The following is a 72089-nucleotide window of genomic DNA, read 5'->3' on the forward strand; positions in this document are numbered from 1 at the left end:
TCAGCTCTTTATACTCCGTGGATACATCTAACATAGCTACTCAAAAGATTCAGGACAACGGTCAGCAAAACAGAGCACCACAGGACCAAAGGATTGCAGGCAGCAACAACAAAGCAAGAGAAAGAAACAATCAAATGGAGTTCAACCCCATCGAAAAGGCAACTAGGAACGACTCATGCCCAGCATGCAAAGGGAACAAGATCATGATACATTGGCTGCAACAGTCTCTCAAGGATCTAAGAAGCGAAATGAGAATGGAATATAGCTTTCAGAAGCAAAATATGGCAGTGCAAAAAGAGGAGATAATGGCACTAAAAACTAAGTGTAAGCATCTGGAAGAAGCAGTGGAATACTACAAAAACAAAACTACGAGCAGTGAAGGAGAGAATTCAGTCAACAACAACAACATGAATCAAGCAGCCCAGGAATACTCAGTCTATAAGCCATAAATTCCAGAGAATATATGTTATGTAAATTTACTTTCTTAGTAGGTCAATTTGTCAGGCAGTACTCTAGAATAGTTAAAAGAATCTATGAAGTTTTGAAATCAAGCACAGGAGATGGGACTGTGCTCTTATCTCACTGCTTAGTCTATTATCTCAATATAGCTGAATGTAATAGGAGCTTGCTCCACATCTTTTTTTGGTAATATATCAACTAACCGATCTTGTTAAAAAAAGTAATAATGCAAAGAATTAGATCATTACTACAAATATACAAGCATGCCAAATTTAGGTTTCTATATAGGACTCATTAATAACTTTGTAGATAATGATCTCTTAGTGCGATCTCAACATCATTATTGCTAGATGCATCAGTTTCACCAACAATTATTTTTAGCATTCTAGATAATTATCATTATTCCGTCATTTTTTTAGAGATAATTGTCACTTCATTTCTAGTTATTGTTCTTGTCTAGCATCATCATTGACAAGTATTCATAAAGCTTGTTTCATAAATTTTGATGGCAACAACTTTTGCTCTTTATGCGACAATGAATTAAGGTTTGCATTATCCATATTTCAATTAAAAAAAAATTGCAACCATGATAAGATGTCTAAATGGGTTACACATGTCAAACACAAGATATCTAAACCATAAACCAACAATAAAAAATAATTTGTCTCTATAAACATAATATAAATACTAGATTATATCTAACCTTTAATAAGAACCTTCAATTTATTTTCTCCTCACAACCAAGGTTTTAGCTTTGCATCTACAACAAAATTGATATTCCTAATAAATTCTTTATTAACTTATTAAGGGTGAAATTTGTTGACACCTAATCATGGCAATTGGGTGAACACTTGTAAATAATGTAAATAATAAATAATGGAAAAGGAAGAGTCATCGGGAGGTGAAACCCAAGAGTCACTCCCTCATGTATATAACCATGAATAATCTTAATGAATAAACATAGTTGATTTGAGGAATTACCTCTTGGCCTGACATGGTACCAGAGCTAGCTCCATTTTTGGCTTCCCTCTTTGCCCTTATAACTCCCTCCTGCCTATGTTCTACCTATTTTACAGAACTGACACCTCTGCCATGCTCCTAAGGCTTGAACCAACCTTCCATACACTGTCATATGTGTTTTTTATTCCTTGCCTGAAAGTTGGCCCAAACGTTGTTGGGTAAATGACTCACCTGGTGTTGAACGCGTTGAATGATGGTAACTCTGTTGAATGTGGTGTGAATGATGGCGACTCCACTCCACCGTGTGGCTCTCTGAACAGTTGGCCCTCTGACCCTCCATTGGCACAAACAGTCGGCCCTCCGTCAATGGTGTGTACCTGCTGCTCTGTGATATTTAAACAATTAAATGTGTCGATTCAGCTATTGAAGTCGTTGCTTGTTAGGCCCCTATACTACTAGTGTAACCCCTTATTGTTATTAGTACAACCCACTTATTATATCGTTGTACCCATGTAGTGCCCATATTATTACTATTGTGCCCCATAGAAGCCCACTATTGTTATTATTGTGCCCTTACATTATTATTGTTATGTCAGCTCTGAATATGTTATGACCCCTTAGACTCCTATATATAGAAAGGAGGTCTTTTCATTTGTATCATCTAAGAATTGTTCATTTATGTAATGTAAAGGAGGTTGCCCCCTCAAAGAGGCTGAATTCTAAGGCGTTGATCTATATTTTCTATCTTTTCTTGAGCTGGTTTCATAACATTTGGTATCAGAGCTTTGGATTCTAGGGTTTCGCTGCTCCAAACAGGTCATCGTGGAATTTTCGCTATAACTTTTTTTATGTGACATTTCAGAAGTTGCAAAAAAAACCCATTTGAGAAGAAATCGTGCTGAACCTCGGGTCCGAATTTCAGAGCTTTTCGCACTATATTTTCGGAGATATGATCTGAGGAAGTTGGTCTTTTTGCAGACTCCTAAATTACATTCCAAACAGGTGACCTGGGGAAAATCGTCATAACTTTCTCTCTGGGGATCGGATTGAAATTTCATAAGAAGGTACAGAAAGAGGACGGACTGTATTTTTTAGATCCAAAGGTCAAAACAGTGACTTGTGGCACGTCGTACAAGTTTGCTCTACTGAACTAGTCTATAATCAAGTCACTGTGGGAGATTTGGCATAACTCTTCCTTGGAGAATCCAATTTGGGTCAGACTTGTGGCATTGGAAAGAGGACGCAGAGGGCTACTGCAGGTCACAATTTCAAAACTTAAAGATCCAAAAGTACAGAGTTACAATCGTTTCAAGATCGAGCTCCTAAAATCAAGAAAAAGCAAGATGAGGAAATTTGATGGCAAGGATCCGGTAAATTGGATACTTCAGATGGAGAAATATTTTGATCTACATGGTGTATCACTGTTACAAAAGGTATGTATTGCATCTTCATATTTAGAACCGGATCAATTTTTATGGTATAAAGGGCTTTGTTCTCATAAACAACTTGTTACGTGGTCAATTCTCATGGAGGAAATGATAGCACATTATGAGGATACAAAGAGAAACACATTCTTTAGAGCAACACCACAACAATTGGAAATAGTAAAAGGGCTTTGTTACATAATGGAAAGTAAAATTATGGCAACAAGGAAGTCTACCCCTCACAACTATAAAGATGGAAGTGTTGTTTCTCCTAGCCTTCCACAACCTACAAGGGTTACACCACAACAATTGGAAGAAAAAAGAGAAAAAGGGCTTTGTTACAACTGTGATAGCAAATGCACTAAAGGTCATAAGTGTATTGAGAAGAAATTATTTTACATAGAGTATGAAAAGGAGGAAGAAAAGGATCAAGAAACATCAAAAGAAGAGGATATACACTAGGACCCAACCCCAGAGAAAGAAGAAATGAACCAGGCCATATCTTGTAAAGCATTGGCAAGAATTACCACTCCTCAAACTCTCAAGATAGAAGGACATATCAAGAATAAAAAGGTGCAAGAAGTGAAAGATCACATCGAGAAAGAAGAAATGAATCCAACCATATCTTGTAATTCATTGGTTGGAATTACCACCCCTCAAACTATCAAGATAAAAGGACATATCAAGAAGAAAAATGTTCAAGAAGTGAAAGATCACATCGAGCATCACGAAATGAATCTGACCATATCTTGTAAAGGATTGGAAGAAATTACCACTCCTCAAACTCTAAAGATAGAAGGACATATCAAGGAGAAAAAGGTTCAAGCAGTGAAAGATCACATCGAGCATCAACAACAAGTTCTCCAACTTTTAAAGGATAACGCCATTTCGGTGCAAAATCAAAAGAAACAACAAGTAGATCAACATCGTAGTGAAAAATGTTTTGATGTAGGTGATTGGGTATTTTTACTACTACATCTGAAGCAAGCTATTTATGAGAAGGAAATGTTGGCAACACTACATGCACTTAAAAAATGGCGACCTTACCGAATGGGAAGACTCTTCAAGGATGAGGATGTGGAAGCATTGTTTTGTGTTATTTCTATTATCCAACCAGATTGGATAAATGAAGCAAGGAATGAATGGAAGAAGGACGAAGAAGTATGGCCACTTATTCAAAAGTTGCAAAAGATCCCAATTCAAACAATATTGCTAGAAATTGAAGAGGAAGGAAAAATCATATTGGAACCTGGAGCAGTCACAGAAACAAGAACCCGACAGCTACGAAATCGACCAATTTCAGAGTATCTCATCAAGTGGAAGAACTTACCCGCTGAAGATTCCACATGGGAGGACAAGAATTTTATACAGAAGCATCAAGAACTACTCAAGCGTTGAGGACAACGCTTTTTGAAGGAAAGGGGCATGTTAGGCCCCTATACTACTAGTGTAACCACTTATTGTTATTAGTACAACCCACTTATTATATCGTTGTACCCATGTAGTGCCCATATTGTTACTATTGTGCCCCATAGAAGTCCACTATTGTTATTATTGTGCCCTTACATTATTATTGTTATGTCGGCTTTGATTATGTTATGACCCCTTAGACTCCTATATATAGAAAGGAGGTCTTTTCATTTGTATCATCTAAGAATTGTTCATTTATGTAATGTAAAGGAGGTTGCCCCCTCGAAGATGCTGAATTCTAAGGCGTTGATCTATCTTTTCTATCTTTTCTTGAGCTGGTTTCATAACATTGCTGCATTGAATGGTGCATTAAAATCTGCTTCCATTTCCAGGATATCATGAAATTCTTGATTGGTTGTATGCATTAGACCCTGGTTCTGTTGTCATTGAAGGTTGAGATCAGCGGAGCATATCACATCCTCCCCATATCACTCTACTCTATGCCATGTCCTCCCCATACCACTCTTCTCTCACCACACAATCGACTATCGTGCTCTGCGGCTCTGGTCTAGTGTAATACCACTGCACCACCAATACCACCATGCCCCTCCACCACCTGTTGTGACTCACCACAGTCCCGCCATACCACCCGGTCAAATACCATCATACCTTACTCCTACATTGACCGTTGTCTCATATGCCACCGTTGTCTCATGTGATTTTAATATGTAACAATCATCCCTCCTATACTACCTACCCCATATACACCCTCCCTATATACACCTTCCCCCAAATAACACCTCCCTCAAATATACCTCTGCCATATATATATCAGAATTAGATTTTTACCATCAAGAGTGAAATTTTGTAGCAGAAGTATTTTTTTTTTTACAGTACATAGATTTTACAATGCATTCATTGATATATATTGTGGGAGTAGTTCTCAACAAGAAGGAGAACTATCCTGAGTGGCCTCGGAAGATTAAACACACTCTCATTTTTAATGAGCTGCGGAAAGGAGTTTGTGTTGGAGAAGGAGACAATGAACCAGCAAAGCCTACCTCATACAAGGAATTCACCATTTGGGAAAACAAGAACAATAAGGCCTATGCCTTGATTGCAGCATCTGTAAATGAAGAGGTGAGTCGCCATATTTCACCATTTTCAAATGCTTTTGAAGCCTTACAAAAATTGAAAGAACTCTATGACTCGCACTCTACGCTTGAAGTTGTCCAACTGATGATTAAATTGTTCAGCCTTGAATTACAAAATGATGATCCTCTTGCTCTTGCATCATAAGTAAAATCTATTATGCATGATATCAAAGTCACTAATGTTGAAGTAGACATTCCTCTGATACCTTTTGTCAAGGAAATTTATCCAACTTATTCAAATTATCTTGAGTCATTGCAATCAAATGGAAACCTCAAAGAAATTACCTTTGACTCCCTTGTGAATAAATTTGCTAAGAGAGAGAAAGATTTTGGGAAGAAGATAGCTCCTCAGTCTTCTAAAGAAGTTGTGTGTCTTGCACATAGAGAGAAGAATCTTTCTCAAGATTCTTCCAGAGGAAGAGGTGGTCAAAGAGGAAGAGGAAGAAGAAATTTCAGAGGAAGGGGGGGCATATACTCTCAAGGAGAAAAGTCTGATTTGCATTGCATAGGTTGCAATAGAGATGGATCACATGGTGCATCCACATGCAAGTTGCCTTGGAATAGAATTGAGCATGAAAGAAATCAACCCAAAGGTAAAACTAATGACAAAGGGAAAGGTAAATCACCTGAATCCACTCACTATGTTGTGGCGCATTGTAATATTGGAGTAAATGAAGACTTGTTTAATGCTTCACTTGCTTCTTGGAAAAATGATTGGTTGCTTGATTTAGGAGCAACTTGCCACACAACTTTTAGAAGAGATTTTTTTGAAGAATTTACTGACAATATTAATGGAGCAGTATACTTTGCAAACAAATCAAAACTCAAGCCATCAGGGCTTGGCACAATAAGGCTCAAATTGCCTGGTCTTCTAGGCTTTCTTCTGCATGACGTTTTATATCTCCCACTGCCGAGGAGAAACTTGTTGTCCTTGGTCCACATTTTCCAGCAAGGGAACTCCATTCATATGTTTGATGGCAAGGTTGAGGCGAGAAAAGCATTAGATCACTCACTTGTCATGACTGGGATAGAAGAAGAAAGGCTTCTCAAGCTGCAAGGTACCTTTTCTTATGCACAAAATTTCTCATACAATTCTCATTATGATGAAGGTACATTACCATCAAGTCTAATATGGCATGCTAGATTTGGACACTTGAACTATGACAGCCTTCGCTTGTTGAAGAAAAATGGTGTTACTGGTTTGCCTACAGTTCCTAGGAAAATTAAGCAATGTGATGCTTGCATTCTAGGAAAGCATAGCAAACAGTCTTTTCATGATTCACCTTCCAGAGCACATAGAAAACTTGAACTCATTCATTCAGATTTATGTAGTCCAATGCTGGTTCCTTCTGCCAATGGAAATAAATATATGATGACAGTTATTGATGACTACACTAGAATGTGTTGGGTTTATTTATTGAAGAACAAATCTAATGCTTTTCAAACATTCAAGAGATTTCATACATGGATTGAAAATGATGCACAATCTCATATTGGCTCTATCCACACTGATAATTGAAAAGAATACACTTCAAATGAATTTGAAAACTATCTTCACCAGCATGGGATCAAACATCAAACAATTGTGCCTTATAATCCCCAACAGAATGGAGTAACTGAAAGAATGAATAAGACAATCTTAAATATGGTACATTCCATGATGTTTTTCAAGAATGTAAAATTGATGTTTTGGGCTGATACAGTTCTATTTGTTGTATATATAAAGAATAGATGTCCATATAATTCTATTAGAAACAAGACTCCTTATGAAATGTGGTATGGTAACATTCCTTAGGAAAACCATCTCAGGGTCTTTGGTTCCACCTTCTATACCTTGATACCAAAAGTACATAGAAACAAACTTGGTGCAAGGAGTCATAAGTGTATCTTCTTGGGGTATTTAAATACCTCCAAAGCATATTGTCTCTATGATGAAATTAATAAAAATTTTGTTCTATCTAGAGATGTAATATTTATTGAATATTCCAAAGCTGACAGTGTTGTTGAGCAGCAACTTGATCACTTGGATAGATTCGGAAATGCAAAATCATTTCAAGAATTTGATAATCAGATTCCACATCTTGAAGGGGGGATTCCTATACTAGATCAATATGTGGAATCTTCTTCTGAAGCACTCTCTCCCCCACATGAAACTCCAACCACTGATGATACTTTGAGTGATGTGATTGACAGAATTGGGAGACTCAATCTTGATTCAGTCCCAACTCAATCAAATGAGCAGCCTAGACCATCTCAGAAAGGTCCCCCAAAGTGGCTGACAAAGACACTTGAAAGTGTTCATCCCGATGAGGTTGGAAAGACAGGAACAAGAAATTCAACTAGGCAAAATGAAGGTGATGTAGATGATTCTGATTCACCTGTTGATATGGATGTTTCTTATGACTGTGAACTGAATTTGTCTACATATTTTGAATCAAATTCCTTCATAGAAGTCGTTTCTCATGATGAATGGAAAGAAGCGATGCAAAAGGAGTATGATGCCTTGATAAAGAATGGCACTTGGAAGCTGGTTGATCCTCCATTGGGAACCAAACCAATTGGCTACAAGTGGGTCTACAAGAACAAGTATAAAGTGGTTGGCTCACTTGAAAAGCACAAAGCCAGGTTTGCAGAAAAAGGTTTTGCACAAAAGGAAGGGGTCAATTATGAGGAAACTTTTTCCCCCACAACAAAATGGGCTACCATCGGGACACTCTTTGCCCTATCAGCTCAAAACGGTTGGAAAGTCCATCAAATGGATGTAAAAACTGTTTTCTTGAATGGAGATATAAAAGAGAATGTTTTTATGTCCCATCTTGAAGGATTTGTTGTGAAAGGACATGGACATAAAGTATGCAAACTTGTGAAATCCTTGTATGGCCTCAAGCAAGCACCACGAGCTTGGTATGAAAAGTTAACTGAGCATCTTCTGAAACTCAACTTCAAATATTATGATCTTGATGATGCAACTTTGTTTGCTAAGAATGTTGGAAAAACAATTGTATATGTTGTGGTATATGTAGATGATCCTTTGATGACTGGGAATAATGGGAGCTACATTGCATCCATAAAGAAGGAATTGAGGAAAGGTTTTGAAATGCCTGATTTGGGCTATGTTCATTACTATCTTGGTATTGAAGTAACTCAACATCCGAAGTCTATATTCCTTTCTCAAAAGAAGTAGATTGGAGATCTGTTGAACATGTTTGGCATGGCTAAGTGCAATCCTCTAACTACTCCAATGGAAAAAAACTTAAAGCTCACATCCATTGAAGGAAAAGAATTTGAGGATGCAACAAAGTATAGACAGCTTGTCGGAAGTCTCAACTACCTTACTACTACCAGACCAAACATTTCATTTGTTGTTGGAATCCTCTCCAGGTTTATGCAAAAGCCTTGTGAGGAACATTGATCTGCTGCAAAAAGAGTTCTAAAGTACTTGAAGGGAACTCAAGACTTTGGACTCAAGGATACACAAGTGGGCGACTTCAGCTTGATTGGATACTCTGATTTAGACTTCGATGGAGACAGAGAAATTGGGGTATCTACTTCTGGTTATGCTATGAGTCTTGGATCAGGAGTTGTCTCCTAGAGATCACGTAAACAATTAGTTCTAGAAGATTCCACAACAGAGGAAAAATATGTGGCATCAGTTGAGGCAACAAAAGAAATTGTGTGGCTCAGGAAATTTTTGGAAGATTTGCAAGTAAAACAAGTACATTCAACTCCACTCATGATTGACAACACCTCTACAATAAATTTAGCCAAGAACCCAAAGTTCCATGATCGAACGAAGCACATCAATACAAAATACGATCTGATTTGACATCATGTTGAGGCCAAGACAATTCATATACGCCATTATTCCACTAATGAGCAGATTGCAGACATATTCACCAAAGTGCTTGGAAGAGAAAAGCTTGAAAGATTCAGAATGATGCTTGGACTCACCAACATCCCTTCAAATTGGGTGGGGGAAGGGGGGGAATGTTGACTCGTAATTATGGGGATTGGGTGAACACTTGTAAATAATGTAAATAATAAATAATGAAAAAGGAAGACTCATCGGGAGTTGAAACCCAAGAGTCACTCCCTCATGTATATAATCATGAACAATCTTAATGAATAAACACAATTGATTTGAGGAGTTACCTCCTGGCCTAAAAAAATTGATTAGTTTGCATATCCAATATCTTATAAATAACTCTTATGCCCAACTTAGAGACAAGAATTGCATAATATAAAATTTACAGACCTTATGAGAAAATTAGGTAAGAAAGTATGGATTCATGGTACATTAAACTTAAAGTGACTTGGATAAAGGACCTCATAGATAATTTTATATTATATAATGAAATCACATGTTTATGGGTACTTGAAACAACGATCAATTATGGGTAAATTTACAAGACATGAATTGACGAGGTAACTTTGAGGATTGTTCTACAAATATATATATATATATATCTTTGTCTATTAAGCAACTCTTTATTGCATGTACCTTCAAGCCAATAGGTAGTAACCAATACATGAAACATTTGATAAGAATCTTCCTTTACAACTTTATAAGATAATCAACTATGAAAGGCCAACTGATGGATCATTGATCATGTTTGAGGACTTCTCCATTTTTATGATTCTGTTTCTTTTCTGAGAACTTTTCGTAGCTAGTATTAAGCCTTACATTTTGATGATATATTTATGTAAATGATGAACAATCAGTATTTGGAAATCCCTAATAGGCATGTTATTTTGTTATTTTGGAGGGATGGTTATTTTCCAAAACAACCTTTTTTTAATGCACTTTTGTGCATATACAAAATGTATTTTTCAATTCTATTAATGAAAATTACGATTTTTCTTCAAGCAAAAAAAGAAAAGAAAAAGAAGATGAAAAAAAAAAAATTGACTATGAAAACATTTTCAAATAATAATTTATGGAACCCAAATAAAACAACAATCAAGTTTAAAATAAAATGCATCTTTCAAAACATGTAGTAGAGGTAAAAGATATGGAATAAAAATGATTATGAACAAAGAGTCTAAATCATCATATTAATGGATCACCATCATTTTTAATGGTTTAAAATACTTCCATCCCAATTAATTTGGTTTGTTCAAGGATCACAACCAATATGATTTGATCAATGTTTGTTTAGGTTGAGCATTTGACCCAGATCGTTAAAATGATTATCTCATCATGTTCATTCAAGCAAGACATTGGACTTAGTTTATTTATAATATTTTCTTATTAAGTTTGTTTAGGAGAGACATCCACCCTAGTTTGTGTATAGGTTATCTTGCAAGGTTTGTTTAAGAAAGACAAGTGATGAGGTTTGATCACAGGTTTTGTGTAAGTGCAAAAAGATGAAAAAATGGGTGATTTTCTTAATGTTCAAAACTTCACTAACCCATGTACATGGAAATTTCAAAATGTTAAGTTAACCCTAAGTCATTTATCACACAAAGTAAGTTAAGCGCACATTATTCCTTGGGAAAACCACACAAGTTAACCCTGCGCTATTTATCATGCAAAATTAATTAAACCCACATTGTTTTGCAAGCAAACCACACAAGTTAACCCCACACCATTTATCGTGCAAAATTAATTAAGCCCACATTGTTTCTCGTGCAAAATTAGTAACTTGTAATAAGTCCACATTGTTTCTCGTGCAAAATTAGTAACCCATACAAGTTAACCCCACATTATTTGTAAAAAAAAAAAAAACAAACAAACAAACAAACAAAAACAAAAAAACAAAAAAAAACAAAAACAAAAAAAACAAAAACAAAAAAAACAAAAAAACAAAAACAAAAAAAAGACAAAAACAAAAAAACAAAAAAAACAAAAACAAAAACAAAAAAAACAAAAAAAAAAACAAAACAAAACAAAAAAAAACAAAAAAACAAAAAACAAAACAAAACAATTTATTTTTGGACTTGTTATGTGATTAACCTTATTATGCCGTAACGCGTTTCCATATGAAAACAACTCCCCCAACTGTCGCCATGTCATTTAGTAAACCGTCGATTCTATATGTTGGACGATTAGAACGTTTTCAGCCTTTAGATGATGTTAGGTGGAAGTTATTATTTGATAACTGATCTCCATAATCGAAAGGGTTCATATGTTTGACATGTCATCACAACAACTTCGCAAATTTACTCCTTCCATCAATTTTCCTCTTCGCGCAAAGGCACCTAAATCTGTGTAGAAATTCTCACCATAGATTAAATTGATTATGCAATGTACTAAAGCAAAATACTTAATCTACTTCTACAATCAAACTTGCGAAAGCTTAATCGATATTGAGCAAGATCAAATAGAACATATATAACAGAGAAGAAGATTCAATCACACATGAAACACAGAAGAATACTCTGGGGAAAGCCTCAGCTAAAAACCCCGCTATCTGTATTATCATACAAGTGGAAATATCTCAGGATTACACAAAGCTTTAACTCTCAAGCTATCCATTTCTCAATGCAATCCCTCACTGTTGCTCATAGATAAAATAGACAACACATATGCCTTCCTTCAGTCCTCCAAGCCTCCTATTTCCTTGCGAAGTTTCTCGTGGGTCCTCAAGCTGCCACCTGTGTGTAATCACCTCACACACTACTCTGAATTTTGTATGAACTGCGCAATCCTAAAGGAATGAATTCCTTCTGCATGCAAGATATTTTCTTATAGGAAAATTCTTGCAATTGATAGTACATTGTCCCTTCCTTTAATTTCAACTGGGTCTTTCTCTGAACTGACATGCATGAGTTATTTATGAGAGAATATTCAGTTATCTGGAGAACACTAGTTGCATGCATTCATGCATTAACTGACTAAACTCACAATTAGTTCCTCCAATAGTTTGGAACTAATTTAACTGGACTTAACTTAGTTAATTGAGCTAACTAATTACAACTCAAATACAACTCATCCTTATCTCCTTAATTAAGGGATAACTTCCTCAATCAAAGGGATAATTGTTGCATGTCTTCACAAAGACTTCATGTTTGATTTTCTCCAACTAATTAACTCAAGATGAATTAATTAGTTATTTTTTCAAACAGCTGTTGAGACCAAATTCGAATTTTAATTCTTAGTTTTGATTCAAGGACAAATCAAAATTGGAATATATCCCGAAATGCTATCTATAGCAATGCTATTTTTAGCATTTCTATTTTTAACATTCCTTGTTGTTATTTTCCACACTGGTACCTGAAATTCTATCTATAGCAATGCTATTTATAACATTTCTATTTTTAGCATTTCTTGTTGCTATTTTCAACACTCCCTCTCAACAAGAAAGGCATTCAACTCAAACCCAATCCTGAACCTTTGGAATGTTCTGCATGCAACACTTCTCTCAAGTGTTGTTGCTCCACCAACTCTAGAAACAAAATTATCCAACCTGAATCAGCATGATGCGTCTGTCATCAAAGTTTCTGACTGCTATTGCCTCTGTCAACTGAAAACTCTGCACCTTTGTGCCCTTCAGTATCTGACTGCTCTAGCCTTTGTCACTTTGATATCTGACTGCATCAATCACACTGATTCCTCCTGCTACATCCATGTTGTTATTGGTCCTATCTCCCAGCACTGCATTCGCACTGCACCTCCTCTCATCATGTTGCATCGTGCTGCCCACTGCTGCACTACAACTCAGTTACTGAGAAGTAAGTAACTAACCTCCCTATTGGGCTAGAAACACCCTCTGATGTTGAAGCTTCCTCTACTACTCCATCCGCATCTGTCTCTACCCACTTAGCCAGTCCTGCTACTCCTCGTCAGGGCTCCCGTAGCAAGGTCTAATCAAAGAGGCTAGGTACCTCAAGGATCCTGCCCCTATTTCAGCCTTCTTGGGACTATCACTTCACATCGCCCCACCTTCCACCTGGAGGTATGGTTGCATGTGATCCCTCTACCCACTTGGCTCGAAATTTCCCCCTACTAGAGGTCTCTGCATGAGTGGATGCCTCCACTCGGTCTCCTCTCGGCTTCTCCAGTTGTGGCTGCTCCACAACCTCCTGAAGTTGCTTCACCAATTGTGGCTCCTCCACAATTATCTGAGACTTCTTCTAGCGTTGCATGTTGAGAGGTAATGTACTCTCCCTCTCAACCACCAAGTCTCCAACATTTTCCTTGCTCCTCAAGGCTTTGCATGCATCTTGAACCTCAAGAGCATACAGGTTCTTGACTCGTGAACTGATCTGCTTCACTTGTCTCGTGGTGATGTGTCTAAGGAAAACCTTTCCCTTACTGAAGACTACATCATAGCCTTTGTCCTCCAACATCGCGATCGATACCAAGTTCTTCTTCAGTCCTAGCACATACTTCACATCTGTCAAGGTGATGCAAGCTCCATGCTCCCTCTGAAAAATAACTGTGCCCACTTCTGAAACACTATACTTTCCATCATTACCCATCTCTATGCGCATCAGGAGGTCTTTCTCCTCCAAGGTACTGAACAAACTCTTATCGTCGATCATGTGGAATGAGGCTCCACTGTCAAGAAACCAACCACAACCCATCATCGATGAAACCATGCATGCGATGAGGGTAAAATCCAATTCAAATTGAGAGGCCAATGCCTCACCTTTAGATCCTTTCGCAGATCCCTTCTTGGATTTCTTCAATGGACAATTAGTTGCATAATAGCCCACCTCATGACAATTAAAGCATCTCACTTTAGATTTTTCAATCTTCTTCCCTCCATGAGAAGAACTCGATTTGGGATGAGAATCCTTCTCCTTCCCTTTCCTTTCCTTACTCGCTAAGGCGAAATTTTCTTCATCCTCCTTGGATGAAGAACCATCTCTAGTGCTCCTCTTGATCTCCTCCTGCATCAGATCTGACCACAGTCGTTCCCAATCTAGCAGTTTCTCTCTTCTGTTCACTGAGTCCTGGTAGTTATGCCAGCTCTTAGGAAGACCGAGGAGAGCAAGACTCACCATATCATCATCGGCTATCGTGATTCCTACACTTCCAAGCTCATCTTTGCAGGTGGTGAGCTTGTTCAGATATGTAGAGATTGTGTCACCCTTTTCACACTTGATTTTCCGAAGCTTGTCCTTCAGCGCCAGCTTCCTCTAGTCACTGTTGTTCTAATATAGATCCTTCAATGTCTTCCACATTGAAAATAGAGTCTCCTTCCCATGGAGACTCGAGACAATATGGTCTTGAACTCCCTCCAGAATAATCCTCCTCGCTCTCGCCACACATTTCATCCATTCCGCCAATTCTTGGGCATTAGCTGCTGCTGCCTTGGGGACTTCTTGATCAATGAAGTCCTTCAAACCATTGTCCTCTAATACCACTTCCATGCGATCCTTCCATGCTATGTAATTCGAGCTGCCATCCAGAGCATACTCGAGTCTTAAGCCATAGAACGCCATTGGTGAACTTAGAGATGTGATAAGAAATCGATTTTGTACCTACAATCAAGAACTTCAAACTTCGAACTTCTCCCTTCTTTGTATACTATTCTCCGCTTTGATCACCTTTACTTCGATACCATGTAGAAATTTCTCTATAGATCAGCTAGCTCTGATACCATGTCGAAATTCTCACCGTAGATTAAACTGATTATGCAATGTACTAAAGCAAAATACTTAATCTACTTCTACAATCAAACTTGCGGAAGCTTAATCGATTTTGAGCAATATCAAATAGAACACATATAACAGAGAAGAAGATTCAATCACACATGAGACACAGAAGAATACTCTGGGGAAAGCCTCAGCTAAAAACCCCGCTATCTGTATTATCATACAAGTGGAAATATCTCAAGATTACACAAAGCTTTAGCTCTCAAGCTATCTAGCTCTCAGTATAATCCCTCATTGCTGCTCATAGACAAAATATACAATACATATGCCTTCCTTCAGTCCTCCAAGCCTCCTATTTCCTTGCGGAGTTTCTCCTGGGTCCTCAAGCTGCCACCTATGTGTAATCACCTCACACACTACTCTGACCTTTGTATGAACTACGCAATCCTGAAGGAATGAATTCCTTCTGCATGCAAGAGATTTTCTTATAGGAAAATTCTTGCAACTGATAGTACATTGTCCCTTCCTTTAATCTCAATTGGGTCTTTCTCTGAACTGACATGCATGAGTTATTTATGAGAGAATATTCAATTATCTGGAGAACACTAGTTGCATGCATGCATGCATTAACTGATTGAACTCACAATTAGTTCCTCCAATAGCTTGGAACTAATTTAATTGGACTTAACTCAGTTAACTGAGCTAACTAATTACAACTCAAATACAACTCGTCCTTATCTCCTTAATTAAGGGATAACGTCCTCAATCAAAGGGATAATTGTTGCATGTCTTCACAAAGACTTCATGTTTGATTTTTTCCAACTAATTAACTCAAGATGAATTAATTAATTATTTTTTCAAACAGCTGTTGAGACCAAATTCGAATTTTAATTCTCAATTTTGATTCAAGGACAAATCAAAATTGGAATATATCCTGAAATGCTATCTATAGCAATGCTATTTTTAACATTTCTATTTTTAACATTCCTTGTTGCTATTTTCCACACTGGTACCCGAAATGCTATCTATAGCAATGCTTTTTATAGCATTTCTATTTTTAGCATTTCTTGTTGCTATTTTCAACAATCTGGACCACAAACCCAAATAGCATTGTCAAAGAAAAGGCCAGGGTCGGTTCACAGGTAGTTGTTGCTAAACTCATTCAATTTTTCGTTAATGTAGACTTAACAATGAAGCTCTGAGATTCTTGAATTATGAGAGTTTCCCATCTACTCCCAAGTCTAAAGGGTAGATCCTCTCTTCATCAAATTTGAAGATTTTCACTTTCAATGAGCTCAGAAGTGCAACAAGAAATTTCCGTCCCAATAGCCTTTTGGGTGAGGGTGGATTTGGGTTGGTGTTCAACGGTTAGATTTGATGAGCATGGATTGGGGGCCTTTAGGCCTGGTATGGGAATTGTTATTGTTGTGAAAAGTTAACCCGGAAGGTTATCAAGGCCATAAAGAATGGTTGGTAAGTTTGTGACTCTCTCAAACTCAGTGATCTGTTTTTTCTTTTGATGCCTTTCTATGGCAAGAATATGTATGCAAGAATTACACTAACTGGTTATTTACTTTGACAAACATGAATTTTGCAATATTTTGGTTACTAACTATTGTATGTAAGGTCGGCTTTTGGTTCGAATATAGTATTTTTTTCGAGCGATCGCTCTGCTAGGGTTTCTGAGACTGTGTCGGCGGCCTCGGCCCTCTGGGCGTCTGAGCGGGCTCCCTTCCCGTGTCCCGTTTTGCTTTGCTGCGCTGCGCCTCCGGCTGGGCGATTAACTGCGCTGTGTTCTGGCTCTAGGCTTGGATTCTCGGATTTGCAGGGGCGCTGGGGGAATGAGCTGAGTTCCCTTGTTGCGCTCCTTTGCTGCAGTCATGGGTGATCCTGGGGGTGGGGAATCCTCTCCCACCCCTCCGCTTTCCTCTGAAGAAGCCTTCCGGCGATTATTAACGCAGAAAGGAAAGAAACGTCCTGCCCCAGATATCCCAACATTCATTAAAAAACTTGAGGAAGTGCCTGAGATAGCCCTGCAAGAAGATCAGCCGATCAAAATTGCTCTTGCCCTTGCTGATAGAGGACTGGTCGGGCAATTTATGGGGCGTTGGCCCTCTACAAAAACCACGGACGATTGGATTCAACGCAACTGGAGGCCTCAGCTGAAGAACAGTGTGATCTGTTATGCGGTAGGTAGAGGTTTCTTCATTTTCGAGTTCACCACCAAAGAAGACCGAGATCTGGTTTTCAGGAATGGACCGTATTTCATGGGAAATCAGGGTCTGTATCTCAATAAATGGACCCCGGACTTCGATCCCTCAGTAGATGTTCCGAAGGAAGTTCCAGTCTGGGTTAGGCTCCCCAACCTACCGATCCACTGCTGGAGCTATCAGTCATTGCAAAGGATTGGGAACGGTCTGGGCAGATTCATTGACAAAGCAGACAATAAAGGCCAATACACTTGTGCAAGAATCTGCGTGGAAGTTGACTTAGAGGCTGGTCTCCCCGAAGCGATTAAAATCACAGTGGGAGAATGGCATCACTATCAAAAGCTGGACTACGAACAACTACCGTTCAAATGCAGAACGTGTCATGAACACGGACACTTCCAACGGAATTGCCCCAAATCCCAGGCCGGGACTAAGGAGGACGAGGAAGGATGGAAAGAAATCAAAAGAGGCAAGGCTATCCCAAGACCATCAGAGAAGAAAAATTCTGGTTCAGGGGAGAAGCCGCAGTCCAATCTGAAGACCAATGAAGATCCAAAAGTTGGAACCTCCTCCGGAGGGAACGCAGAAACCATCGAGACTCAAGAAGCACCTGAAAACTCAATGAAGGAAGCAAAAGAAACGGGTACTGAAATAATCACCCCCCCAACCTCAGGAGGCAATGAAGGAAATAAAGATAATGAAGAACACATAAGCCTGGCCTCCGAATCGGATGAAGACTCAGAAGGAAGAACCTATGAATCAGACAGCTCACAAGTCACCCCTATCAAGTCAGCCAGGGGTCGAAAATCCAAGAAGAAACTGAGAGAGGAGAAAACCTATCGGGATGTTCTCCAAGGATCCCAAAAAACTCTCAAGGGAATGATGAATACAAGGTCTGGGCGCAAGCAGGGCTCGGCTCCAAAAGGAGCCACATTCCCCCAAGCCAATAAATAATGAAGTACGTCTCCTGGAATTGCAGAGGATTAGGCAGCAAGCTAAAAGAAGATGCCCTCAAAGATATAGTCAGAATGTACTCGCCTGAAATCCTCCTAATCCAGGAGACAAAGTTGGAGGAAAATCTCCTCCTCAATGCTAGCAAATCCTTCTGGCGTAAAGGTATTGGATGTGTTGTCAGTGCAAGAGGCGCCTCCGGTGGAATCGCTACCTTCTGGGACAGCTCTATCTATGACCTGATTCAAAAAGATAGCTCCTCCCATTGGATTCTCACGAAGCTCCTCCATAAAGACTCCGACCATCAAGTAAGTTTGTTCAATATTTATGCTCCTGTTCTTCCTTCTGAGAAAAAATTCTGCTGGGACTCGATTTTGTCCTATCTCTCGCTGAACAACCCTGAAAACATTATTATAGCTGGTGATATGAATGTCACTCTTGCTGCAAATGAGAAAAGGGGAGGATCCCCGGTCAGGGACCCAGCAAGAGAATGGGTTGAAGATCTCATGTTGGGATGGGAGCTGGAGGATATCAAGCCCTCATCTGGGAAGTTCACCTGGTCCAACAAAAGGGTGGGCCCAAATCATATCGCAGCTCGGTTAGACCGATTTCTGGTTCAATCCTCTTTCCTGACTTGTGGTCTTATGGCTTCGTCCAAAATTCTGCCAAACAGCACCTCGGATCACAAACCCATTATTCTTGAGCTCTCCACGGATGAAAATCTTGGCCCCATTCCCTTCAGGTTCAGTTCATTATGGCTTCAGCATGAGGGGTTCCAAGAGATGGTTTCAGAAGCCTGGAACAGACCGGTTCAAGGTTCCCCCTTCTATGTGTGGGAAGAAAAGCTGAGGGGGCTCAAAAGAAGACTCAAGGAGTGGGCAAGAACGCTGAAATCTCCCTCCTCCAAAAGGAAGACGGCCCTGGACAATCTTGCTGCCCATCAATTATCTTTGGAAAATTCTGTTGTCACCCAAGACCTTCTTCAGAGAGAAATTGACCTGCAAAAAGAATTTCACAAAGCAAGCAGGGAAGAAGAAGAACTCTGGAGGCAGAAATCCAGAGCTCTCTGGTTACAAGCTGGGGACAAAAATACCAGCTTCTTCCACAAGCAAGCTGAAGCCCGCAAGCAATTCAAATCCGTTAAAGAAATTCATCACCAAAATGTAGTGGTTAAGGACTTCGAAGAAATCAAGCGGGCAGCTCACACTCACTTCAAAGATCTTTACTCCGCCCCTGATGAACCACCATTGGATCCCCAGGTCTACCCGATGAATTTGATCCCTCAATGTGTCCAAGATCCTATCAACGCTATGCTGACGGCTCCGATCAGCATGAATGAGCTTAGAAATGCATTGGACAGTATGGAACCGGACAAAGCTCCGGGTCCGGATGGGTTCCCTGTTAGATTCTATCTTTCCTGTTGGGCCATAATCAAAACTGACCTTCTGAGAATGGTTAAGAAATCTCAAACTTGTGCAAAGATCGGAGGCGGCATCAATTCAGCGTTTCTGGCCTTGATTCCAAAAGAGAAAGGAGCAACTAATTTCAGCAGATTCAGGCCAATCTCGTTGTGTAACTCCAGTTACAAGCTAATAACCAAAATTATAGCCAATCGCCTCAAGAAAATCTTACCTGCCATTATTCCTGAAAATCAAGGTGGATTCATCAAAGGGAGAAAGATTCTTGACAATATAGTGCTGGTGCAAGAAGCTGTTCATTCAAGCTATCATCGAAAGGAGAAAGGTATGGTGATTAAGCTTGACTTGGCAAATGCGTTTGACAGGGTAAAGCATGAATTCCTGTTTATGGTTATGAAGAAAATGGGCTTTTCTTCAGCCATCATTAACTGGATAAAAGCCTGCATTGCCTCTCCTTGGATTGCGCCTTTAGTAAATGGGCGTCCTTCAGATTTCTTCCAAGCCTCTAGGGGCCTCAGACAAGGTTGCCCATTGTCCCCGCTTCTTTACGCGATTCAAGCCTCAGTTCTTAGCTTTCAACTGGACCATAACCTTCAGACTCAAATCCTTCCTGGACTCCGCATGGTTCACCAGGTCAAAGACATAAATCATGCCCAATTTGCTGATGATACGCTATTGTTGGGTGGGGCAAGCATAAACTCTGCTAAATCCTTCAAGAAGGAGCTGGACAGCTACAGAGAAGTCTCGGGCAGCAAGATCAACTTTACAAAAAGCACAGTCTATAGCTGGAACTGCTCGGTCAAGGAATTATCAGATATTGCAAGGATTCTCCATATGGAAGGGTCCTGGGCCTGGGACTCCTTCAAATACCTGGGGATCCCAATCTTCAGGACCATTCCCAAAGTTGCCCATTGGATGCCCTTGCTGGACAAGATTAAAAACAGAATTCATGCCTGGGGAGCTTCATGGCTGAATAATGCGGGGAAGATCATTTTGATGAAAGCGGTCCTCTCAAGTCTTCCGTTATATCAGCACTCCATCCTCCTGGCCCCTAAAACCTTCATCAACAAAATGGAAGTTCTTCTCAGGCGCTTCCTGTGGGAAGGGGGAAAAAACAACGAAAGAAGGCTGCACCTTGTTAAATGGGATACTATTAAAAAGCCATTTATGGAAGGAGGATTACAAATCCGCGATCTGGCTGCTCAAAATCTGGCTTTGGGAACCAAGCTGCTCTGGGACATTGTCTCTGGAAAACTTAGTTGGAGCAAGAAGGTCCTGTGGAGAAAATATTTCCATGGGAAGCGCCTCAGATGCCTGGACCATCCTCCTCGTTCCTCCAAAGGTTCCCCTGTTCTTAAACTCTGCATCAAAGCTTTGGAACATTTTAGTCATAAGCTGTATTGGATTCCAGGTAATGGGCAAAAAATAAGAATTTGGGATGATCCTATTCTAGGTGACCAACCGATGAATCAGGTGGAAGAAATCACCAATATCAGAGACTGGCTCCAAGATCGCAATCTGAACACTCTCTGGGATATCTCCTCCTGGTCGGAGGATGGTCTCTGGGAAAGCTGGCATCTGGGGGAGGTCCCTCAGTGGCTGGAGGGTGAAGCCTCTGTTCTTTTGGATAATCTACAAGGGAAAGCTCCAGTAAAAGCTTCAGTAAAAGACAAACGCGGGTGGGGATCTGTCACAGGTTCGTATTCTGCTTCCGAAGGATACAAAAGTATTATGGCCATCCCGAATGTTCCCCCAAATCCGGCTCAATGGAAATTTATTTGGGATTCCCCCTCTCTTCCCAAAATTGATTTCTTCTGCTGGACATTAGCCCACAATAGTATTCTCACTCGAGATAATCTCCGCAGGCGCGGAATGGAAGGACCATCTTGGTGCAATCTTTGCAAGTCAGAGGAAGAAACAGCTGATCACTTGTTCTTAACCTGCCCTTTTGCATCAGAAGTCTGGAAGGGGGTCCTTATGCTAAATTCTGATAATTTCGAGCTCCCCAGGAACATCCAAAACCTTTTCCAATCCTGGAGCAAATTATCTCCGTTTGGTCTTTCCAAAAATATCCACCTCAAAAATTGCTGGCTGTGGATCCCCAAGTTCGTATGCTGGAAGCTGTGGCTGGAAAGGAATAACAGACTATTCAGAAACGAAAGCTGCAATCCGATCAAAGTCATCACCAAAGTTAAAGCTCTTTTAGGAGAAACTCTGGATGCCAACTCTGCCAAAAAAACTGGGAAAGCTCTGAACAGAGAAGAGGAACTCTGGTTGAATGGTTTGGTCCCAAACCATAAAGATTGTGCTACCATCGCTACCAGCGTCCTCTCCAATTGGGAAATCAGGCTGGAGGAGCAAGAGTTCATTAAATGGAGGTCGGCTCTGAATGAACACTGCCTGTTTTTTGATGGGGCCTCCAAAGGCAACCCTGGTGTCGCAGGAGGCGGCGGAGTTCTATTGAGTCCGGATGGCTCTGAGGTGTTAAGGTTTGCTTGGGGTTTAGGCAAGGAATCCAACAACAGAGCGGAGGCTCTGGCTTTGTGGCAGGGGCTCTCTCAAGCGATCAAAGGCAACTTCCTTTCCATTTCAGTCTTCGGGGACTCCAGGATTATTATCCAGGCACTGCAATCCAAAAAGAACCCTTCTCAGCTCCACTTATCAACCATCCTCAGGAAAATTAGACTTATATTGCCCAAATTCCACAAGATCTCTTTCTATCACATCCCCAGGAAATTAAACTCCCAAGCAGATATGGAAGCCAACCAAGGCGTTCTGCGAAGCAAAAGTTCGCTGTCAGTTAACCAGGTCGATTTCTTCTGCAATATCCCCTAAGAAGTGTGTTCCCTGGACCTTTTGCTGCTGACTTATCGCCCTGAGTTTATTCTCTGCTGTAAGTGCAACCAAAGGATTAAAAAGAAGAGCGCATATCGTGGTGTTCTGGGAAATCTAATGATGAATCCGTTAGCTGCTCTGGAGGGATCTATTGCCTCTGGCCCCTTTCAGCTCCCAGCGTACTGCTACAGGTCTGTAGATACAGCGCTGATGTTTTCCGATGCCTTCTGCTGATCATTAGTTTCCAGCAGTGGGATATTTTCTATCTCCGGTTAACAGTATTTTGTAATAGCAGGAAAATCAGGCCCTCTGCTAGTTACCAGAAAAGCTCTGTATTCGCTCTATGCCTTAGCGTTGGCGCTTTTTAATAAATTTAACCGTTTATGTCTAAAAAAAAAATATTGTATGTAAGGTCTCCCAAATATGACTAAGGGTGTTTTTTCATAGAGTTAACAATGGTTGACTTCAATGATAGATTGATTATGTTTTTTATTTGATTGTTTGGTGTATGATTTTGGGTTCCTTGTGGATTGTTTGTAGGCCGAGGTGAATTATCTGGGCCAACTCCACCATCCTAATCTAGTTAGGCTCATAGGATACTGTGCAGAGGACGATCGCCGCCTGTTGGTCTATGAGTTTATGCAGAAAGGAAGTTTGGAGAATCATTTGTTCAGAAGTGAGTAACCTTTATACTGTACATTGAATTCCTCCTTTTGGGTCTCAAGTTGAAACAATTTAATGCTTGATCAAATTGATTTCACATGGGATTTTTATAAGGGAACTAGTTGTCAATCGAGTCTGGCTTAGCTACCCATGTGTTTATCTTCATAGAAACACGATAGCTTGTTCCTGTAAAGAATTGAGTTTACAGGGCATGGACTAGACCTGTGTGAGATCATGAGTTCTTTTGCTTTTGTCCAGAGCCCCCTTCTGTGATAAAGCTTATGAACATTTTCTTTTTTGAAAATGCAACATATATTCCATTAAAAATCAATAGACATGTACATCAAGGTCAGCATTATTTAGGAGCCAAAGAGTGGGCACAGCGGAGTATCTCCGACCTAGAGAGGCCAGAAGTGCCAACAATACTGTTTTAGTTCCACGTGGTAGAGAATCTATATCCTTCTTAAACATATCAAGTCTAACTGAAAATTGAAGGGACAAATCTGATACGGATAGATGAAGACTTCTATGTTGAAATGATAAGAAGTTATTATATTAGGAACCAAGTGCTCTTAATTATTTGTTTTATGGACAAAGTGCTCAGAGTTGTATCTAGGCCTTATGTGTGGTAGGTTGAGCTCCAAAGGTGGATGAAGGCTTCTGTTCTGCATATACATCCAGAGCTGCAGTTAGCATTGGGGTATGTTTTGTATGTGCAAGGAATGATTCTAGGAAGGTTTATGCCATGCACACTGGATTTTAAGTTCTCAGGGTTGTATATGTGCCTTATGTGTGGTAGGTTGAGCTCAAAGGGTTGATGAAGGCTTTTGTTCTGCATGTATGTGCAGAGTCTGCAGTTGGCATTGGGGTTTGTTTTGTATGTGCAAGTGATGATTCTAGGAAGGTTGATGCCATGCACACTGGCTTTAAATGCTTTCAACCATACTCATTTATGCTTTATATTGAACTACTTTTTGTTGTTTCTTATCAGGTGGTTTGACTCTAACAAAAGTTGTGGTTTTAATATTGCAGAAGGTTCTCAACCACTTTCCTGGGCCATAAGGATAAAAGTAGGTGTGGGGGCTGCCAGGGGACTTGCATTTCTTCACAATGCAGAAAGACAAGTTATTTATTGCAATTTCAAGGCATCAAACATCCTTCTAGATTTGGTAAGTGAATTACCAGATCCCTAGCCTAGCCTTGGCTATCCCATAATGAAAATATATGTTCTTATATCCTTCCATGTCTTGGTGTCAACCCATACCTTTCCTTACCACTTCGCTTCTGTCACAAAATTTTAATGCAAATCTCTCTAACTTTGGACTAGCAAAGGATGGCCCAACGGGTGATAACACACATGTCTCTACAAGGGTCATGGGTACTTATGTCTATGCTGCTCCTGAATATGTAGCAACAAGTCAGGATTGCTTCTTTTTTGCTGTTACACGGGTTTCTTTGAGATAACTTTGCCATGGATTTAGTCGAATGTTTGCTTTCATAATTTATTATCTCTTTGGACAAATGTTTGAAATGATTTTCAACAGGTCGTTTTACAGTCAAGAGTGATGTGTACAGCTTTGGGGTTGTCTTATTGGAACTATTATCAGGTCGTCGTGCTGTAGAGAAGAACAAGCCCAGAATTGAACAAAATTTAATGGAGTGGGCTAGACCATATCTAAGTGATAAACACAAATTATATCTTGTTATGGATACCAAATTGGAGGGTCAGTACTCCATGAAAGGTGCCCATAAAGTGGCAACACTTGGTTTGTATTGTCTTAACTCCGAAGCAAAACATAGGCCCCTTATGATAGAAGTACTTGAGACATTAGAACAGTTGCAGAATGTCAAGGAAATGGCAAAGTATTCTCAGCCTGAAAGATCTGGACAGAAGCAGTTTGGGGCTAACATCAATCCCACTGGGCACTCTCTGTTTAATCATAGAAAAGCAAATCATCTTCCTACTAGTCTTCCAAGAGCAGGTGCTTCTCCACTAAATTCATATCAGCGGTCCCCAAGGGTAGGTTGAACTAATCAATGACATTAAAACAAATATGATTATCTATGGACTGTCAGTGATTTGCAGTTTTGATATTTATAGCTACCTTTTGAGGGTTTTGGAAAAATGACCAAGGTATCTTGTGTGCATGACGAGGTCAGCGAGTCTTTGTATATTTCCAAGATTATGTAATTTCAAATTTGTGCAGTTATGATATCGACTTATTGAAAGCTTTTGTCTGAACTATGTAGCAGACAAAATATGAGTGTAGATGTTGATGTGAAATCTATTTTAGCCTCCTCCAAGTACTAATTACTGTTGTGATTAGTTAATTTTTTTTTGTCACAGCCCTGAGCTTTATCTTAGAGTATATGTACAACAACGAACATCATTCGGATAATTTATATTCTTTTATTCAATATTTTCTATTATTTATCTTGCTCTCAAAGAGTAATATTATCTCCATGGAATCTAGTGGCATGAATAATATTGGATGCATTTACACTTGGGGTATTACATTTTATTAAGTAGATGGCACTGGATTTTATCATTATGATCATGGAGTATATGATTACTTTTGGCTCTTTTGCTGGAAAAATTAATGCTATAGAACTCTTCATTTTTGTGTACATGATATTGCAAGTTTAGAAATGTTTCCATTTTAACCAGTGGGTCAAACTTAGAAAGGAAAAATCATGGCTACATTGGCAGGCTTGACATTATATGACTTGTAAAATTACATTTTGTGATTTGATTCTGCCATCAGTGAATGTGTTTAAAGTATTCATAGACAAGAAATGTGTATTTAGTGAAAGTTAAGTGTTCTTGGACATGAATTGTGAATTTAGTCCAAGGGTTGATAAAATGCATGAGACTTTGTCTTCTTATTATCATCTCTGCTAAAAATATAAATGTCCATTTTTCACAGAGAGGTTTTGCCAATACTTTGTTTTGGAAGCCATCCATGTCTCTGAATCTGAAATGCCCATTGTCACAGAGAGTTCTGCTCGTACTTTGTTTTTGAAGCCATCTATGTCGAAAAGGTATTTATCTTCAACTTGTCTTCATTGATAAATACACATGGGTGAAATCATTAATGTCTACAAATATAATAATCTTTTTCATGCCAGAAGATAACAAAAGACTTTAAAGGGTTATCCACTGAAACTGTACAAGCCATCATCCTTTTCATACATGAAGATATAAAACACTTTGAAGGGTTGCCCACTGAAATTGTACAAGTCCTTTGCTTCCAGAAGGGTTCTGGCATTTTATTACTGGAAAAGGATTTTTATACTTGATCCATGTTTGTTCATAAATTTAAACTTGTGAAATCACTATGGTATACCGTTATAATGGTCACACATGGAAGTTTGAAAAACATGCAAAAATTACAAGATGTTTGTATTTTTTGAAAAGTTGAATCTATTTGGTAGAATGGAAGAGCAAAGGGAAATATTGATGTTTATCAACTGAAAAATATGTCAAAATCTACTTGGGTATATGTATCTTATAGATTCCTTTTACTATTCGAAATGCAATTTCAAAACAAAGAGCTTATAATCTATATAGACATTCAGGGTGAAAAGGACGTTTTTGATATATAGGAGAAGACCTCCTTAGTAGAGGGAGATTCGAGGTATCCCCAATTTTTATGCAAGGCATTTAGAACCAAACAAGTATGTCCAGGATGGCATACCCTTGGGCATATCGTTCTCTGTGCAAATTATTTTTGAGTGTGAGTGTCACATTTGGTTCTGTTGGCTACAGTTGATCTGTGAGAATGCAGAACTTTGGCCCAATTCGTTAGGAAAAGACAAAAGTCAGAGCATTCTTTTAATGGAGATAAATTTCCCTAGATATTTCAAATTGTTTGAGAGTGCACTGCCTGTTCACATGTAAATTCGGAATGAATTCTATCTACCAAAATCTAAAGAACATTGCAACTTCATTACAGATGCATAAATCTTATGCTATTTGCAGTACAAGATTATTCTGCATTGCCGAAGGAATATCAAATTGGAGTTTTATTGGCTTTAAATGCTTTCAACCGTACTCATTTATGCTTTATATTGAACTACTTTTTGTTGTTTCTTATCAAGTGGTATGGCTCTAACGAAAGTTGTGGTTTTAATATTGCAGAAGGCTCTCAGCCACTTTCCTGAGCCATAAGGATAAAAGTAGGTGTGGGCGCTGCCATGGGACTTGCATTTCTTCACAATGTAGAAAGACAAATTATTTATCGCGATTTCAATGCATCAAACATCCTTCTAGATTCAATGAGTGAATTACCAGATCCCTAGCCTAGCCTTGGTTATCCCATAATGAAAATATATGTTCTTATATCCTTCCATGTCTTGGTGTCAACCCATACCTTGCCTTACCACTTCTCTTTTATCACAGAATTTTAATGCAAAGCTCTCTGAATTTGGACTAGCAAAGGATGGCCCAACAGGGGATAACACACATGTCTCTACAAGGGTCATGGGTACTCATGGCTATGCTACTCTTGAATATGTAACAATAGGTCAGGGTTGCTTCTTTTTTGTTGTTACATAGGTTTCTTTGAGATAACTGTGCCATGGATTTAGTCGAATGTTTGCATTCATAATTTATTAACTATTTGGACAAATGTTTGAAATGTTTTCAACATGTCGTTTGACAGTCAAGAGTGATGTGTATAGCTTTGGGGTTGTCTTATTGGAACTATTGTCAGGTCGTCGTGCTGTAGAGAAGAACAAGCCCGTAATTGAATAAAATTTAGTGGAGTGGGCTAGACTATATCTGAGTGATAGACGTAAATTGTATCTTGTTATGGATACCAAATTGGAGGGTCAGTACTCCATGAAAGGTGCCCATAAAGCGGCAACACTTGCTCTGCAATGTCTTAACTCCAAAGAAAAACATAGGCCCCTTATGACAGAAGTACTTGAGACATTAGAACAGTTGTAGAATGTCAAGGAAACGCCAAAGTATTCTCAGCCCAAAAGATCTGGACAGAAGCAGTCTGGGGCTAATGTCAATCCCACTGGGCACTCTTCGTATAATCCTAGAAACGCAAATCATCTTCCTACTGGTCTTCCAAGAGCAGGTGCTTCTCCACTAAATTCATATCAGTGGACCCCAAGGGCACGCTGAATTGATCAATGACATTAAAACAAATCTGATCATCTGTGGACTGTCAGTGATTTGTGGTTTTGATATTTACCACTGCCTTTTGAGGGTTGTGGAAAAAATGACTAAGGTATCTTGTGTGCATGACAGGGTCAAAAAGTCTTTGTATAATTCCAAGATTATGTAATTTCAATTTTGTGCAATTATCATATCGACTTATTGAAATATTTTGTTTGAACTATGTAGCACACAAAATTTGAGTGTAGATGTTGATGTGAAAGCTATTTTAGCCTCCTCCAAGTACTAATTACTGTTGTGATTAGTTAAATTTTTCTGGCCATAGCCTTGAGCTTTATCTCAGAGCATATGTACAACAACGAACATCATTCGGATCATTTATATTCTTAAATTCAATATTTTCTATTATTTATCTAGCTCTCCAAGGGTAATATTATCTCCATGGAATCTGGTGGCATGAATAATATTGGATGCATTTACACTTGGGGTATTACATTTTATTAAGTAGATGGCAATGGATGTTATCATTATGATCATGGAGTATTTGATTACTTTTGGCTCTTTTGCTGGAAAAATTAATGCTATATAACTCTCCATTTTTGTGTACATGATATTGCAAGTTTAGAAATGTTTTCATTTTAACCAATGGGTCAAACTTAGAAAGGAAAAATCATGGCTACATTGGCAGGCTTGACATTATATGACTTGTAAAATTACATTTTGTGATTTGATTCTGCCATCAGTGAATGTGTTTAAAGTATTCATAGACAAGAAATGTGTATTTAGTGAAAGTTAAGTGTTCTTGGACATGAACTGTGAATTTAGTCCAAGGGTTGATAAAACGCATGAGACTTTGTCTTCTTATTATCATCTCTCCTGAAAATATAAATGTCCAATTTTCACAGAGGGAAGCCATTCATGTCTCTGAATCTAAAATGCCCATTGTCACAGAGAGTTCTGCTCGTACTTTGTTTTGAAGCCATCTATGTCGAAAATACATTTATCTTCAACTTGTCTTCGTTGATAAATACACGGTGAAATCATTAATGTCTACAAATATAATAATATTTTTCATGACAGAAGATAACAAAAGACTTTAAAGGGTTATCCACTGACACTTTACAAGTCATCATCCTTTTCATACCTGAAGATATAAAACACTTTGAAGGGTTACCCACTGAAACTGCATAAGTCCTTTGCTTCCAGATGCGCTTTGGAATTTTATTACTCGAAAAGGATTTTTATACTTGATCCATGTTTGTTCATAAATGTAAACCTGTGAAATGACTATGGCATACCGCTATAATGGTCACACATGAAAGTCTGAAAAACATGCAAAAATTACAAGATGTCTGTATTTTTTGAAAAGTTGAATCTATTTGGTAGAATGGAAGAGCAAAGGGAAATATTGATGTTTATCAACTGTAGAATGGAAGAGCAAAGGGAAATATTTGATTTTCACCTTATACCAACATCTTTGGAATGCCCCTCAAGCCGTACTTTATTTTCATGGTATCTGCATGGTCTGACTGATCGGCTTCTTCTTGTTCAGTAAAAACGCCATAGGAGGCAAGGAGCCTCAGAATTCTGTAAAGGTATCCCACATCCACCTGCGAATGGGAATTACTAGTAGATGAGGAATTAGCAGCAACAATGTGAAAAGCAATATGCTCAACCGAAAGGGCACCTCCGTTGCCTTGTGTGGCGATAATGTCAGGAATGTTGAGCAACACGGCTGCTCTCAAAGCCAGGGGCTTGACGGAAGACCATATCATCTCATAAAGCTGGATATTAAAGATAAAAAAATAATATATATATTATATTTTTGTTTAAAAATTAAAAATTAAACGTTATTTTTTATTTTTATATGCATCAAGTAAATAATTTTTTAATAAAAATAATAAATTGAATTTTTTATTGATATATTCTTAATATTTTACTTATTTGTAAATTTGTATTTGTAAAATTGTCTATTAAAAAAGTTATAATTGGATGCATATTTTTATTTTTATTTTAATATTTATGTTATATATATTGAATTTTATAATAAATTTTGTGAAAATATGAGTTTATGTAATTTTGGAAATTTTATGTGAATGGATTTTTTTTTAAGGATTAATTATAAGTTTAGTGTTTGAATCTATAATGTATAATCACATTTTTTTCAAGTTTTAAGTTTTTTTTTTATATTGAATTGTAAAATAAAGAATATTAATTTAGATAAAGAAGCTTTAGAAATTTTTTATGAAGTGGAATTTCTTTAAGAATTTAATGCATGTTTAATGTTTGAATCTAAGATGTCACTTTCTTTAGGTTTTAAGTTGTTTTTATTTATATTGAATTATAAAATAAAACTTTTGAGAATATGAATTTATATAAAAAAAACTTTGGAAAATTTATATGAAGATTGGTGAATGTTTTAGGCACACTATGTATAAATGGAAACGCCTTTAGAGATTACTCACAAAGAAATTTGGTTTGGAACAATTACCATATGAGGGAGGGTGAAGGGTTCAGTTTAGGCGATGAAAGACAAAGGTACCATACTGAGGCGATGAAAGACAAAGGTACCATATGATGGTGGAGGGTTCAGTCTGGCTTCTATGCTTGGAGATTGGTGAATGTTTTAGGCACACTGTGTATAAATGGAGACATATATAAATGGAAATGCCTTTAGAGATTACTCACAAAGAAATTTGGTTTGGAACAATTACCATATGAGGGTGATTACCATATGAGGGTGAAGGGTTCAGTTTGGTTGAGGCAATGAAACAAAGGTACCATATGATGGTCGAGGGTTCAGTCTAGCTGAGACTATGAAAGACAAATGAAAGACAAAGGAGTTATGGTCTGGGATGCAATTATCAACGAAAATAAACTCTTCGAATTGTCAATGAAAATAAACTCTTAGATTGAGCACTTGGGAAGGAAGTTGCACATGCCTCTTTTTTGAGTAGATTGTTTGATTGTATTACATTTAACATTAACATTTTTTTCACTCAAATTGGGCTATAGTTAGATCATGTAACATATCACATCTTTTTTCATTTATGCTCTTCTTCCATATGTGTGCCTTACGACGTTTCCTTTGCAACATCTTGTGCAAATGCTAGTTACTTACCTTTTAATGGTTTCTTAAATCATTATTCATTTAACAACTTATTTTTTAATTGTTTTTTAATCAATTATTCATTTAACAACTTACTTTTTAATTGTTTTTTAATCAAATATTCATTTAACAAATTTTAAATAGTGATATTTCCTTATAATAAACATACTATCCAAAAATCCAAAAATGTGCCAAAATAATATAATGATTATTGATTCAACGTTAAAAGAAACGGAGATATAAAATGTTGTTAAAAAATAACATAAATCAATATATAAATAAATATAAAACATAATAACATTTAATACATTTTTTTAGATTAGAATATATATATATATATATATATATTTCTTTCTTTTTTTATCATGAGAAATTGATAATTTATTGGAATAATTTTGGCAAGATTTAAGATATATACTTAAAATTTTAATGTCAAATATTATATATTTAAAATTATTATGCAAATCTTTTTAAAATCTTAATCTATAAAAATCACACAATTTACTTAATAATATCTACCATTTATAATAATCTTTAAGTTTTAATAATATAAAAAATAAGATATTTTTTATTTTTATTTTTTAAATCAACACAAAAATTTTATTGATAAAATAATGTTATCAATATATAGATAAGATGTCTTTCATTTGAGAAAAACAAAATTACACATTATGTCAAATATTATATATTTAAAATTATTATGCAAATCTTTTTAAAATCTTAATCCATAAAAATCACACAATTTACTTAATAATATCCACCGTTTATAATAATCTTTAATTTTTAATAATATAAAAAGTAAGATATTTTTTATTTTTATTTTTTAAATGAACACAAAATTTTTATTGATAAAATAATGTTATCAAAATATAGATGAGTTGTCTTTCATTTGAGAAAAAACAAAATTACACATTATGTCAAATATTATATATTTAAAATTATTATGCAAATCTTTTTAAAATCTTAATCCATAAAAATCACACGATTTACTTAATAATACCCACCATTTATAATAATATTTAATTTTTAATAATATAAAAAGTAAGATATTTTTTATTTTTATTTTTTTAAATAAACACAAAAAATTTATTGATAAAAAATGTTATCAAAATATAGATGAGATGTCTTTCATTTTGAGAAAAAACAAAATTACACAAAGATTATAGCCTTCATTACACTGCAACATGATAATTAACTTCTTGATATTAAAGAAAAGGAATCATTCTAAAGGCAACCTTGTTTAACCAGCCATTTTTAAGAGTCATGGATAAGGGCAACCTTGTTTAAACAGCCATTTTTAAGAGTCATGGATAAGGGCAACCTTGTTAAAAAGCCATAGGATTAGTCTTTTTGAGGACCCTCTACTTTATTAGAGGGAACAATGACATCATTTGCGAAAAGCAGGATGGCAATAGAACAATGGAAAAGACTCTCATTCCGCTATAAATTGTGGATAAATAATTTCTAACTAAGTGAAGTAAAAAAATAATTATTGATAAGGGTAATTGTGTTTAATAAAGCATAATTTTAATGTTTCTTAGTTTAACTTCTATTCGATAAGAGTTATAAAAGGGTACTTAAATATTTAATTATTTTTAAATGTTTTTGAGTCTAGAAGTTTATTTTATAGTTTAGTAGAGATGTGTAAATTTGTCTGTTGATTTTTTTTAAATAAAATATAAAAATTATGTTGTAAATTGAAAAATAATATTGGCTATAATTAAAAAAAATTTGTAAGATGTTTAAATCTTATACTTTTCATAAATATTTCAACAAAAGATTTAAGAAAACTATCTGAAGATCTATGTTAACTAATTTATGTCAATATTAACTTCATAGATATATTTATATATAGAAAAAAAAATTGTTAAAATAAAATATTTTAATGTTGTATATAAAAAATATTCAATGTGAGTTATCAATAAAATATTTTAATACAAATTAATATTGACATATACTTAAAAATATATTAATAATAAAATTTCATTTTAATTTGGATGTACATGTTATGTTAGATATTTTAATGTCAATTTTGTATATATTATATATCATTTAAAAAAATTATGTATATATCATGAAAAATTAAGTATTTATGGTAAAAAAATTATTTGATCTACACATACTCTATTTATCATTTAAAAATACAATTTAAATAACATAACTTTGCACTCTAAAGAAGTTTGTACGTGAAGAAATTTGATCCCTCTGGGCTCATGTTAGATCCATACTTAAGATGGATCTATGTTGGCCTCTGGGCTCATGTTAGATCCATACTTAAGATGGATCTATGTTGGTTTTAATTTGTATAGGCCTTCAATTGTACAAGACTTAATTTTTAAAGGTCTGACAAAAGGATATTTTTTTCTTCTTGAACTAGGCTAGGCTAGGGCCAAAGAGGAAGAACGAGAGTACAAGACATAAATATATCATTTGCAAAATGACAATAGAAAAATGGAAAAAATTATAGTTCTCATTACACAACAAGATGTCGATAAATACTTGCAACTTATTAATTATGTAGATAATGTTTATTTTGTTATGCCAAATCATATTTATTTTGGAATATGGTTTTCAAAATTTTAACTGCCCCAAGAGACACTCTCCAATCCAGTATAGAAAAGATGTTGTCATGTTATGTAAACATTTCGACTTTGTCAAATAACATAAAAATAAAAATAAAATGAAATTCAAAATAAAATAAAGTAACAAAATTAATAATTTTACAGTTATTAATTAAAACATTTTGTATTGTTAAAATAAATAAATTAATAACTATTCTTAATTATAATTAATAATTAAACCATCCTAGATCCATCTTAACTCTAAATGTAACCAAGCACTCAAAGAGGTCAGGTGAAGTGCAAACCTCTTAGTGAAAATAGATTATAACTATTTTTAATTATAATTAATAATTAAACTATCCTAGATCCATATTAACTCTAAATGTAACCAAGCACTAAAATAGGTCAGGTGAAGTGCAAAACTCTTAGTGAAAATAGATTTAATCTTTTCTATGGTAGACCCGGAGTTAAGATGAATCTAGGTTGGTTAATTACCAATAATTATTGCCAGAGTCTAACTTATAGACAAATAGTCTTTCCCACCAGAATTTACTAAAATCCGAAAATACACTTTCAAGATTTTTGTTGTTTAAAATACATTTTTGAATACATAAATGGATTCAACGTACCTGGGGCACTCAAATTATGCAAATTAAACAATTTAAACACAAGTTTTTTAAAATCTATGAAAATTATCCAAACAAAAAGAAGTTGTGAGAAAAGTCATTTCGTCTATAAGTTACACTACTTCATAATTATTAGGTGGATGGTAGGGATTTAATCTCCACAAAATATTTTAAAATATTCTTTATAGTATTCACAAATCAAAAATTGAGATTTATCTTCAAAGTAATTATACATTTTTTTCCTTTTTAATTAAATTGAATAATTAAAAAAATATCATATGAGATGAGTTATGTTTTTTTGGACATGTGCTATTAATAAATCATGATAGTGTAACAAAGTCTATTTATAGATTAAGAATCTCCAAATAAATATCCATGGTTAAAAATCTTGTTATATATATTTTTAAATGCACATGTGTTTAAGTTGTATATTAATTATTTTCATTAAAAATATAAGATGATGATTTTTATGATTTTTAAAATTTTAACAATGTAAAATAATACATATCGACATTTACCCACCATTCAATTTATATAACTATGCTAATATATAAATAAAAATAATATTGAAAAAACAATTTTATTAAACATTAATAATAATATAAATAATAATATTTATAAATATGATAACTTCCACTTTTCTTGCAAATATTTTATATATGGTAACCATAAAAGAGATAGTCATATTGAGAAAGCCCAAGTTCTTTAATCTTTGAAACATAGCATGTTAATGGATGGTATCAAATACTTTTTAGGCCGATAGGCCTTCCTATTGAAACAGACTTTCGTCGTTCTTTTCATTGTCAGGTTGACACCTGGCGCGACCCTTCTGCTTTCCACTGACATACGATATTCGTCATGGTCCCTTCAATTACTATGGCCTCAACCGAGAACTTCTGCAGCTAGCGCGAGTTGTATTGCCCAGGTCTCGCAAAACCTCTGCAGCTGGCGCGAGTTGTATTGCTCGAGTCTCGCGAAACCTCAACGGAAACCCTCTCAAGGTTGCACAATTGCAGTTCTTCTTATCGATTCTGGTGGAGTGCTTATTAGCCGACTCTGTATGTCTCAGGTTCGAAGGTATTTTGCAGAGGAAATCGCAGCTGTAGGCGCTTGGGCGGCTTACCACCTACTCTGGCTCTCAAGAATGGGGCCCGCAGCCATTTCTGTTTTCAGCCAACAGGGCTATGTAACAGTAAATACAAATATCGATTATAACTTTACTAAACTGTATATTGAATGGGGTATACGCCATACGGCACTGCATAATGAGATCTCCAAGAAAGGACTAAGGGGCCCCTCGGAGCTAAACTGCTTTTTATGGCTTCTGGAATGCTACAATCTCGCAAAACATCCTGCCATTGTGAAAGTAAGTAACGTTGCTTTCTTCTCCTCTCCTGTATTTTTAGTTTCTGAGATGATGGGTGGCTGAAGATGCTTTGGTTTTTGGGGATATTTTCATCGCAGAGCCTGATACCAATCCTGGGACCAGATATTGTTCTGCATGGAATCAAGCTGTGGAAACCCACAAATGAGACTGCAAGGAGATTGCAATTGGACGGTCAGTCAGGACAATGTGATGAGGTTGCCAATGTGGTTTTAGGAAGCAATGTTAGGATTTTGAAGGGCTCACAGATGTATACGGGCAATTTGAGACAGAGACTTTTAAGTAAGATTGCTGCATTGGATACCTACCAAAATCATGCTCATGTAGAAGATGTAAGGTTCTCTTTGGCTCCAGTGTCTTTTAGTTTACAGTATTGCAGGACATGCACACATAAACTTATAGGGTTGACCTTTCAGGAGCAACCCTCGCTCATGTAAAATCAGGAACGAACCTTCTAACCAAGGTAAAGGACATTACCTGTTTAGGTCTTGTTCATCTTTTTGAAAGGTAAATGAAATGGTGTCATTGGTTGCCATCTGAAAGTTTTTGGTGCCTGGAGAACAGTTTTTTTGACTTATAGCTTTATCAGTGAGAAAGGTTTCATATCAAATTTCCTCGTGGTTTAATTGCATCAGCTGCTTCCTTAACTGTATTATTTTAATAGCTCAATGGAGACCGCATTCGTAAATGTTAATCTGAAAGCAGTCATAAGCAAAACGATTTGTTGTTCTTGTCTAATTTTGTGAAATCATATTAGGCTTGGTTACACCTGCATAAAAATTGCAAAATCTCCATTACCTGCATAAAAATTGCAAAACCTCCGTTAACTGTTGCAAAACTGAACTCTTATATATTTTGTTGCACCTATCATAGAATTCACACGAGACCTATAGACATTTGGGTTCAAGATGCTTAGAGATGGTTTTCTGTAATTACGTGATCTCACCTAAAGTATTACTATTATGGATTAACCCTTCAGAATTAGTGTTGGTACGTGGCATGTGATAGTTTTTGGTTCAGGATGATTTTGCTATGTTGCAATTGTTTCTGGTAGATATAGATTACTATGGATCATTCAAACTTTTGTGAGCCAAGTGTGTACATGTGTCATGAAACAAGAAGACTTAATTCTGTCAGAAAGTTGGGGATTATGGTGAGTGCTTTTCACAAATAAGATAGATCCCTTGTTTTCTCTACTATGGAAGATGCTCCAGACACTCACAATGGGTTGCACACTGCTATTAATCTGTATTCTATTACAAATGGGAGGCAGGAGGAATGTAACTGTGATGGCCTCTGTTGCTTTTCCTGGGATGAAAGAGCAGTATGAGACGCTGAGATTGAGCCCTGGGGCTTCTGAAAAAGATGTGAAGAGAGCCTACCGTCGCCTTGCGTTGCAGGTATGCAAGTATCCATTTGAAGCTATGTCTCTTACTTTCAAGATCAGATATTTTCAATAAATCTTCCATTTCTGAAGCAAATAGAAAAAGAGATACAGGTTTGAAATAGAAATTAAAAATGTCAGACTTCACACATTCTTGAGAATTTTTAAGAAAATTTGTCTGGCAATATCCCTGGTCATATATAATGTCAGAAAACATTAATATTGCACTCATATGTTGATATAATCTGCTTACAGTATCATCCAAATGTTTGCAAAGGAGATGTGCGTGGGGTTCAATTTCACAAGATCAATCAGGCTTATGAGGTAAATTGCCTGCCTAAGAGTAATCTTTATCTATATGCATTTTCATTCTGTAATATGGGACTCTTATGCAGGCCCACGGTTTTCTAATTGTTGTTACTTTTGTGATAATGAGCAGACGTTAATGTCCAGTTTAGCAAAGGCAAAGCAGCAAAGCTATTCTGCTGATTACTCTGTCGAGGGCATGATGGGAATCAATAACGCTTATTGGGACGAGTGGGAAGAATGGATGGGATGGGAAGGAGCTGGAACCCTTGATTATTCCTCTCATATTAACATTCTGCTGATTACTCTGTCGAGGGCATGATGGGAATCAATAACGCTTATTGGGATGAGTGGGAAGAATGGATGGGATGGGAAGGAGCTGGAACCCTTGATTATTCCTCTCATATTAACATTTATGCCTGATGAAATTTTATCATAGACTGTGTAGGTGTCTATTGTCCGGCCTTGCAAACAGTTATGGCCTCTCCATTACCGATCCCATGTTGACTGTTATGGGCTATCTATAAAGTTCCTGCTATTGGCAGAAAAACAACTGTTTTAGAAAGCCCATAAAGCTTCTTCATTCATCTCCTGGAAATACAATATGTTCTTCTAACTGTATAGTTGATTTTATTTATCTTCCGTTGGTTTCCATAACACAAAGGACTTACTGATCCAGATGAAGCAACAGCTTTCTGAGTTGTCTCTGTTTTAGTGAGTCATTTGATTTGGTCATGGGTCCTGATTATTAGACTACCTGTACATATGTTCTGTTCATTTATACTCTCAACTACTTGTACATACCTGCGGGATATCTCTCTGGACCATGTGATTATTATGGGGATCTGCTCTTCATTAAAGAGCTCCTAACTATTCTTCTTGCAATTTGTAATGACATTCATTTAATGGAAACCATTATTTTGATTAAGAGATCTTTGATCATTGAGATCAAATGCTGCCGTTTCATTACATAATGCAAAATTTCTACATATTTGATCCTTGAGACATAATGAAACCGTTTCATTCCATAATGAATTTTTCTATTGTATATCATCCTGAACAAGGCATTATTCTTGGCTGTAACTATAGGCAATCCCTGCCTGTATTTGCAGGATTCAAATGTTGTTAAGTTTTACCATTAATGTTAATTTTATATGTTTCATCTGGGACTGAGATATATTCAATCAATTAGTTTTGAGTATTTGCTTTCTAGATTGTTACCGTGACAAATCTAGGGTAATCCCTGACAAATTATGCTTGGGGCTATAATTGTGGAGCCATTGAGTGCAGAATTGATGCGTAGATCCTATAGCAAGAGAGATCTGAACTGTGCAGGGCGATTGAAGTAGGAAAAGTGTCCAGGTTATAGATGTAGCGGCGAAGAGTGGCCAACAATGGGGTGGCACTAAAACTACTTATGTGATAGATACGGAAGAAGAAACTCATCACAATTTCGAAAGTATTCATATTTGCCATTTAAAATGTAAATTCTTCTGATTCCTTTTTCAAGAAAACAGTGGGAATTTATAGATTGTGTTTCTTTGTTTACATTAATGATAAAAGATCCAGACGAAATTCCCTGAAGGCTTGTTCTTTTTCAGGGTTTAAGTGAAAAATGTCGCTACGTATGTATCCTACTTATGGAAAAGGGTATAAACAGTTTTGGGGCAGCAAATATTGCTCCAGAGAAAATTCCAAGAAACTGAAATCATTTTAATTGAATTTGAAATTGTAGAAACCTTGAACCCCTTTCTTGGTTTGAAATCAAAGTTGAAGATGATTGGTGTGAGTAGAAGGAAAACGAGTGTATGGGAGTATGGGAGTGTAGAAGGAAAAATATCTGGAGACACAGATTATGTGAGGAAGCAAAACACAAAGATGGTCTAAAACTATTGTTAGAATTGGATATCAAAGAAACCTGTTAACCTATTGCGAATGAGTGATGCATAAGCAGTGTTATGTGGGGGCAATTGGTGTGTGACCAATGTTCTGTGTGAACTGGCGATCATTGGGAGTTGTTATCTGGAGACACAGATTAAAGTATAACTGAAAATTTTGGTTGAGACTATTTCCATTTTTGGAAAGCCAAATTGTAAAATGCCCTTTAAAGGAAGGATGTGTAGGGATTGCAGAAATTTCCAGAATCAAATTCTTGATGTAAATTTTTAAAAATTCACCTTATATTAAAGGTTTCTAATTTTTTTGAGAGCTGCTAAAAATGGGAAGACATAAAAATCTAGAGAAGCTTCTTCATTGGACATGACCAATCCTACCCATTCTAAGAACAATAATCAGCGATAAGACATGGACGCTGTTGTTGATTTTCTAGTGATAATTCACATTCATTCACTTCATATAGGAATCATAATGAGAATCATAAACCTAAAACAGGCTCTCTGGCACTATAAGTGGCAACTTATCAATGTAATTAAATAGCCTTTTTAAGTTCTCTCTGCCCAATGTTTCCATGTCAACAACTTCTTCACTACTTGTAAAAATCCACAAGTCTGTTGAGTTCACTCTTTTCAAGCTATCACTGCAGAAAGGGCATGATTCTGATCGTGCATGCCTGCAAAACACAGCAATAACAACTAACAGTGTTAATTATAAATCTGTCAAACCTTTCAATGCTCCTGTCTCATGTAAATGTGCCTAACCCTAAAACTAGGGGTAAGATGATCTTTCAAGCTCAAAAATAGAATTATGCTGTTAGAAAAATAAGAAACTACAAAAAATAAAATACATTACTAGGATTCATTGCTCCTACCATTCCCGATAGCAATTCAAACACATTGAATGACTGCAGTTAGGCAATACAACTTTGGTCTGAGTCTCCAAACATATTCCACACTCTTTTTCATGTTCCAAATCAAGCTCAGAAAGATGTCTCCTTTCTTCATCAACACGTTTCTTGTATCTTTCTTTGCAAATCAGTTTCTGCTTATTATCTTCCATCTCTGTTATACCTCCTTCAAGTTGCAGCAAGGAAGGATATATAACAGCTGCCCAAGACAAAATCTCCATTAGATCACAGCTGTTATACCTCCCTTTTCCCCTTTATTTAGAAAAGAAGAAAACAACTTACCATAGAATTCTCGAAGACTGGCTTTTCTTTCATATGTAGACATTGTTGTTGTTCCATCTGAATACACCTGCTAAATGGAAACACTGCAGTATTAGAAAGCATAAAAGAATAAACAATGTGGCAGTGAATTAAACCACCATGAAATACCAGTATCAAAGATAAATAGTAAATACCATAAAAAATAATAACTAGTGAATAATTAAAAATATTAGATTTTTTCAGATTGCAGAGGTACTCTGGGTTCTACAAAAGGGGACTCAGATTTGAAGCAGGAGTAATTTTTACAATAGCAACATAGACCTAAATAACAAAATCATATTATTCAATATAATTTAGTTGAATTTCAAGCCAGTCAAACAACGGAACAATTCCTAGAGGAAAAAAAACAAAATAAGCATAGGACCTTATATATTAGTATGTACAGAAGTCCTAATGTGCTTGCTAGGCTACAATCAGCCCACTATACAAGAAAAAGGAACAACTGTGCTATGGGGCTATATGATAATCTCATTTGAATGCAGGCGCCATCCTACTCCCTTGTAAATGAAGATCCCCTGCATAATTTTGAGTATTTTAGTCCAGAATGCCAAAATCTTGGAAAAGCCTTAACATAATTTCAAAAAGGTAAAAGAGAAACAGAAAATAACTATTTGGAAAAGAACATAAAAGTAAAAAGGAACAGTTGAATAAAGATGAGGGTCTCTTGTTGACTTCCATTTCTGTAGAAAAATTCAAAGAATTTTATCATAACAATCCAGCCTCACTGTAAAGCCAGATTCTCAATTTCCAAATAAAAAAACTGAAACCCCAGGTAGAGTCTGCTTGGATCAGGCATATCTTTACCACATCTTAAAAAACGCTACGTAGGAAAATTTGTGGCTAACCATCTATTGAGTCAATACCATAGATACCGTTTTGTTCAAATTATATGGCAATCTGCTTTTGCACAATACTACACAAAATAGCTCAAATCATTTTCCAATTACTGGTATTTCCCCTCCAATAAGGATTCAATTATTTTACCTCTTGAACAACATTTTTCGCAACGGTATCAGTTGTTAATGGTGGCCAATGACAATCTAAAAATTAGTGAGGCTTCTAACACTTTGCTAGCCAAAGAAAGTTCTACCCATTGGAAGGTCTTCAAGTATTTTGTACATAAAAGGGTAACTCAGCAATTAGAAGGACTATAAATATTTTTCATGGTAAGGGCAGGAATTCAAAAACTTTAAAATAGCAATTCAGTCAATAAAATGGCTTTGAATATTTCTCTAGTGGAAAGGAAGAATCCCTCAAAAGTGCTTAAAAAGGCAGTTTCCCCAAAAGCATTTTACCTGTCAAGAGGGCTTCAAATGCCTGGCCCATGAATTGGAATTTAACTATTAACAGATTTCAATGCTGCAGTGAATTTACTGATTGGAATTCCTCCACCCTCAAAAAACTATAGTTGAAATAGTATGCCTATAGACAGTTGAAGGCATTTGAATCATTTTTTTGTTAATGGGCATTTCCCATTTTCCATCTGCACTTCAGATACTATGTCGTAGAAGAACTGAAAACCAGATACCTTTACATTGCCAAAAGGGCTTTGAATATTTTACAATAAATAAGAAAATTCTTCAGCAGAAGCTCAAACATTTCACTGCCTATCTTGGCCATCAGAAGGACTCCAAATACTTTGCCTTCTCAATGAACCTGGAATATTACTCATCCGAACCTTCAAAATTCAAATATTTTTACTCCTTTGTAAGAAATGCCAGGCTACTACCTGCATGTCAAGGTAAAATTATGTTGAAACTTTCCAAATATGTAATTTGATTCTACATGTAGGAGAACCATCAGTGTACCATTAATCTCAGCGCTGCAAATCCAAGTAATCCGAATACTGATGGTATCAAGTGTTTCAAATTGATCCATATTAGCACACAGGAGAACACATTCCTGGAGGGATTTGAGAATTAGGCATTAAAGGCGTTTAGATAGTATTAGAAAACTTATAGACAGTAATATTTATGTATGGATAATATAATTCGAGGTAGAGTTATACATAATAATAAAATTTTATGGATTAAAATATCTACTCATGACTGGGATTAAGCTGTAGACATAATTCTAGATAATAATGGGGAGACAAATCTAGACAATAGGAAGAAATTAAAAATTATAATAAACATTTATAGATAAGGATGAAGATGGATTAAGCTCCCATTTAAAGGGGTTCAAGCTTGAAATCTAATCTTGATGTAAGGAAGCATAGAATAGACTAGGGATAAGCTTTATGGAAGAGACTGCCTCAATTAATTTCAATGAATAAGAATTTGGCTGTTGTGCTCCTGCTTATTTTTTTTTATTTCTAATGTTAATGGGTTGTTTTTTTCTGATGTTTATTTGACCTTTCCTATATTGCAATCCCATCAAGCCCATTCTGATTGCATCACCCCAAATTACTACATACTTCAGCGGACTTGAACCCCAATCAGACCAGACCCACTTCATCCCTGATATACCCACAACATATTCTGTAACCACTTCTGATTTTTCATCACTTTTTACTGCTACAGAAGCAGCTCCCCTCTGTCATAAAGCCCTGCGTTTGTTTCTATTCTTTTAAAAACCTCATTGACCAAATACAAAAAGATGCTATTTACAGCCCAGAACATCAGGATCAAAACAGTGCACAACATGAAAAGAATTGTTACACAAATTAGACAAAGGAACCATCAATTCCAATCTTATCAAAACAATCATATATATTTTATTTGTAGAAATTCAGACAAGTAAATAGAACATTTAAAATATTTGCACTGTTTTGCCTCTTAAAATGCTTGAAAATGAAAGTTTGAATTGTATCTTGGACAGAGCATAGATTAATAAGTGCTAAAAGCTTGCTTTGAGGGCCAGAGAAATACATAGTGTTTTGAATGGTGGGTTTGCCAAAATGGAATCTAAAACCACTATATTTGAGGACTTAAGTATGTAAAACAAAATACTTTGAAAAATACAATACATGAATTTAAAATCGATTTCAAAATTTTAATAATGTTAATGTTTTACTTCTACTGTCAACCAGTAATGTAAGTGATTTGTTTTAACATTTGCAAATCACAAATTTCTCCACTTTTCATTTACCATGTACAACGTTGTAATTTACTTTTTATTTAGAAAAAAACCGTGCTGCCAATAATCTATTGAACCTATTGAGCTTTAAGTATGAACGCGTTCTACACTTACTATATTAATATGAATGGTTTGGTTTTGGTTTTGTTCTTCTAATATCAAATGCACTGGTACAGGATGGTCAACATGGTTATTGCCTTCGTCACTACATACCTTTATATATGCTTGACTATCTATAAAACTTTCTTCCTTTCACTAATCCTATCGGCCTCTCTTTGTACCTTTTGGGACAATTGCTAGTCTAAAACCAACAAAGCAGCGCTAGATTTTGCTTTTGGTTTTTTCATTTTTTGTGATATATATATGGTTATTCTCTAACCAATTCGACCCTTTACGCAAACTCTTTTAGCCTTTTATAAATTTCTAAATGTATTCATTCAACATGACCTAGTGGAAATTTTCTTTTTATAAGCAAGTTTGTTTGTTTTTTGTTTTTTTCTTTTTTTTAACTCGAGGCTGTAATACATACTTGGAACTACCTCAATGTGTAATTGTTTCATTCTATAGAAATAAAACTTGGTCATCTTTAATAATGCATTATTGGTCTATAAAAAGGGTAGTATTCTAATTCTACCAAATGCCATTAGGTTTTTGGCTATTAATTTATTTCTTTATATTTAAGAGATGCAATCTTATCTAAGCCAGAATAGTTCAAATTCTTATTTTAGGATTGCAAAGATAATTTTAACTTGAATAATATTTACTAGATATTGAATATTTCTATATGGTCATTGTCGAGGCTACCAACAGAAGGTCATATGGTATTTGTATAATTTAGTCATCAACTTCGTACATGAAGCCTAAGATATTTCACCTTGGTTGCAATTTAACCTCCTGCCTAGAATGTAACTTGGATAGATTATGTCTAATCATAATGGTATTGTAATCCTTGGGATTAAAAGTATTCTTTGGCTTTAAAAATGAGATGATTTTAAGAAGAGCAATGCCATAAGAGAATGTGTGATTAAAAAAGATAAACAATATAGATAATTAACATCAGGGTTATGTTTGAGACACTTGACTTTGAGGTGTTCAATATTCGAGGTTTTATTGGTTTTGTGTTTACTAACACATATCCATCTTAACCCTAAATCTATTAAGCATTGAGATGGACAAAAAATAAACTGTGATGTAAACTTTTCATGTGTACATTATAGACTTCAAATGTCAACTTCTATTTAATTTTAGTTTATTAATGATATTTTATACCATGCATTTCATCGATAATAGACTCCAAATAATCCACTTGCTTATCTTGTTACAAATTTTACTAATATTGAACTCCAAAGAATGCAGTTTGCTTCTCTTAAAGTAAAACATAACATTATGACCCATCTTATATTCACTTTTATTATGTAAATACAAATAGAGCTTAGCTAGTCTTGTAAACAAGTTGGTTCATTGCGCCTCCTTTGGTCTTTCGAAGTTTCATGAGATCAAGACCAAATATGCATTGTGTTGATGAAAAATGTCTATTGATGTAAGGGAACACCCCCTCACAACAAAAGGTGCTTGTGATCATGTTGCAACATTATTCTTTGCTACATTGGTAGACTAATTTGATTAGGGAGACTAGATTAGGACACCTCAATATTAAGGGAAAACATAATGAATTATATTACTAGAAATATAGTTTATTATACGACTTCTACCTAGTCTTAAATACAACTAGCATTATGATTAAGTTTACAATTTGAACTTCTTCATCATGAGAAACACCTTATCTGGCCTTAGAAAAATAAGAGAGAAAAAGAAAGTTCTTAAAAGGCTAAAAACATGATAACATAAGATATTTTATTAAAATGGTAAATTAAAAAAAAAAATTGTTTATCTACTTGTTGCTTAGGGTTGGGATGGGGCGTTATCATGAAAACAATTCAAATTCAAATCTTAGTGGGTGTGTAGTCTCTTATTGACTTCCCAAAGTTGGTTTCCTAACAAAGAGATTTAACACATGTTTAACAAGCAAATTTATTTAGTGGACATTTAAAAAAACAAATTTTCGCTGTAACATATAGATAGTGACATGGATAGTTATCCTTTTTTTTTTCTAGTCTAGTTTCCATTGATTGGCGTTTAGATACATGTTTCCGATTCTAACTTTGGATTTTTAACTCTTTAGAAATTTGTTAAAGTGATCCTGTCATCGGGGTTTTTTGTTTTCCCTAGAGAGACTTAGCTTTCAATACAAGGATCCTTAGGACTTATCTCAAGATTTACTCTACACCAAAATGCCATGTTTTTATAATGAGACAAGTGAAGTCTAATTTTTTATGTTTTTGTTGGAATCTGACAATATAATTATTGACGAGATCACTAATTTTGTTACTTGAAAGGTATTTTTTAATGCACAAACAAATTCAAAACCTTGAAAAACCCCATCACTCTCAATATATACAAATTTAATGACTCAAATATGCCATTCCAACAATTTTGGTCGGATTTTGAATAAAACTTATCGAAAGACATATTCAAGAAAGAAGTAAGTGGGGGACCCCGTCGGGCTCCTCCCCCCCCCTGAGAACTGTACGTGAAAGTTTCCCTTCGTGCGGCTCGAATCATTCTCAGATGCCTGCCCAACAGTTATTCAATGGAAGTGGTTAATCATTTGAATTGATTAATCAGTGGTTGTTATTCGTTTGGTGTTCATCAAGTGGTATAGTCACTAGCTAGACTCACCATAGAATCACTAGGATACCAATCTACTTCACCTATAAAGAAAGTGAGCAATTATTCCTTATAATATAAAGAGAAAGCTTCAGCACTTCGCAGAGCGGAGGGAGGCGGAAGGCCTTTAGGGTCTTCAGCCCCAATTTGCGACCTATCTCCCTTGGCCAACCCTTGTAGTTGATGTCCAATAGAATAGGATGTTCGAAAATGTAAAACATTTAAACTGCACTTAATGAGACATCTTATATTTATATCTAATGAATTTTATGTTTATACCCAAATCTTGGCTACTTCAAATGATGTAATTAAAACTACTACTAATAATAATACACTTTGGAAAAAACTAGCCAACAATAAATCTACTATCTTATGACTAAAAAGCAACCATTATCCTTAACTTAAAACTAACCAGCCTTCCTAACACCTAAGTGAGCCTTCTGCTCAAGTTTGACACATTGTAATGGGGAATTAGCTACATATAATACCATCAACTTAATACATGGCCACAAATAGCAGGTGCTCGAAACCACCATTATCAACCTAACAACCTTAACTCTTTCACTAAGTCAAATTTACTTAACAATTCCCACTTTAAAGCTTTGTTATTTACCTCACCGTATTTACTTGAGTCAGACTAGGCTTCAGCTGAGAGAGTCCAAATTCTTCTTCTCCGCCGCATCATTAGGTGCAAACTGACAGTGCCGCAACACATCCTCTTTGTAGAGTTTGGAGCTTAGCGTTTTCAGCTTGAGACGGTCTTCAGATTGGTTTCATTCTCGCATCGTGTCCAAGGCTTGGCAGACTCGACAAAGAGTGGGGACTGTTATCCTTACTTGGCATATTGCTCTTTTGAGACTATTGCCCGTTCTACTCCCTCAAGCCAAGCCAGATGTTGGTTTACAGGAGTTTCAAACCTCTTAGAGTTAGTGGGAATTCAATTGGATCATCTCCCTCCTTTCTGATATTCCTTAGATGCTCCTGGTCACCTTTTACCTACTAGATAGGAGCTAAACAAGATCATCAGGGAGGACATTTACAGGCAGTTCATCTAGGTCACCTGGGTCAATCCTCCAGGAGGGTTGTGCCCAAAGATGGCCTTCTACGCTGATCACTTCTTGGAGTTGAGAGATGGGCTCATTATTCGACCCCAGGATACGTTTCACCACTAGATGCATGCTCTTCGCATTCCTCTAGGCTAGTTCAAAGTAGGTTCTCATAGACTTCGAGTAGAGACAGACCACCAGGTGGATAGACTAGATAGACTCTGCCAGCTATGTCATTTACAGGAAGTGGAGACCGAGGTGCACTTCATCCTTGGTTGCCTTGTCTACTACGAGACCAGAGGAAGGTTTCATTGCTTGTTCAGAGATTCTCGGACCCTTGCCGTCTTTTTTAGGTACCCTGATCAGAGATGTTTGGCCCTATATATGCAGGAGGCTCTTAGATTTTGAGCACATATTCTTCAGCCTCCCATCAGACCAGACCCCACACAGAGGATCACAACATTTTTCAGGGTACTACCTTTAGACGGGGGCACCAAGAGATCGATTGATACCAGTACGTATCCAGACTCTAGATTAGTGAGGATCCGTAGGACCTCACCCTACCACACAAGATATCAGTAGCGGTTTCGTCTCAGATCCATTCATGGGAGACAGAATAGGTCCTCCAGCATTTAGCAGCGCGTGACCCCCCCAAGATACGATTTAGTGAACACTCTGCACTTGCCATCGGCGCTTCATCGGGCCAACAAACTTTGTTGAGTTTCTTCAGTGTTATTCATTCAACCTCAAATGTTAGGAGAGATGGGTCTGATCCTCAGACCTATTAGCTCCTGGATCTTCTCTGCTAAGGCCATCTGTTGATTTACTTCATGCATTGTATCTTTTATAGGAGACCGTTTGGTTTTCTCGCTTTGTATATACATTAGTGTACTCAACAATCCCTTTGACTTACTTTGTGGTCATTAGTTGGACATAAATATAATTATCTTATCTAGGGAGTCATGCATACATTACTCTCGACACTTTTGTGGCTTGACCAAACACTACACTACTCTTGACCCTTTTGAGGCTTGACCGAACATTACAATTCTTTCTTCACCAAGTAATAGCTTCTCCTTTTCAGCTCTTCATTTGGCTCCAACTAATTAATAATTGAATTGATGCAAGAAGAAAATAATTAAAAAACAATTACATAGTATTGATGCACATGATTTACCCTAGAAAACTCCAATTGGGTAAGAACCAACCAACAATATATCTACAATCTTATGGCTTAAATGAAACCAATATCCTCGACTCAAAGGCAACCAAACCAATACCTTGACCCTGCCCAAGTGAGCCTTCCACTCAACTTTGGCACGACAATGCCAAACGCCAACACCAGATTGGCGTATGAGAATCACCTTGTTTGTGAAACATGGGACCCACCTCCACATAACAATTTTATTGCTAAAGTATATAAAGGTGTACATGCTCTACCCCCTTATGGATTTGAACATATGATCTCTTATGAAGAAGCACATCTCCTAACCATTAGGCCCACTCAAACTATACTTATTAAATGATGCCAAAGTCTACTTAAAAGCTTCTCAATATTTATGTCTGTAATATTACTTTCCTACTATTATTATATAAAAGACACTCATTCAAATTTTTGCTTTGGACCCTTTTCCCATTATGATGATGCACTTTCACTTTGCGTTCACTTCTCGAGGAGTATTATGATATTGCTCATTCCTTAAACAAATAGATAACAAAACCAATTCACCTACATTTAACATCAAGAACAATTGTCAAGTATTTTTTTTTTACCATGGTGAATCAATAACATGTTGGAGTAAACTCCTTGAGCCTTATTACAATGGGCCAAAAATGTACCCCTAAGATTTGAAACCTTTTTTTTACCACGATGAATCAATAACATGTTGGAGTAAACTCCTTGAGCCTTATTACAATGGGCCAAAAATGTACCCCTAAGATTTGAAACGACATAGAGAGGATAATATCCTATTATAGTAACCACTTCATCTCACAAAAAAACACAAATCACTATCCTAAAATTAACACCATGAACAACTCACAAATCACTATCCAAAAATTCGAACCACCAATATTACCCTAAATGAATGATTTTAATAACGTCCACAAAGCTTAACCACCTTAAAAAAAACTCTCAACGTAGAGTATAAAGGCATGGAGACTTACTTTCTCATCGAACACTATGCTTAAAAAGTGCGTGCATACACTAGGCCGACCTGCCTGTGAGGATAACTTTTTACGTACTCCACAACGCTAATTGTGCACCATAAAAACCATAACATGGCGGACCGGTGGGGTTCGTTAAACATCACACGCTCCATTCGATTGGGAAAGTATCGCACCTCACACGCAAACACTGACCGCGCTTCACAGGCCTATACATGGCCTTGTGTTAACCAATGAGCATCTTCTCGATTCCTTGACTTTGCCCTCTTTAATAATTAAGCCTTAAAAGCCGTAGGAGATAATAGCCAGGAATCAGTACGGAGGGTCAGGGTGTGGAGATTGATCTGGAGACCTGATTTGATTTTCGATCCCGCTGATTAGAGCTTTGAACTTCCTAGGGTTCGAAAGGGGGTTTCTGTAGTTTCGGATTTCATCTGGTTTGAAATGGGGGTTCTGTAGTTTCGGATTTCACCTAGTTCGAAATGGGGGTTCTGTAGTTTCGGATTTCATCTATTTTGACGAGGGTTTCGCCCATTGTTTATCAACATCTCAAGGCTAAAGGTATGTATGTATCGCTTCCTTTTGTTTCTTCTTCATTCCAGGTCATGTCTGCTTCTGGTTCTAATGGAGAAAATTGCGTTGTTTCTTCTTTATTTCACACGAACGGATTTTTTTTTCAACCCAGATAACCCCTGGTATTTATGTAGGTCTGGTCTCTTGATGTAAATGGTTTTTCCCAAACTTATCTTCCAGCCTTTAGGTTATCTTACATGTGGGTTTACAATGGTATGTCGAGGGGTCTAGGTTTTTAGGGTTTGATCCCCGTTACTTGTGTCGGATTTTGTTGATGATATCGGTTTTGAGATTTTAGGATACCTTCTATTTGGTTTTCAGCAATATCATGGTGGCTTTTAGCCGTTTTGGTAACGAAAGCTACTGGGATCTGGCATTTTTGCGATTTATGATGACTGAAATTCTTCTGTTATTTATATAGGTTTTTGTTTTCAGGGTTTGCTGACCAGATTAGGCGACGTTCTCTGAGCAGAATATAGTTTGCAGGAGGGGATCTGGAAATCTAGGAAAGAGGAATACACACACCAAAAAATTGTTAAGAGCGAAGACGGAATGTTGTTTTTATGGGTATCGGTGTTTATGTAACAAACTGAAGTATTTGTTTTCCGGCAAAAATTCACTCTACCTTCAGCAGGTCTCGTTCGTGTAACCTGGACCTGGGTACGACAGATTGTGACTGCTGGACCTAGGTCTCTCTGAACAGATTCAGAATTTTGATAAAGGATAGGATGGAGCGAGCTTTAGTTCCTACTCGTCCCTTGTGGATGAAACAAGCCGAGGAAGCCAAGTTGAAGGATGAAGAACAAAAAGCTGCAGCTGCTCGGGCGGCCTTCGATGCCACATTCAAGTATGTTGACAGATCTCCTAGAAAGGAAACTGCTTCATCTGACAGTGAAGCTGATGAGACAGATAGGCTGGCCAACAAACCTATAGGACCAGTAGATCCATCGAAATGCACGGCTGCTGGGTCTGGGGTAGGTGGTGGAGCTGCAGGTGCTGCAGAGTCATTTGTTGTTGTTACTAAAGATTTTGAGGGAAGGCGAATACCCCATGGTGGAGATCAAATCAAAGCTATTATTGCACCAGGCCTTGGAGTAGGAGGTGTTGAACAGGAGGCAATGGTGAAAGACAATGGAGATGGGACATATACGGTGAGTTATGCTGTCGCTAAAAGAGGCAATTATATGGTCCGCGTGGAGTGCAATGGCAAACCAATCCTAGGCAGTCCTTTCCCTGTTTTCTTCAGTGCTGGCAGCCTTCCTATTAACGGTAGCGTACCTTATCCAAATGGGGTGAATCAGGGAGCGCAGAACTATTCTGGGACGATGCCAGGATTGTTTTCAGGGATGCTTGGGATGATTCCTGGTATTCGGCCAGGTGCATCAGCCGGAGTTGTTTTGCCTGGTCTTGGAGCATCACTTGGGGAAGTTTGTCAAGATTACCTTAATGGACAGTGTGCGTTGAATGATTGCAAGTTTAATCACCCTCCATATAGTCAATTGATGGCTGCATTAGCCCCTGGAAGCACCATGGGAGGCCTTAGTCATATGCCCATGGCACCTTCTGCAGCTGCTATGGCAGCTGCACAGGCTATTGTTGCTGCACAAGCACTTCAAGCTCATGCTGCTCAAGCACAATCTGCAGGAGAATCAGCAGGTGTGCTTCAACCTTGTTAATTTTTGATTTCTTTATTATTGTACTTCGACGTCCATGCATATATAAGAATTTGAAGTTGACTCTTTTATTGTTGCTGCAATTTATACATTTTGTTTGTATGCATGATTTACCTGTACTCTTATCTTAATTGTTGTGTATTTTTCATTTATCAGTGCCCCTCTGTTCTTAAATGGTTCTGCTGTTTTCTTTGAGAATTAGTGATCTCTAGGTTCTAGACTGTGCAGCTGGTTACATGGTTTATTCATTACATTAACGTAACCACACAGTAAGTGTAATTGAAGTCATTTTTACAGGAGATCATAAATGGTCTGTCTATACCAATGGAGAAACGTTTGCACGATTATCCCATTCAGAATTGTTTACAAACATCTACGTTTGTAAATTCTGAAGTTATTACAGTGATGGAAAGTAACAGGTGAAGTGCTAGCATAATTGTGCTAGGTTCTTATCCTTTTCATTTTTGTTAATGTTTTTTAATTATAAAATCTGCGGTTGGTCACAGCAAGTACATCAGCAAGTACATCAAATACGATTATGCAAATTGTTGGCTAACTGATATAGGACACAGATAGTAACTTCTACCTAACAAGAGATTTCTTCCTGCCAAATATAACTGACCACACCACTAAACTAAAATTTTGGAAAGTGAACACATTCCATTATACTCCCAAAAATTTCAAAACCTTATGCTCCATATGATTCAAATTTTATAAGAGAGGATCAAATGATCCCGAGCATGCTCTATTTCTGCTTCCAGCGAACAAGTTGATTTTTTCAAGGGATGTTGGCATGTGGCACAAACCAATTACTATCCAGTTTGTTCGAAATTAAAAATCTTACGAGTGAAGGTTATGGTATGGAGCAAAAAGTGCCCTGTCCATTGATAAATATTTCTTTAAGTGTTAACAAGGTTCCTTTATTTGCCAGGGCATCTGCATCTTGATTTTAAGACCAAAAAATATGAAAGAATTTTGAATAGGAGAAATTGTGTTGTTCATATTGTTGGTTATTCTTTGCGTTCTAAAAAATTAATACTCTGGATCTTTTGGAAAACCAATCAATTAATCAAGATGCAATAACATGACAATTATGTTTGTATTGATCCATACTTAATTGTCTAGGTTGCCCTATGCCGGATTAGCTCATCTCAGAATTTGAATTATTTCAACGGGTGGATAGCATTTTTTTTACTTGTTACATTTTATCCATCACTCTGCTGTAGAGTGAGAGTTGTGTATTGTCCTTCAAATGTATTTCTGTATGTTAGCCAGATAACCATCATATTTTTGCAATTCAATTAGACTTGGCAAAACTAACGTGGAGTTGTCTTTGATTGATCTACTGTCCTCTTTAACTGGACCTAATTTGAGATGAGGCAGTTTTTGAAAATTGTTACTGTTGTCATTTGTCAGTTAGTCTTGTAAGTTGTGTGTAATGAAAAATGTTTGTTATTAAATTTATCTGCAAATGTAATTAGAGGAAAAGTTTTAGCTCACTAAATGTTGTGGCAATTTTCAGTTAAATTGCATCAAGGTACAAGTGTATAAGGTCTTGATTGATAGGATGTGTTTTAATAATTTTTCCATTTCATTTTTTATTTTTGATATTTTCTTTACTCTGGGTACAAACATTGAGCAATGCCAATGTTTGTAAACGTTCTTCATGTTATCTTCTAGATTGCTTCATTTTTGTACTCTTTGATATCTATGAGCTGGTCATTGAATCTCTCCCTATGTTTATGTTAACATTTTGAATTGTTTCATTCATTGCAACATCCCTTTACAATGTACTTCCATACTGCTGTAATTATTGTTAACTGATATTACTGTTATTTTGACAAGGTTCGAAGAGTCACAATGGGAGCTCATCTTATCAAAATGAGCAAGATAAAAACGATTCTTCTCAGCATCCACCATTGCCAATGATGATGCAGCAAGCAGTTGCCATGCAGCAATTACAGTTTAAACAGGCATTGCTTATGCAACAGTCAATGGCTACACAGCAGGCAGCCAGCAGGGCTGCATCAATGAAGTCTGCAACTGAAATGGCATCAGCTAGGGCTGCAGAAATAAGTAAAACCCTTAAAGTAGATGGAGATGATATTGATGAAAAGGCTGCAAGTCGAAAATCAATGTATGCATTCACTTAGTCTTTTTTCTTTTAATTATATTGAATCTACTTCCTTCTTATGTAGATGACATTATTTATATTGGAGCTGTGTCTTTTATGTGAATAAAGTTTCTATGTTGGAGCTCCTTTCTTCTCACACGAATAAAATTATTATGTTGGAGGCTTATGTGAAAATCTCTAATTCCAATTGACTTGTCCAGATCTCCTAGGTCACGTGCAAAATCACGCTCTAGGTCAAGGTCCCCAGTTAGATATCGGCATGGTCGGCGCTCTCGATCACCTCCAATTCGATATCAGCGAGACCGCCACTCCAGATCACCAGTGAGAGCTTACCGTGGCCACAGAAATCATGGCAGGGGTCGAAGTTATTATTACAGAGATGAGAGGAATAATTACCAAAAACTATATAGCAGGCGTGATTGGTTAAGATCACGGGATGAGCCTGTTGTTAATATGCGAAGGAAAAGGAGTAGGAGTCGGAGCAGAAGTAGGACAAGAAAGTCACCCCGAGCATGCTCTAGCTCCCCGAGGCATCACAGGGAAAGGAGGAATTCTCCTAATATGCACAAGGAAGAACAAAAGTCTACTTATCATGCTAGACGCTCAAGGTCTATGTCAAAAGAGTTGAGAGAAAACATTATGGACAATGAGGATGTGTCAAAAAATCCTCATGAAAGTTCAAGGAAACAGGTAAAAGAGGTTAACAAGGTGGAGAAACATGACGTTCTTCAGGATATAGAGGAAATTAAGGAAGAAAAGTATGATAAAGACTCTGATAAACCAGAAAATTATAGGAAGAATCTAATAAGAACAGGCAAAGGAACTGACCAGGACAATGCCAGGGAAGAAAGGATCAAAGTATCCAAAACTATCAATAAAGATAGTTATAGTGACAAAATGAAAGTTTCTGAGAAAACTGATGATGTATTGATGCAGATGGAGACAACTATTGTTGAGGAAGAGAATATTAAAGAGAAGAGAAGGCATACAAAAAAAAGTACGGTAGAAGATGATGGAGAGAATTTTACAGAAAAGAAATCACATAGAAAGGAAAAAAGAGCATATGAGGATGAATATGAAGTGGAAGAAAAGAGGTCACATAAGAAAGATAGGAAGCCACTGTATAGTGATGTCAAGGAGATGAAAGAAAAGAGTCAGAGGAGAAAGGGAAATGAAAAAGATTACGAGGTAGATGAGGCATCAAAACGATATAAAGAACGTAGTAAGAAGGAGCATGACAGTGACAAAGTGGATAAAAAGAAGAGAAAATATAAATACGGGCCAATGTCTGCCTCTGGTTCATCAGAAGGTTCACCAGTGGAGGATGTTGACAGAGGCAATAGTTCTCACAGAAAATACCATAGTCGACACAGTAGAAAGTATCGAGGAGTTTCTAAGTCAGTTTCTCCAGGCCACAGTTTTGAAGACTGAAAAGGCTAACTGGCTAGAAGTTGTTGACATTTTCAGTGAGCTCTGAATAAGAGTATTCATATCTGATGGTGCTCAGAAATCATGTCACAATCTGGTTCCCGAAAGGTTTGCTTGGAACTGGATTTTGAGCCAGTGCAAATTCCAAATGCTTTTTGATTGCAGGATTATGCTCGGCATTATGCTAGGGGATTGGCTATTGTAGAACTTAATTACTGAATTTGCAATGGAGGAATTGTGTAATTGAATCCTTCATACTTATAATTTGTGTCAAAGAAAGATGACCAACTAGCAACACATTCTGTTGCAACTTATCTTTAGGTAGCTGGACTTTGCATCTTTGTTTTTTCCTTTGTTGTATAAAATGCTGACTGTTTGCACATTCTTCTTCATTAGTAAGCTTATGTCAGTTGTCACATAAAATTGACTTACAGAGTGTTGTGTTGAGTTCTGTATGCTATTCTAGGTTCTATTTGCATCTCTGTTCAAGATCAATGTTATCCAGTAGGACCTTTTAGACCTAAAAGAAAAAACTAAGTGCGAATTTGAAATTGTTTCTTTTAGATTGCAAATAATTGGTGGTTGTTGTCATAGTTAAAATTTCCTAAGTTTGTAGTTCTACTTTTTCTTTTTACCTTGATCAATTTGGGAAAGCTATTAACACCATTTTTTGGCATTCCCTGCAAGCTTCCATTACCCATCATTTCATCGTTAGTATTTAGTAAAAGAAAAGATGACTGTTTTTGCCTGTGTGTGAACAGGGCTTCATTTCTCAGTCCTTTTATCAACTTAGAATTTTCCTCCATCTCTAGTTGAACATCCTTGCCTTTCGCTGAATATTGCTATGCTATTTGGTCTCTCTGGTTCTGATAAAATAAAGCAGGGGTGCGGTGGTACTGGGAAAGGGGGGCAAATAGGAGAAATAGACAAATTGGGCAAGGTCTGCATCTAACATTGGCTGTCATTGACAGAGTCTAGCTTTCTGAAGAAAGTCCCAAGGCGGCAGAAATGGATGCAGAGCTTCTATATATATTCCCCAGTTCAAGAGTCACAATAATGAAAAGGGAGTGAGTGTACTTAGAACTGTTGACACTAGTAGTTTAATTCTTGTTCCAATTCTTTTTGTGCAAGATAACTCACTTTATGCTACAGCACAATAGATGTCATGGAAAACTGGTTACCTTACACTACCTGTGCAGGTGTTTTTCTGATTGGCATGGAACTCACTCAAGGAGGTTCACAGCTCTACAAAATTGCAGGAAAGAATCTAGTTTGCAATGAAACGTGTTTGGCCTGTGACCTGGACGGTAATTACTTAAAAGAATTTCTTCCTATTAGGAAAAATGAGTTGGCAAAATTGTTAATTGGCATCGAATATTTTATCATATGTTTGTAGGGATTCTAGCAAGTTCTATGGGTTAGTTTTGCCAAGTACTGAAAAGTAATACGTTTTTTTTCAATGTCAATTTGAAATGGACCAGTAAATATTGGTGCCATGCTTTAGTGTTTTAGAGATTATTTTCTATTTATGTCCCAGTGTTTAAACAACTACGAGATAGAGAAATTCATCTTTCTCTGAATAATTTTCAACTTCAAAAGAAGTCAAAATGGCAAATATTCACAATAAATTCCATTGTAGCCCTTGATGTTCTCCCTGTGTTTTAGACATTATCCCACGTTAAAATGTCTATTAAGTATCTAATAGAGATGCAAGGAAAGAATAACCGAGAGAAGTTGCAAGTGGGTTAATGTAATGGTTGGAAATTCACAAATTGCCTGTGGACCTCCCAAGTCACCATGACATCATGGTTGCTGAAGGAGCACATAGTTACATTTGAGCATTTTTCTTTACCGACTCAGACTCAAAATCAGACATATTAGAGCATAATAATTTCAGTATTAAACCTTATAATAGCAATGAGAGGTTAAACTTCATATGGATAATATGATAAAACAATTATTGCTTCTCCATTTTTTGTACAACTCAAAAATCATTGTTATCCATATTTTCTTATGTGTGGAAGCAAGCATGTTCCTGTTTGTTTGAAGCCCAATTTGTTCAGCTCTGGGAATCTGCTCATGAAAAGGTTGGTGCTCTTAGGAAATTTTATTCACTACGGCTGGACCTGTACATGATGCATAAGAAGCTGGACCAAACACTCTTAGGTTAGGAAGACTGCTGAAGAGGAGCCATGATGTCCTAAAATGATATGCAGTACTCCTGGAGTGGAAGAGTGGATGCCTTGGGTTCCTATGTGGACACTCTGGAGAAACTAAAGGAGAAGTGCTGCTCTCTTGCTGTTATGTTTATTGATATGCTTGTTGATGCCTGGAATAATGAAGGTCTCATTCCCAAATATATAGATCTTGATAAATCTCCTATCCCATTAAACAAGTATGCCTAAATGGGAGTGCATTAATTCTAGTATTGTTTGATTTCTCTCCTCCACATGATTACTTGTCCATATTATTAACAAACAAAAGCGTCCTTTTCTCACATAGAGAGTTGTTCCCTCCGCAAGTGGTTCAGATCTCCTCATCGTAAGAGCTGAAAAGAATTGTAAGAAATACCATACTTGAGATTGGTTGGTGATTATCTTAGGCTTGAGAGTAGAGTTTAGTTGGAGTAAAATTCCTTTTCTGCCATCCAAGCATGGTCTATTATCAGTTTCCCAAAGCCACGTAATTTGTTGTTTCCCACCTTTGTCAAAATATTCTATGAAATCAAGTGTATCAACTGACATGGCTTCAATTGAATGGAGCTGTGATTATCTATCTGGTCATTTCTGTGATGCATGTTCTTCATTCGTTTTTGGTTGACATTTGTAGAGTCATTGCCTCGGGTCTGTTACTTTTGAGTCATTTCTTCATCATGGAGAAAATCAGATCCCATTTTAATGTTCACCATCAGTTTTTGCTGGAGGATTTGAGCCAACATCCTGATTCTCTTCATCATGGCTTCCAAACTTTCAAGTTTGTTTTCCACAATCCCTGTTACAATGTCTCTCCCACTATCTTGAAAACACTTCTATTCCTTGTTGTTTTTGGATTGATTTGGAAAATGGAAGGTCAATCGCTCCTATAAACCCCGCTTTAGCTCTCCTCTCTGCAGGCCCCAAGTATCTAGACTCTAAACTCTTCCAGTTTTCTCATTGGGTTGACATGCCACGCGGTAAAGGCAATGTAATGATTTTCAACAATTTCATCATACTTGTAGCATGTATTCTTGCCTTTGCAATCAGGATTGACCTTTATCATGTTGGGAGGTTAACTCACATGAAACCCCTCTCCCACCATTCGAAATCTGAGTAGGCTTCAACCTTCTCTTGTTTTCTCAGATTTGGCCATGGAATTTGACTATATTTGAAACTCATTGACCCATCCAACTCAGCATCCAAATTTCAAACCATCTGCCTTCCATTCTCTCCACAACTTTGTGACAGAGCCTTGAATCAAAGACTTTAACTCGAGATCTTTCAAGAGTTGGTCAACACCACTGTAACTAGAGTTATAAGCTCTGCCTAGTTACAACCCCGAAGTTGGAACATTATATTTGTTCAACCAACACATGCCCTGTTTTTTCTCCTATCGGATAAACATTACATGTTTAGTTAGCTTCTAACATGTAGTTCAATAACGTGGATTTTTCCTTCCCATGTCTCCTTGAGGGATCCACATTACATATATGAAGTGCCTAGTAATTCAAGAAAAAATTTAATCTCCCCATTAGCAATACATTTATTTTGAAACAAAATATCAAGGGGTTGCCAAACCTTGAACTAATCTTTGTTATTTTTGATCAAACGTTACTTTTATCTGTTATCTCCAAGCAAGAATCCTTTTACTAAAATTTTAATGATCAATGAAATTCATTCGACCCTTGCATTTTCAATACACTTCGCTTTAAGAGTAAGTTAAGAGTAAATTCCTGGGATATAGGATTCACTAACATAAGTCAACTTCCATCCTAGTCCATGTCTCTTTCACCCATGATTCAACCACAACGTATGAGATATTATGCCAAATCTTGACGAGATCCCAAATGTTATCTCAGCTTTTCTCTAATGAAATATGCTCAAGTCTTCTATAAAATCTCACTTTTATTTCCTATTGACTCTTTATTGTGAAATCACCCCACAGTTGGTTTATTTAAATGCAACTCCGATTTGTTTTCTATTAGATATGTTTCCAATCTGGTCCAATGGTTACTATTAATGCTTATTCTTTTTTATCTAAATTATAGGAAAAATAGCCAGAGCTGTATTTTTACCTGTGTTTCTAAATACGAGTATCTCCTTATTTGTTTTCCCTAGTCTCCATGACCTTCAACAAATGCGTAAGCTGTTTTTTCCTGCGGTTATCAATGAATTCCCGTATCTAAGTTCTCTAACTCTGATATTGAAAGAGATTGATCTTACTCAAAAGCAGTATCTATTTGTTATTATACTAAAATAAAATTTGATTCAAACTAATTTTCCGAATATGACGTTGTACCTTTACCCCAAGTACTTTTTTCCTACGTTATCAATGATAATGAGCTTCCATAGTTAAAGTAGCTCGGATATTTGAAAGCTTAACCTACTCCAAAGTAGTTGATTATTTAATTTTTTAAATCAAAAGTATGATTTTGATAGTCAATCTGGTATTTATCAATCTTAGGATACCCTATTTAAATAGGAAGGGAACATCCCAACATCTAGTAATCAAATCTGAACTTTATTTTATTGATTTTGTAGATCATAAATATTTTTATATTAAACAGTTTAACGTAAACACAGTTTGCAATATGAGATTTTTAGAGAGAATATATTGTATCATATTTGACTAGAGCTACGCTATGTATATGGTTATTTATGATGAAATTTTGAGTTACACAATTTAGGTGAGTTTATATGATGAAATTTTGAGTACACAATTTGGCCTCAAAGGGGAGGGTACCGAATTGAAGTGCTGAATTGTGAATAATGAGCTTAGGGAATAGAAGTGAGCTTTAGACTTTGGTAACACTATGTAATCTTTAGCTTGCTTGATTATTGAAGTCAATCTTAAATTTTATGAAAAGAATGGTTTAAAGCACCCATTTCACACCTACTTTTTTGAGCATTGTCCAAATAAATACTAAGTTGATGATTTTTATGTTAACCATGTTTTTGAATTTTAAGGTATAAATTTTGCTATTTTGATATGGTTTTGAATTTCAAGGGGTTAAAAATTGCTATTTTGATATCTTTTGAATTTTGTGTTATTTTTTTTTCTAAATTTTTAATTAATCATTTATTAATTTAAAATGGTTTCCAAAAATAATTTATCCAGTGTGTTGTATATATATAACTAATTCTAATTTAAATAGTGTTTTTTGGATTGTGTCCAAAAACTAATTATTTATATTTATTTTTAATTCTAATTTAAAAATATTTTTTGCAAAAATGATATATAATATATATTTTTTATTTACATAGGAAATACTTTTATATTTTACAGCGGAAGAATATACTCATTTTTCTCTTCGAAAAATGGTTAAGATTCAACAACAAAATTTGGAAAATTTGAAAAATATTATAGCCAAGTTGATTATATTACTTGCAAAAATTAAATATAGATGAATAAATGAAAAAATAACAATCATTTTCCCAATAACTTCAACTAAAGTAAAATATTAGTATTATATTTTAAAAATATTATCTGAAAATTAACAATATTTATCATAATTATATGGTTATAAAAAAATATAATTTTTAAAAAATTTCTAAAGAAAATATTGAATCTTTAATTAAAATGTGGTGATATACTATAACATATTAATGTTTAATGAGAAAGTGGTGATATATTTTACCATACTCATGTTAATTAAAAAGTGGAGATATACGATACCATTTTATTGTTAATATCTAATAAATATTACTTGTAATTATTTATGATTGTGTAATGTTACTCAAGTTTGAAATAAAATAAAGTTGTTGTGGTGGTTTTTGTTTGTTTATTTTAATTTGTGATATATAAAAAAAGGTGATAATATATATATATATATCAATTAGTGGTGTCTATTTATATGATATTTTACTTGTTTATATATATTTATATATATTTATGAAGAAAAAATTGACATTCATGGTCTACAAATATGAACACATGCTGGGAGTATATAACAAAAAGGCGTAACGTCCATTATTAGTGAAACATTATCTTTTGAAACATTATCTTGTGCTGCCCATTTATTAATTATGAGATTTTCTAAGTTCCTAAATTTTGAGCTACACCTTTATTTAGATAGGGAGTTAGCTACATCTTAATATGGCAGTACAGGATGTGGTCAAAGGACTGCTTTAAAAGATAGATTTCCAATTGATATTTACTGAGCCAACTAAGTCAATTTAACTTAGTTAATTGTTACAAGTTGCTATGAGAATAGAATTACAATTTAATTCCCATTTTAATTCAAGGACAAATTAAATTAGAATTTTTAGATGTTATTTTTAACATTTCAAGTTGCTATTTTTAACAGGTAAAAAAGGGCTTACATCACTTGTGTTAACCCTAAAGATTTTTAGGTGGAAAGGATTTTTAGGAATTCCAATGAGTTTTTAGTCCCAAAATTGTACATCTTTGTTTTAGAGACATGGAATCTTTTGATTTGGAATGTCAACCTCTACATCATAACCTAAGGTGAATTGTGTCAATAAAGGATACAAAGCTAACTAGGTTCATAGGGTAAGAACATTGAATTTCAAGCCTACATATGAGGGTTACATAGGCCTTAGCCTAGAAATGTAGCCATTTTATTTGAGTGCAAACGCTTTGTATGAACTCAACATTTTACTCCCAAGCCCATACAAGTATGGTTTTAACACTTTTAAGTCTAGTTTTGATGCCCTAGACATACAAGTATGGTTTTAACGCTTCAAGTCTAGTTTTGATGCCCTAGACATACAAGTATGGTTTTAACGCTTCAAGTCTAGTTTTGATGCCCTATAAATGTCAAGGGGAGCATTAGAAAAGTGATTTTGTTCATGGAAAGCACTTAGCAAAAAATTAAAAGAGTTTATATAGAAAATTTGGCATTTTTGGGTGTATTGCATGAACTTATTTTTCATGCAATACAACCCACAATGCATGAAAAAAATTTGTGATATAGTGAATATGGAGAGAAATGTTGGGGATGGTTAAGCTATTGTGTGAAGGATTAGGTTTACGGGCATGATGTGTTTTGCCAAAAAAATTTCTAGTGCGATACACTGCATAAACCAAAAATTTCAAGGTTGTGATAAAGCGGAGGAAATCCCTTTGTTGTGAATAAAATTTCTCGAGGTGCGATGTAACTTTATTTTGGCGTTATGTGCTGCATGGGCCAATTTTTTTAGAGATGTAACATGGAGTCGAGAGGAGAAGAAAATGGAGGAGGAAAGGAAACAATGGAGGAAAGGGAGAAGAATAAGAGCAACGAAAGAATGTTAAACGGAAGAGTAAATACAAAGATGAGTGAGGAAAGGTAGAGGAAGAGGAGGAAAGAGAAGGAAAGAGGGTAGAAAGAATAAAATATGGAAGAAAAAAGAGAAAGATGGAAGAGTAAGAAAAAAAGGGGGTCTCTATCACTAGGAAATAACTTTTTGCGTGTCTTTATGTATTGCATGAAGAAATTCTTCATGTGATGCATTGCAAGGTTATGAGTTTTTGGTTGGTGTGATAAACACATTGCAAGGTAGAACATTTTTCATAATGCAATGTCACATGGCAAAAATGTTTTAGGGTGATGAATTTTTTTAGAGAGATTAATAGGTAACGTGGCAAAAATGTTTGGATGTGTGACAATAAATTTTAGAGAAAAATGATATGTCACATGGAAAAAATGTTTGTGGCAGCGATACGAAAGTTTATAGAGATGCAATACAGTGCATAGAGGAAGATTTTTTGAGTTGTGTTAAGTCAGAAGGAGACAAAATGCCTTTGAACATGTGAATGCAAGGGTCATCCATACAAGGGTGGGGTTCCGCCATAAAATGCCATGTCATCTAGCACAGATGCGTCCATGTACAAACGATGATGTGGTAGGAGACAAATAAATCTTTAACAACTTTAAAGGGCCATAAATTTGTGTGCATAGCTTGAAATTATGCAAGAATATAATTATAGGAGACCTCTCAATAAGTCAAATGTTTAGTTGACCCAATAAATGACCTTATCATAGTGCATATTTTTAATGCTATTTAGTGAGTTAAGTATGTTATAGTTACCAAGTTAGTGTGGGTTTATAACATTTTGGAGTTTCCTTTATTTTGATGTCGTGGATATGATGCCCATTTTTATGTCATTGTATTTTCATTAGAGGACAATATTTAGATATCATATCTTCCACTTTGAGCATTAAGTATTCAACATGGTCCCAATGTTGCCTTTCCTTACCCTTGTGCTTGAAAGTCATTCGTTCTTTTTTCTTCTCCAATTTGAGTAGCTCTCCATCAAAGAAGTTCCTTTAATGATGGGATGATACCTTTAGTTCCCTTAGAAGGATTTTGAAGATAACCAATATTCTTAGTAAGATCAAGTGTTTTTTCTACCAACCTCAAGGGTCATGGGAAGGAGGTGCAAACATATGGCCTTTCTTAATGCTATTATCATTAACAATGACACCATTCACATGATAAATTTTGCAATGCTTTTCAAGCCCTATAGATGGCATCCATAACAATTAAACATAGTTTCCCCATATTCCAATCATTGTAGATAGGTTACAAACCCAACCCTGATATATATATTGTCTAAGAAACCCTCTTCCCTAAGTTAACCTTGTCACCCAAGTTCAAAAAATTCCCAAGACTTTTGCCAATGGATTTTAAAGCATGTTCATTCCACAACTCCAAGGGGAGTGTAGGTAGTTTCATATAATTTGTTTTAATATATTCTTTCTCCTTTGCATCAAAACAAAGTTTCCAAAATTTATGGCAACATGGAACCCCTAAAAACCATTTGCTATAATTATTTAATCATATTCCCCATTCCTAAATATGAAAGCAAGTCAAGAAGTCACAAGTATATGAAATGTTTTCAAGCCAATGAAGTGGAGTATGTTTGGATTTGAATCTAATGAATAATTTCCCAAATAATATCAATATTGGACAACCCCATCATTTGAATTCAAATCACATTTTCTCTTAATATAAAATATCCATCTCAGTGTCAACCTCACATAGTAGGCCTTTCTTTGATTAAAACTTAATGTGTTGTAACCCATTTCCTTACCTTTAAGAATTGATACATGATAAACCCCTAGTTTACCTCCAACTAATTTCCAATCAACAATCCTCAATAGATTACACCACCATTTAATTACAAAACAAATACAACTTGAGGTAGAATTTGGCTTGGAATAGCATAACATATGATATTAGAAGGGGAATGAACAATTATGCACTATTTTGTCTAGATGAAAATGAACTTAGGGCACCAATGTCAACCCAAATGGTACTTGTAAAACATTAATAACCTTGAGAGATTGTTTCGATGTAGATTTGGACTTGGAGATTAACCTAACACCTGAGTTGTGGTTAGGTCATTGAGTATACATGTTTTATTCAATCCTACCACATTGCAGATACTTTTTAAACAATAGTTTTCCTTGCTTTCTAGAAACCTCTTGCATATTATGTTGATAACTCCTATGTGCAAGATCACAAGGACTTGAGTTACATAAGACTCCATTGCAACTGGGTTTCCAACGTTACTTCAAAGCTTCCAATATCTAAGTTCTCCTTAATTGTGCGTAATCACCTTGAGCCAACAAAATACTTTTAAGATGTATGATATAGTTGTTGAATGATGGTGTCATTGATGCCAACGTTAGCTAATGAACACTCTTATATTTGTCTGGATTGCATCAAGATGGAAGATCCAATGGAAGGATGGATGGAAACCCTAACTTTAGGGTTTGGATTCCCTAGGTGATGAGCCTATCCCGCACTTCTTGAAGGTTTTTGAAGAAGTAAATAATTTTTTTTCCTTGGAGATCCTCACCATTTGATTCTCCTTGTTGAGTTGGTTCTGGTGGTATGTGGAATGCCTCAAGAGCCCTAAAGGTTTCTGAGTTAATGATGATGTGGCAACATTGCATTGAACGAACTTTGGTAGATGTCATTAAGAAAAGAAGGGTTTATTCTTAGAAGAAAAATCAAATGACTTGGTCCAACACTTGAGGGAAGCAAAATTTAAATTTATATGGTCCTAAAATATTATGGCTCCAAGCAAAATTTAAATTTTTTTTTTTTCTATGCCAAAAATTTGAATTTTAAAATCCTCCAACTATTAAGTCAACTTACCTATTGAGAGGCACCCTTTCGATCCAAAATAAAAACTATGAAAGTGCATATTACCTTATTACTTTGGTATGAATTCAATGCATATCTTCTGGCTCTGATTTTATATTCAACCTTGTGGTAAAAGGATAAATCCAATGAGAGGCTCAGATGTCTTTGAAGGACAATGAATTCAATTTGCATAAGGGTTTCATTTTATTGTCTTTGCAGATGGAAGAGCGCGGTCTTCTAGATTGATGAATTAATCCCTATATTTTGAACAATGTGAAGAACATACATCTATAGCCTTCCATTTTGAACTAGGATTTGCTAGCAGCTATAATTATTTTGAACCTCTAGGCTATCAAATCTGTGGCTTTCGTGGAGGACATATTTGAAGATTTCCTAAAATATCTATGGATAGTACAAATTAGAGACTCGATTTTTGGGAATAATTTTTTTTTTGGCTTAATATTGCTTTGGGATAAGGCATCACTTGGTTTTATTTTGCAGGAGTTTCTTGAGGAAGTAGTCTTGTATATCAATTGAAGAAGGGATAATAATTCTATGAAGATTTAGACATGTTCTTGGTTCTAAAGCCTGCAATCATCATTATGTCAAGACCTATTATAATTTTCAGTCCATTCTAAAGTCAATGGTTGAAGGTGCTCGTCCAATATCAAAGATCAAATTTTTGCATTTAGACCCATGGACATTACGCCAATGCAAAGTTTTTTAGTGTTTTGGGCTAGGGATTGGTCCCGAGGTACTAAAATAAGGGATTCAATTATTGAGGCATTGCAAACACATCTAGATTTGCATAAAGTGTTCACCATGCTTAACAAAGAAGTGGCCTAATTACAATAATTACATTGGCTTACATATTCATATAATTTATACTCACCGTTGAGCCATCCTATAAGCATCATTGATTAAGGCATACCATTTTAAGACAAAAATTCAGATCAAATTATTGAAGCATCTATGTAGGAGCAAATTTGGTAGATATCTTGAAGCTTATCACACAACATGTAATTTGGTTTCATACAGACATGTGCTAACCTGAAGGTGGAGGTGGTTGCATATGAGGATTATTTGGGTATATAATAATTGTTGAATCCTTGACTTGGCAAACTCCTGATTTACTATGAAATTGTTAGAATGCGTAGCATAACAAGAAATCCATTGGACACATGACAAGAATAATTCAATAATAGAGTGGAGGCTCAATGATAAATAGGACCCAAATTTCCATTTTGTTTAATTTGATCGAAGTATAAAGTGGTCAAGAGCACACATTTTAAACAATTAAGTTTCAGGTGTGCATATTCTATTATATTTTATACACTGCCATTTTATAACACATTTTGCAATATCTGACTGGAATTATGTAGTACTAGCTAAACATTAGGACAAATTGTAGAAGAACACCCATATGTGATAATTTATAGAATGGTAAATCTATTATATATGTTTTATATGGTTAATTATGGTTTGTGGAGTCATATTTGATCCAATTTGAAAACTGAAGTAAGCACTGGACCCAGAGACAAACCTGGAGTAATTTTGTTTGAAGTAACAAATGATGCAGTAATATCTGATCTTGGAAACATAAATGAGATTTACTTGACAATGACAATGTTCTAGGAAAATTACAAGTGAATCCTTGATATAAAGAAACCTTGTATGGCAGTAAACCTTTGGAAGCAACTATAATGCAATAATGATATTAGTGATTATTGTGATTTGAAAACCATGATGATAAAGATGTTTTGGCAGTGTATCTTTGACGATAATGTTGACAATGTGATGACTAGGGTTTGGAAATACATTCTTGGAAGAAACAAAGTTATGTGTTGGCAGTTGTGGAGCAGTTTGATTTGTCATCGTGTTTGAGCGAAACTAGATTTTGTGACAAATTGAGCAAGGTCATTGTATGCGTAGACAATTGATGAAGTGAGAATTTACATGTTAGGTTTGATGTGCAGATTGTGCAGAAGTCAGATTGAGTGGAGTTGAGCAGGGATGATACTAGGATTTGACAGTAATATACTTACTAAACATAAGCAACAAAGTTTGTTTTGCAATTATTTTGTATTGATTCAAAGCACAGGTGGATGCAGTTTGAAAATTGTGAAACGTCGTCTGCCAGCTAATTAGGGTGGCAGGGTGGTGCAAAGCTGTATAGCGGAGTCTCCTTCAGGCTGGATCTTGAGAGCACTTCAGGGCGGAAGGGTGGTTCTAGGGTAGGTTTTAGTTCAAATAGGGTGTTGGAGTGTCCGCCTAGTAGCAACTAGTAAACAAGTTGTTGGAACATTTGTCAGGTTGAAGCCTAAGAACTAGGGCATTGGAGTGTCCTTCCAGTTGTGGTTGGTAAATAGGGCATATGATCTACCTAAATCTTTGATCTTGATGTAAATTTTGAAAGACAAATATTAAGAAGTGTTCAATGGTTTTTGTCTTGGAATTGTTTCCACCAAAAAAATTGTTGTCTATTGTATTGATGGTTGTGCATTTTTTAATGGTGTTAATTATCATTTATATGTTATTGATTTATGTTGATTAACTAATAAGGATAATTAATGCGCAATGAAGATAAAAATACTAATTGATAAGAAATATTGATTCACCCCCCTCTCAATATTTCCAACAATTGGTACCAGAGCCAAGTTCCTTTAATAGCAACTTAACAATTGGAAGGCAAATATCAAAGTGTAGAGGTGGGAAAATCAAAGAAGCAAGCCACTAAGCATTCAAAAGAATCAAAGGAACTTCCAACTATTGACATAGTTTCATATCCTCTTACCGCTGATGAAGAGAAATAGGGTTGGTCCAATTCCTATGTTCAATGAATTAAGTTTTGTATTATGGAAAGATAAAATGGAAGCTTATTCGCAATCTCATGGGTATGATGTATGGAAATATGTTGTTTTTGGAGATGCATTTACTGACGAATCTAGAAGGTACAATGTGAAATCCATGAATGTATTTATTAGTACTCTTTCAGACACCGTAAAAGAAAGTTAGTAAATTCTCATGAACCGATCATATTTGGGAGAAACTTAAAGATCTCTATGAAGGTCAAAAATATATTGGTCCAGATAAAGATGTTGATAATCGTACAGATCCTCATATCAAAGAATCTAAAAATGATGATGAAGAATAAGTAGAAAAGGACATGGAAAAGGAATTAATTAATGTATTCAAAGAATGCTGAAAATGAATATCACACACTCAAAGATAAAGTTGCACTTTTGAAACTCCAAGTGCAGGAAGCAGAAAGGGAAGAGAGAGACATGGCAAGACAACTAAAGGAATCTGGTCAAAGGTACGTATATGAAGTTGATAAAAAACAAAAGGAACTAGATGCATATTCAACATAAATTAGCAAGCTTAGAAAGGAAAATGAAAGACAGAAGGAACAAATACAAGTTCTTAATAAAGAAGCAGAAAATGTCACTCTTCTAAAGCTACAAGTAGAAGAAGTAGAAAAAAGAAGGAAAATATTGAAAAGATGGTTTCAAGAAGATATTGATCAAAATCAAGGAGAAATTGATGCAACCCTAACTGAAATCAATAAGCTCAAGGAATGGCAAGAGGAACACTTGCAGGCTATTGGGAAGAAAGATCAAGAATTGGCTCAATTGAAGATGAAGGCAAAAGAAGTGTTGGAAATACTGAGGGGGGGGGGGTGGTGAATCAGTATTTCTTACTATTTTTTTTTTTAATTGTTCTAGTGATTGCCAACAACCTATATAGATATGTATATGTATACAGAGAACGCAGAAATCAATAGCTGAATTTAATGCTTTTATTAAAACTCAAGACAGTGCAAATAAATAAATACAATATAACTCTGAGTGTGAATAGTTGCCAAGCTCCAACTTGGACTTCAGTGAGGCTCCAACCTCCAGAGCAGCAACTCTGTTTTGCAGTGGTTCTGCACTTAGGAGCACCTACCCAAATGACTTCAGTCCTGTTCAGTTCTGAGGCTCCAACTTCTTGGGCTCCAACCCACCCTTGGTATAAACAGGTATGCTGTTGCACTCTATTCAATTGAGGTTGTCTCACTCTTGCACTCCTGCCTCTACTGCTTTTGCTACTTCTATAGCCTCCGCTGCTTTTTTTGCCTCTTTTGCCTCTGCTGCTTCTACTATCTCACCCTCGGGTTCTTCACCACCATAACTGTGCCAACAGTTCTCTGTTTCTATTGTTTTATACATTCCCATGCCTTTGTCCATTCGTTTCCGCTTACACCGTCTCTTAGGCTTCCTCCTCAGTTGCTGTCGTTTCCTCTGACTCGCTTGATCTTTCAGTGTCCCTCCTTGATCGCTGTGACTGTTAGCTTTGCTATAAGATTAAGCTTTCAAGAGGTTCTCAGCAGTTGGTTTTGTTAGCTCTGCTACAACTTCAGTGCTTAATGGTCAAATTCAGGACTGATGGTTGGTTTGTGCCGAGAAAGCAGCGCGCAACAGTCTTTTCACCTTCCTCTCCTTCGGTTTCTTTACACTCTCTTAACCTCTCGCTGCTTCTATTTTCCTCTAAATCCTTGATAAACCTTAATTTCCCTTTTGTCCCGCCGTTTCTGTTTTATTCCAAAAACCCACGTAAATCCTTTTTCGTTTAGCCCTAGGCGCTAAGGTGTTAACACATATAACCGTGTGCTTTTGCCAAATCATATTACCCGCCGGGGCCCTCACGTTAGTGGATAAATGTGCATGATTAGATCCCGCCATCCGATCGCGTCCGCCATATCATCCGACGGCGTTCGCTAGCCCTCATCCCTCAAGCCGCGCCCGCAATAACCCGCGGGGAAAGCGGTTTCGTGCCCATTGCACCGACTATGTGTCGTTATTTCATTGGATCGTGCGGCCATATACAGATACTGCCCATCTTCGATAGGCGGTGTGATAATCCCGCTTACCGACTGTTTGTACGTCTCCCGCGCATTAACCTCCATGCCACTTTCCTGCGCAATAGCCGTTGGATTTGTCACGTGGAGATCTAACGACTCTTGACCACTCGTTTCCGCTGTTGCTCGATGGCTGTCGGATCTGGACGGCCGCGATCCGATGACCCTCGTTTCTTCATCTTATTTCCTCCCGATGGCTCCCTCTGATACGATCACCGCCGTCGAATCACGCGATTCAATGGCTGAGCTTTATCCGTGGTATATTTTCTCCTCTCGTCTCCATCTGCTCTGATGGCTCTGTGTGCTCCTCTTCTTCGGCTCTGTCTGCTCCTCTCGTCTCTATCTGCTCCTCGAATATTGCCATATTGACATCAATGACAATCTGTGTCCAACAATCTCCCCCTTTGTTATTGATGGCAATATTCTTCTGCTTTCTCCCCCTTTGACATCAATGGCAAAGGGATGCATATGGACTCCCCCTGTCAAACTGCTCCCCCTATCCTGCTACATCTTTATGAATGAACTTGAGTGATGATAAAGAAATAACCCCCATCTTTTGACGCAGATGTTCGAATGCTTCTTGAGGAAGAGGTTTTGTGAAAATATCAGCTATCTGCTCCTTAGTACTGATATATTCCAGGACGATGTTTTGTTCAGCTACTTGTTCACGGAGGAAATGATACTTGATTGGTATGTGTTTGGTTCTTGAGTGCATCACAAGATTTTTGCTGAGACTGATAGCACTTGTGTTGTCACAATAAACGGAAATTGGTTGATCTGTACATATGTCGAGATCTTTTAGAGCTTCCTTCATCCATAGTATCTGAGAACAACAGTTTGCTGCAACAATATACTCAGCTTCGGCTGTGGATAATGATATGGATGACTGTTTTTTTTCTGAGACAGGATACCAAACAGTCTCCTAGGAAGAATGCATTTCCACTAGTGCTTTTCCGATCATCTATACTTCCAGCCCAATCAGCATTGGTGTATGCAGTTACAGTCAGTGTTGAGTCCTTTGGGTACCAAAGACCGAAATCAGAAGTTCCCTTCAGATATCTGAGAATTCTTTTTACAGCTAATAAATGGGATTGTTTGGGAGCAGATTGAAATCTTCCCACCATTCCTACTGCTTGCATTATGTCTGGTCGTGTAGCTGTTAAGTATAGAAGGGCTCCAATCATTGACCTGTAATGAGTTGCATCTACTAGAGGGGAGTCATCATCTTTGCTCAGTTTGTAGTTTGTGGTCATAGGTGTGCTCATGGGTGCACAATCCTCCATTCCATATTTTTTGAGCATGTCTTTTAGATATTTGGTTTGAGATATACACAATCCTGCTCTAGTTTGAGATATTTGAAGTCCAAGGAAGTGGGACAACTCTCCTATCATTGACATCTCAAACTCTTTTGACA

General features: G+C 36.4%; 3 protein-coding genes and 3 pseudogenes across 8 annotated transcripts; 5 read left to right on the forward strand and 1 right to left on the reverse strand.

The window, feature by feature from the left end:
* The first annotated feature begins 1641 nt into the window (after positions 1-1641).
* Positions 1642-27981, forward strand: LOC149263964 (putative serine/threonine-protein kinase PBL3; annotated as a pseudogene).
* LOC149263965 (putative serine/threonine-protein kinase PBL3) lies at positions 24321-25429 on the forward strand. Its single transcript, XM_089366947.1, has 4 exons — positions 24321-24447; positions 24575-25050; positions 25132-25217; positions 25378-25429. The coding sequence occupies exons 1-4, from the start codon at positions 24405-24407 to the stop codon at positions 25427-25429; spliced, it is 657 nt and encodes a 218-aa protein (XP_089223073.1). The 5' UTR covers positions 24321-24404.
* Positions 27982-35319: 7338 nt separating the features above from the next.
* On the forward strand, positions 35320-36278 carry LOC149263966 (uncharacterized). The gene is made up of 2 exons (XM_089393149.1): positions 35320-35823; positions 35922-36278. Exons 1-2 carry the CDS (start codon positions 35518-35520, stop codon positions 36276-36278), a joined length of 663 nt encoding a protein of 220 aa, XP_089249275.1. The 5' UTR covers positions 35320-35517.
* Positions 36279-36341: 63 nt separating this feature from the next.
* LOC149263967 (chaperone protein dnaJ 8, chloroplastic pseudogene) lies at positions 36342-37853 on the forward strand (annotated as a pseudogene). Its single transcript, XR_016251362.1, has 3 exons — positions 36342-37241; positions 37481-37549; positions 37665-37853. The product of XR_016251362.1 is annotated as a chaperone protein dnaJ 8, chloroplastic pseudogene (transcript).
* Positions 37854-39740: 1887 nt separating this feature from the next.
* LOC149263968 (E3 ubiquitin-protein ligase AIRP2-like) lies at positions 39741-41058 on the reverse strand (annotated as a pseudogene). The gene is made up of 4 exons (XR_016250016.1): positions 41020-41058; positions 40617-40683; positions 40299-40533; positions 39741-40100 (listed from the first exon to the last, which is right to left on the reverse strand). The product of XR_016250016.1 is annotated as an E3 ubiquitin-protein ligase AIRP2-like (transcript).
* Positions 41059-49799: 8741 nt separating this feature from the next.
* On the forward strand, positions 49800-57005 carry LOC149263969 (RNA recognition motif (RRM)-containing protein). 4 transcript variants are annotated; one of them, XR_016259411.1, is made up of 6 exons: positions 49800-50233; positions 50667-51901; positions 53764-54055; positions 54253-55801; positions 56452-56547; positions 56680-57005. XR_016259411.1 is itself a non-coding variant. In XM_089427161.1 (4 exons), the coding sequence occupies exons 2-4, from the start codon at positions 50974-50976 to the stop codon at positions 55481-55483; spliced, it is 2451 nt and encodes an 816-aa protein (XP_089283287.1). In that variant the 5' UTR covers positions 49800-50233; positions 50667-50973; the 3' UTR covers positions 55484-55911. The 4 variants fall into 4 exon arrangements, 2 of the variants coding, with proteins under 2 accessions (XP_089283287.1, XP_089283300.1); XR_016259410.1 differs by having other exon boundaries at positions 56452-57005; XM_089427161.1 differs by lacking the exons at positions 56452-56547; positions 56680-57005 and having other exon boundaries at positions 54253-55911.
* The last annotated feature ends 15084 nt before the right edge of the window (positions 57006-72089 follow it).

This window comes from Pinus tabuliformis, chromosome 6, assembly GCF_031772625.1.
Source record: "Pinus tabuliformis cultivar Carrire ecotype Pingquan chromosome 6, CPIR1, whole genome shotgun sequence".
Lineage (NCBI taxonomy): Eukaryota > Viridiplantae > Streptophyta > Pinopsida > Pinales > Pinaceae > Pinus > Pinus tabuliformis.

What these genes read in the sequence shown, in the direction of transcription:
- LOC149263966 (XM_089393149.1), top strand. Translation starts at nt 35,518, where the DNA reads ATGTCTCAGGTTCGAAGGTATTTTGCAGAGGAAATCGCAGCTGTAGGC. An exon ending in AACATCCTGCCATTGTGAAA is followed by an intron (nt 35,824 to 35,921) that starts GTAAGTAACGTT and finishes TTTTCATCGCAG; the next exon opens with AGCCTGATACCAATCCTGGG.
- LOC149263969 (XM_089427161.1), top strand. Translation starts at nt 50,974, where the DNA reads ATGGAGCGAGCTTTAGTTCCTACTCGTCCCTTGTGGATGAAACAAGCC. An exon ending in ATCTGCAGGAGAATCAGCAG is followed by an intron (nt 51,902 to 53,763) that starts GTGTGCTTCAAC and finishes TATTTTGACAAG; the next exon opens with GTTCGAAGAGTCACAATGGG. An exon ending in GCTGCAAGTCGAAAATCAAT is followed by an intron (nt 54,056 to 54,252) that starts GTATGCATTCAC and finishes TGACTTGTCCAG; the next exon opens with ATCTCCTAGGTCACGTGCAA.
- LOC149263965 (XM_089366947.1), top strand. Translation starts at nt 24,405, where the DNA reads ATGGGTACTTATGTCTATGCTGCTCCTGAATATGTAGCAACAA. An exon ending in TCCTGAATATGTAGCAACAA is followed by an intron (nt 24,448 to 24,574) that starts GTCAGGATTGCT and finishes GATTTTCAACAG; the next exon opens with GTCGTTTTACAGTCAAGAGT. An exon ending in TTGTATATTTCCAAGATTAT is followed by an intron (nt 25,218 to 25,377) that starts GTAATTTCAAAT and finishes TTTTTGTCACAG; the next exon opens with CCCTGAGCTTTATCTTAGAG.